The 72,089-nt window shown below is 39.6% G+C and overlaps 1 long non-coding RNA gene and 1 other non-coding gene across 2 annotated transcripts; both read right to left on the reverse strand.

Annotated features, from left to right (window-relative positions):
• Positions 1 to 20,294: 20,294 nt before the first annotated feature.
• Positions 20,295 to 20,413, reverse strand: LOC136882483 (5S ribosomal RNA). The gene has a single exon (XR_010861190.1). It is a non-coding gene; the product is annotated as a 5S ribosomal RNA (ribosomal RNA).
• Positions 20,414 to 31,941: 11,528 nt separating this feature from the next.
• Positions 31,942 to 48,125, reverse strand: LOC136882163 (uncharacterized). The gene is made up of 3 exons (XR_010861107.2): positions 47,999 to 48,125; positions 43,574 to 43,706; positions 31,942 to 32,034 (listed from the first exon to the last, which is right to left on the reverse strand). It is a non-coding gene; the product is annotated as an uncharacterized lncRNA (long non-coding RNA).
• Positions 48,126 to 72,089: the final 23,964 nt, after the last annotated feature.

A 72,089-nucleotide genomic window follows, 5' to 3' on the forward strand; every position in this document is an offset into this window, starting at 1 on the left:
CCACTATTAAAGACCAAGTCTTAGAAGCTGTTAAGGAAGATTTAAAGAAGGTTGCTCCTTCCGTTCAACAACTTTCACAGGGCATTGAGGAATTCAAGGCCGAACTTCAGGAGTCTCATGGTCAGCTTTCGCAAATGCAGGCCAAAATTGTTTCCGTCCAAGATACCTTAAGAGAGACAGTTAAGAATGACATTTCCAGAGTTGGAAACGAAGTTGCTCTATTAAAATCTAAACAGGGCGAGTTTAACAAACGATTCACTCAGCAAGCAGATAATACGACCACACAAATTAGTCGTATTTGCAAAAATGTGGGTGAACTTAAAACCGAATTGAAGAACGATGTCAAACAAGTCGAAGGAGTAGTCTAACTCCAATTAGGAGATGTCAAAAGTAATCTCGAACAATTAGCCACTAAGGTCGTTAGTCTTGAATCTCGAGATACTTTCAGACCTATCTCTAGTTCGATAGGAGTCGAAGGAACATCATACCAGACGACTATTGTCAAAATCAAGAGGAAAAACCTCCTAAATTTTCTGGTAAAGAAGACTATACTGCTAAGGAATTTCTGATTAATGTAGCAGAATATTTTCTAGAACATAAGATTGGCGAAGATAGAAAGCTAAGGACAGTTGCCCGACTACTAGAAGGCAAAGCCCTTTCTTGGTTTTCTGTATTCAAGTCCAATTTCAAGGCATATTCTGATTTTGAGAAGGCGTTAATTGATCGCTTTTGGAATGCAGAAACGCAACACCTTATCAAACTTCAACTATACTCGAGAAGGTATAACACCTCCATCAATACTTCTCGATACGCAGATTTTCTACTATCCCAGTTGAAGAAAATGCAATACTTAGATCCTCCTTTGCCTGAGAAGGAACTTATTCAGGTTATTACTTTACAATACCCTTCTCACGTCCAAGAAATTTTAGTTGCTGCGAACATCCAAAACTTGGATCAATTCGATGCTGTATTGCGACGTCTGGATACTGCTCATGCACAGGGTACTTTAAAACCGAGCAAGAATAAAGACATAGCTGCTCACCCAGTGCAGGTTAATGCTTCTGAGCAACCACGTCAGAGTCCAGAACGAATGGATAACAAGGAAGAGAGAGATACTCAATCATCACCTCCGCGGTATAGAGGGTATAGAAAACGCCCATACCGTAGCCAGATGCCATACCCAACCAAACCTACTTGGTTGAAACAAGAAAGAAAACAAGAGTAGAGACTCAAATAATCCGGACTTACACAAACGATGGAAGGAAACACAGGACTACCTCCATCAGTTGAAACAAGAGGGTCATCAACCTGGAGCGACTTCTCTTGAATATCAAGAATATAATAAAAGAAACAACACCTTTGGACAAAGTCCAGAATCCACGGGTGCTGTTACCAAAAAAAACTTAAATTTTTCCAAAAGAAGATTGCCTGAAAATGTTATTGGCACATCGATGATGACTTACTGTTTGAGGACAAGTCACCTATTCGTCAACAGGTCCAACGAGGTTTACCTATAATTAATATTACCATTGGGGGAGTCCAAGTATCATCATTGGTGGACTCGGGAGCGCAAGTGTCCCTGATTGCTGACAAACTGGTAACATTGATTAAGGATAAATGCGATCTTCTGATTTTGCCAGTTGCACAAGTAAAGATCAAGGGCATTATTCCTGACCGGAATATTAAGTGCAAGCAGCAAGTATTCCTTGAGTTTACCATTAATGAGGAAGTGCGTGAACATGTCTTTTTGATAGTTTCGCCTATGAAATTCAACCTTATCTTGGGTTCAGACTTTTTGTCTAAGTATAAGGCTACTATTGACTACTCTGCCAACACCATTCATCTATGTAGGATTGGGTCTGTAGAGTTGCAGCTGGTGGATGGTGAAGATTTTAGGCTTCAAGGGATTGATTTACCCTATACCCAAGTCGATGGTGAGATTGGCGAAGCCGCCCCAGTCGACCAGGTATTGAGAGAAGAGGGTGATCCCGAAGAAGAAGAGGGACCCGTGTCAGAAGGAGATCCCGATGAAGAGGGTCCCATTGAGGAAATTTTACATGACAAAGGGCCCGATTTTCTCACTTATATCTCCAGTGTAACTGAAGCGCCAGATCACCACCCTGACATAGCAGCGGCAGAGGAAGAAATCTATCAGGCTTATTCGGGTTTTTGATGAAAAGCCCGGAGAAATTATGAATTTTCAGCACCACTTCAACGTCAAGGATACTTCGCCTTATAAGCGCAAACCATATCCGGAGCCCGAGAAGTACATGGAAGAAACCAGGACACTGATTCGCCAGATGGAGGCTGATGGAATTATTTCAAAGTGCGTCACGCCTTATATTAATCCGCTCACCATAGTAAGGAAACCCGATGGTAAGCTTCGTTTGTGTTTGGACGCTCGTGCCTTAAATGACCGACTGATCCTTGAGTATGACCACCCTCCTCCGCTTAAAGATGTCATTAAGCGATTTTTTGGAAAGAGATATTTTTCAGGCATGGATACATCATCCTACTTCCATATTGTACTGGATGAACATAGCCGGCTCTCCACTGGATTTATCTTCGACAATATTACCTATGTCTTCAACCGGTTGCCCTTTGGCATTAAGAACTCGGGAGCCGTTCTAATAAGAGTATTCGAAAACCAGTTGTCTGATGAAGTGAAAACCACCGCCAATATTTATGCCGACGATATCTTGATAGCATCTGATACATGGGAGCAGCATTTGGAAGATGTACACACTGTACTTAAGGAGTTAAGGGAAAAGATCTTTAAAATTAATTTGAAGAAGAGTGAATTTTTCAAGACGGAAGTTCTTTTTCTTGGGCATGTGATTAGCGGAGAGGGCATCCGCCCAAATCCTGCTAAAATTCAATGTATTACAGATTTTCCTAGACCTTGCAGGATTAAGCAAGTGCGGCAATTCCTGGGACTTTGCCAATTGTTTTCACAACATTGCCCTCAGTACACTGAACCTGTAGCGCCTCTCCAGGAATTATTGAAGAAAAACAATCGCTGGAAGTGGACTACTGAATGTGAGCAGTCTTTCATTGCTACTAAAAGGATGCTCAAAAATTATGTGCAGCTCTGCTATCCTAACTACGAATGGCCCTTCCATATTGAATGTGACGCCAGTAAGATAGGAATTGGAGCCGTCCTCTATCAAGTCGACCCTAATAGGCCCGATGTCAAGTTGTTCATTTCATTTGTGAGTCGTAAGCTTAGGGCTCACGAAAGGTCATACACCATTACGGAGCTAGAAGCCCTAGCGATTGTGTACTCACTTTTGTATTGGAAAAAAGTTGTCTTTGGATTTCCAATCACGGTTTACACTGACCACAAGGCACTTACCTTCATTCTGTCTTCTGACCTTACGAGTGAACGAGTCACCAGATGGGCATTATTCATCCAACAATTCAATGTCTCTATTGTGCATCGATCTGGAAAGAACAACATATTAGCCGACGCTCTCAGTCGGAATCCTTCCAATGCAGCTGTAGCTTGTCCAATTTCAGTCACTAATAGTGACGAAGAAGAATTTCTGAGAAAACTTCGATATCTAGCCCAAGCCCAGCGGAGAGACCACAGGCTAAGAGAGATAATTCGCTTCTGTGAAGGATCAATTCCACAACATGATCCAGACTATGCTCGGATCGAGCAGGCAGCTCAATCTTTTTCTTGGGATAACAACCTACTCTACAAGTACATTAATACAGCCCGGACTGCTAAAAGGATTTATGCCCCAGCTAAACTTCGGGAAGCCATAATCTGGCATTGCCACATCATCACTGGACATGCTGGAGTAGACAAAGTGGCTAGTGTGATTAAGGAGAGGTTCATCTGGGAATACCTCCGTAATGACATCAAAATGACCATAAAATCCTGTGACTTGTGCCAATGGATTAAACCAAATAATTACCTTATGAGGGAATATCCAAGGCCTATCATTCCGGAGAAGCCACGGGAGGTGATGGCGCTCGATCTGTACGGCCCACTTCCAAAGGCGACCAGGGGTAACAAGCACGTCTTAGTTATTGTTGATGTATTTTCAAAATTCACCATGTTGTTACCTATCCAGAAGGCTAACACTGGAAACATTTTAAGGAGACTCCGCAGGAACGTCTTTCCTGAGATGGGGAAGCCTACATTTCTGCTAACTGACCATGGAAGCCAGTTCACGTCTGCAGAATTTCAGACGGCGATAGAAGAGTTGGAGATTCACCATATAATGAATTCCATTCGCCATCCCGAAGCCAACCCTGCCGAGGGATTGATGAGAGAAATTGCCAGATTCTGTCGAGTCTACTGCCAACAGGAACATTGGAGATGGATTGAAGTACTTCCAGTGATGCAGAAAATAGTCAATTCCACTGTCCATGAATCCACTGGGGATATTCCGATGTTGGTGCATCATGGGCATATCCCTCATCGCCCTTGGGATGCTATTCTTCCTGCTCCGCCTGATGCAGCCATCGGTCAAGAAGCAAGAATTCCTAAGGCACTGGGAAAATTGAGACACGCTGCAGATATCAGACAGCGGAGAAATAGAAACCGAAAGTTCAGACCACCCTCGCAAGTGGGAGACAAGGTGTTGATTCGCAAACCTGCGACGTCTCGTCCAGAATTGAGGATCTATGCTAAATTTTGTCCTTTATACTTTGGACCTTTCAGGATTTCTAGATCTTTGGACAACGGTGCTTATGAGATCACAAGATTAGATGGCAACCTTGAAGGCATTTACAATGCTTCTAATCTCAAAAAATACTTCGAATAAGGTTCATTAAAGAAAATCCTCATATTTTCTTTTCCCTGAGAGGGAGGGATATGTACCGGTTAAGACCTGTACATAAGTATTTTTTGAGCATAAGTTACGTTTATTTACCACGCGTAATGTTCCGAGCGCGGATGGTTTGTTTTCCAGCAGCGAGAACCGACTAGCGAGTGTGTGACGACTGTGAGCTGTGACGTAGCCACAGGGGCTAGCTAGGCCGCCCGTTCGTCTCAACACGTGTTGCCAGCCTTGACTGGTATTTTCTGGATTCCACGTCACTTGTTCTAGTGAGTTCGATGGAGAAAATTTGGAAATTTCTATAATAATTGTGCTAGCGAGTCGAGCGATATTTCATCTTGTTTGGGATCACCTAAACGTCCCAATGCTCGAGTTTCAAGCAAATCCATCGAGGGATTCGGGAGATATTCAATCAAACCGTATTATGACGTAGACATCCCGGATTGAATAAAAAGGCGACATGTCCGGAAAGTGTGTGGAGAAAGGGTACCAGGGTAGGTGTTATCCAGACATTAGGTTAAGGCAGATGTTGCGGAAAGTAGAAGAGAAGGAGCAGGAAAAAGAGAAGGTGGTAGTGTTTCACGCGGGTACTAACAACGAAAGACATGCAGATATAGGTACCAACATAATTGGAGATTTGTGGGACCTGGTAAATGCAGCACGGGTGAGGTTTAAGGAAGCAGAAATTGTTATCAGTGGAATACTGTGTAGGAGGGATACTGACTGGAAGGTGATTGGGGATTAACATGAGACTATGGGGTCATTATGTGGGAAACTGGGAGTGAGATCTCTAGATCCTAATGGATGGGATGGAGATAGGGATCTGCGCTCAGATGGCTTTCACTTATACCTCAGTGGTACATGTAAGTTAGGAAATTTGTTTAGAAGGTTTATAGGGAAGGTGGCCTATGGAGCGGTGTTAAGGGAACAAGGAACTGGAAATCAAGTAGGGATGACATAAAAATATTAGTGCTCAACTGTAGAAGTATTGTAAAGAAAGAATAGAATTAAGTAATTTAATATATATATATATATACATACCAGATATTGTAATAGGAGTTGAATCATGACTGTGAAATGATATAATGGATGCAGAAATTTTCTCACGGAACTGGAGGGTGTATCGTAGAGATAGGATAGAAATGGTAGGTGGGTGAGTATTCATTCTGGTGAAGGAAGAATTTGTAAGCTACGAAAAAGTTAAAGATGTCAAACACGAAATTCTAGGGGTAAGGCTCATCTCTAAAGATAAAAGACAACTTGATATCTTTCGAGTGTACAGGCCAGGAAAGGGTAGCGCAGATGCTGATTTAGAATTATTTGATAAGATAATCAGCTATGTGGGAAACAATAAGGAAAGGAACGTGATTGTTGCAGGTGATCTCAATTTACCAAATGTCAATTGGGAACGTAATGTGAATGACAGGAAGCATGACCAACAAATGGCAAATAAGTTAATACCTGATTCAGTAAGTGATGGAACCAACTAGAGGGATGAATATTCTGGATGCGGTGCTGGTAAAAACAGGTGAGCTCTAGAGAGAAATCGAAGTAATAGATGGTATTAATGATCACGAAGCTGTTTTTGTTGTAATTAAAAATAAATGTGAAAGGAACGAAAAAGGCAGGAGGGAGTTTTTAATAAGTAACTATGACCGGTGGAAGCAGTAAACAGACTCTGGGATGAGTTTTAAGCAATTGCTGAGGAATGTGAAAATAGGTTTGTACCTTTCAAGGGGGTAAAGAATGGTACAGATCCACTATATTATAACAGAGAAATAAAGAGTCTAAGAAGGAGGTGCAGGTTGAAAAGAAATAGAGTTAGAAATGACTGTGGAAGTAAGGATAAATTGAAGGAACTTACTGGGAAATTGAATCTAGCAAAGAAGTCAGGTAAGGATAACATGATGGCAAGCATAACTGGCCCATACTAATTTTAGTGAAAAATGGAAGAGTATGTATAGGTACTTTAAGGCAGAAACAGGTTCGAAGGACATTCCAGGAATCATTAATGAACAAGCGGAGTGTGTATGCAACGATCTTCAAAAGGCACAAGTATTCAGTCAGCAGTATGCTAGAGGAGGTGACTAATACTAAAGAAGTATTAAAATTTACCTATGACAGCAATGATATTTACAGTAAGATACAAAATTTGAAAACCAGAAAACAGCTTGAATTGATAAAGTTCCGGGGGATATACTAAAGACAATGGGTTGGGATACAGTACCATATCTAAAGTACTTGTTTGATTATTGTTTGCATGAAGAAACTTTACCAAATAGTAGCTCGTCTCAACACGTGTTGCCAGCCTTGACTGGTATTTTCTGGATTCCACGTCACTTGTTCTAGTGAGTTCGATGGAGAAAATTTGGAAATTTCTATAATAATTGTGCTAGCGAGTCGAGCGATATGTCATCTTATTTGGGATCACCTAAACGTCCCAATGCTCGAGTTTCGAGCAAATCCATCGAGGGATTCGGGAGATATTCAATCAAACCGTATTATGACGTAGACATCCCGGATTGAATAAAAAGGGGACCTACTATAGCCTATTCACACAGTCTCAGCTGAGTAGTCAGCGAGGACACTCTTGCTGCTACTATCATCGTGGAACTCTGTCATTATGCCAGTGTGGGAAGACGATTCTTCCAAGTTTTATTAAGTGGACTCATAAGACTTCGAGTGTTGTAGAAATTTTTCTAAGTCTTCGTAATTGAACTCAGAATATTTACAAGTGTTCATTGAATGGACTTGTATTATTTACGTGTCTTCAAAGTTGGAATTTTTCTAAGTGTTAACTGAATGGACTTGTATTATTTACGCGTCTTCGAAGCTGGAATTTTTCTAAGTGTTCACTGAACGGACTTGTATTATTTACGCGTAAACGAGATTGGAACTTTTCTAAGTGTTCGTAAAATGGACTTGTGTTTTTTACGTGGAATATTTGCAACTGTTGAGGAACTCATTCTTCAAATAGACAGTGATTGATTAACATTGCCAGTGATGAACTTTAACTTTCCAACGACTTTGAACAAAATTAGGATTTCACTTGCATTTACTCAAAGACTTGTACATTTGCCAGTGTTGGTTTAAAGGACTTATAAATTTCGTCAGTGAATTTATTTACGTGAATGGACTTGTGTTTTCGTCAGTGGTCACTCAAAGACTTTATGAATTTCACCAGTGATTAACTTTAAATATATTCAGACTTCCAAGTGAATGGACTTGTGTTTTTTCGTTCGAGTTTAGGCAAAGACTTGCACCTTCGCCAGTAATGAACTCTGAGTTTAACTATAATTTCGCAAGAAGGGACTTGTATTTTTCGTTGCCAAACGTTATTCAGAGACGAAGATTTTCCTAGTGATGAACTCTAAAATTATTAATACCACTCATATCATTTTAGGAGTGTTGGTAGTCTTGATGTACAATTATCAAGATCTCTGCTTGTAAGTTGATCATCCATCCAAGGTGTTCATGGATTCAGTGCTACTAGTGACCTTGGGAACATCAATCCTCTCAGTCTCATTGGGCTGAGGTAGTACGTGACTATCTACAACATCGCCTGGATCATCGGGGTTCAACCCGGGCCTCACAGTTCGAGACATCTCTACTCGCCGTCAATCCAGACAGTCCAGCTGCCTCTGTCTGGAGTATCTGGAGTCCTTGGAATCCCTGGAGTCTCTTGGAACGTGCTTCAACCAGCGTGGCTTGGTGAGCTGGAGAACCCAAGCCATACTAGTGGAATACCAGGGAGACAGTCCATTTCTACTTAGAGGTGATGTGCAAACTCATGACTTATTTGAATAAACTCTTATACAATCAGAGTCAAAGTTTTTCTGTAGATAGGACCCTACCTCCTGTACCGAGCCCTAGCTACAATTAATCCAGTTTTTTGCCCTGAGATCTCTATTTCATGCCACTATCAAATTTAATCTGAGAGTCGGGCTCTTTTACTGGTACAGTATGTCATACGTTTTGTGGCATTTCACGCCAAGTATGAGGTGCAAAAGTCTGCGACCAGTCTTCTTTACGTGATTACTTGATTGTTGTGACAAGTAATTTATCAGGTTCACAATTAGATTTCAGTACATGAACCAGCTACATTGCTGTAACACGTGGCACGTCCCAAGTGACGGATAGGGTTCCCCACTGGCCTGCCGGCAGGCGTGAGCGAAATACACGAACAGAGCGAATGCAACACCAAGAAGGAGTGGTCAGAACTTTATGCCAATTGCAGGGTAGACTGACGTCACTGAGGTATGCTCATGATGTGAAATGCGCCGCTGTGCTGCGCACGTAGCGAACGATAAATGGGACACGGCGTTGGCGAATGGCCCACTTCGTACCGTGATTTCTCAGCCGACAGTCATTGTAGAACGTGTTTTCGTGTGCCACAGGACACGTGCATAGCTAAGAATGCCAGGCCGCCGTCAACGGTGGCATTTCCAGCAGACAGACGACTTTACGAGGGGTATGGTGCTCGGGCTGAGAAGGGCAGGTTGGTCGCTTCGTCAAATCGCAGCCGATACCCATAGGGACGTGTCCACGGTGCAGCGCCTGTGGCGAAGATGGTTGGCGCAGGGACATGTGGCAAGTGCGAGGGGTCCAGGCGCAGCCCGAGTGACGTCAGCACGCGAGGATCGGCGCATCCGCCGCCAAGCGGTGGCAGCCCCGCACGCCACGTCAACCGCCATTCTTCAGCATGTGCAAGACACCCTGGCTGTTCCAATATCGACCAGAACAATTTCCCGTCGATTGGTTGAAGGAGGCCTGCAATCCCGGCGTCCGCTCAGAAGACTACCATTGACTCCACAGCATAGACGTGCACGCCTGGCATGGTGCCGGGCTAGAGCGACTTGGATGAGGGAATGGCGGAACGTCGTGTTCTCCGATGAGTCACGCTTCTGTTCTGTCAGTGATAGTCACCGCAGACGAGTGTGGCGTCAGCGTGGAGAAAGGTCAAATCCGGCAGTAACTGGAGCGCCCTACCGCTAGACAACGCGGCATCATGGTTTGGGGCGCTATTGCGTATGTTTCCACGTCACCTGTAGTGCGTATTCAAGGCACGTTAAATGCCCACCGCTACGTGCAGCATGTGCTGCGGCCGGTGGCACTCCCGTACCTTCAGGGGCTGCCCAATGCTCTGTTTCAGCAGGATAATGCCAGCCCACACACTGCTCGCATCTCCCAACAGGCTCTACGAGGTGTACAGATGCTTCCGTGGCCAGCGTACTCTCCGGATCTCTCACCAATCGAACACGTGTGGGATCTCATTGGACGCCGTTTGCAAACTCTGCCCCAGCCTCGTACGGACGACCAACTGTGGCAAATGGTTGACAGAGAATGGAGAACCATCCCTCAGGACACCATCCGCACTCTTATTGACTCTGTACCTCGACGTGTTTCTGCGTGCATCGCCGCTCGCGGTGGTCCTACATCCTACTGAGTCGATGCCGTGCGCATTGTGTAACCTGCATATCGGTTTGAAATAAACATCAATTATTCGTCCGTGCCGTCTCTGTTTTTTCCCCAACTTTCATCCCTTTCGAACCACTCCTCCTTGGTGTTGCATTGTCACTGTCAGTCAGTGTATAATAGCTCTCGCGGAACACAAAAAGTCTTCAATGGCAATTTTGGCGGAGATGGAGACGTTCGGTACGGAGCAGTTGGCAGAAGAGATACTCTACATTTCTGAAAGTTAATGCAGAAGGGAGCGTAACATTTCCTCTCTAGAGGAGCGGCTGCAAAAAGCGTCTGTTCCGCATGTCCAGAGCTGCGTAACTACCTGCTGTCATGAGCTCTAAAATGCTTCAAGACAAGCCGGTCGTAAAATAACTCCGTGACGTGATTACGGAAACATGTCTCATGGAATAGGAACCAAGGTTAGGGGTCCTCTGGAAGTGACGTGCGTTGTTACATCAGCAAAGTTTTACGGATTAGTTTCCTAGGCGCAAAAGTATGACAAACTCTTGATGTACCTCGTCTACATTGGAAAAAGAATGAAATTCTAATTTTTCAGTGGAAGGCTGCACAAACTGGCCTGCGCACGGCAACCAAAGATGCCTTTTGGGCACTGCTTGAGAAGAAGACCGCTGATTTTCTTACCATTGCCGGTAATCTGAATGAAAGTAACGGACATAGGAAAGAACACATAGTCCATGGCGGACATGGATATGGACAGAAGAACGACGATGGCCAACAAATTCCCGATTATGCAGAAACTGATCATCGCGAACACAAGGTTCAAACAGCGTGATATTCATCTAGTCACGTAATGAAGTGGCCCCATCCAACTCACACTGCCTACATTCATTCTTTTTTTTTGCTAGTTGCTTTACGTCGCACCTACACAGATAGGTCTTATGGCGACGATGGGACAGGAAAGGGCTAGGAGTGAGAAGGAAGCGGCCGTGGCCGTAATTAAGGTACAGCCGCAGCATTTGCCTGGTATGAAAATGGGAAACCACGGAAAACCATTTTCAGGGCTGCCGACAGTGTGGTTCGAACCTACTATCTCCTGAATATTGGATACCGGCCGCACTTAAGCGACTGCAGCTATCGAGCTATCGAAAAAATAAAGATGAGACAGATATTGTAAATCGCATTAAGGCTGCCTACAGATCCTACAGGGCACTGTACCCTCTTCTGATAAGTAAAAACTTAAGCAGGATATTAAAACTGACTCTCTACAAAAGAATAATTAAACCAGTAAGCCTAGGTATGTATGGGAGTGAGGCAAGGGTATTGACCGAGGCAACAGAGAGGAGATTAAATGTGAGGGAAAGTACTGAGGGAGATATTTGGACTGGTGATTGAGGGAGATGTATGAAGAATCAGAACAAATGAAGAAATAAGATTATTGTATAAGGAGCCGGACTTGGTGATCTCAATCAAAATGAGACGAATTGGATGGCTGGGGCATGTACAACGGATGGACGAGGGAAGACTTCCAAGGAAAGCACTGACAGGACATCCTGGGGGCAGGAGAAGAAGAAGTCGGCCCCGGATGAGATGGCTGGAGGATGTGGAGATTGATCCGAGGACCGTTGGATTCACGATGTGACGTACGTGTACTGAAGGCCAGGACGACTGGAGAGCTGTGGTCAAGGAGGCCAAGGTCCTTAAAGGACCGTAGAGCCATGGAGTAAGTATGTAAGCACTGTACAAATCTACGGATAGTTTCACTTTAAAGTTCCACACAACAAATAATAATGAAAATGCGATTTTGACACCACAAATAGGATTTCTGCAAACCAATTTTACTAATTCAACAACGCACCAAAATATAAAAATAATACACATTTAATACATCCGTATCATTTATAGGCTACAGTAGTATATAGTGTGGAAAGAAATATTTCATCTACAACATATGGCACAATTGGAGTTAAAATTCAGATTGTCGCCAGAGCCTAATTTAATTCAGTCAATGAGTCATTTATAACAGCTGTGGTTAAGGCCACGATCTGATAACCTTGGAGCAAGTCGCCTTTAAGCTCACAGGTGCATGGCCACGTGGCGATCCGTTGCTTTTCTCTTATTGGTCAGGAGCCTAGCATGCGGCAGATATGAACAGTTAACATTTTCAAGATTAGCACAGCCTGGCAAGTTTTCAGAACTCTTCACACAAGACCAGTTTCGAAGTATGATATTTTAAGAAGACGTGAAGAAAATTTAAGATTGGTTTCCAACTCATCACATTTTCTAGGCTGAGAACTGATAAAGGCAGCGTGTAATCGACGCTCAACTTACTCTAATGCTTTCATACTGCTCTACATTTGAGCGCAACTTCACTTTAATTTCCCACTACAATTCTACAAGATATTCTACGCCAAGCGACTTTCATTAGCCATGATGCCTTATAAAGGGAACATGTCATTTCATTTTCTGCAAGACATAACAACTACAATATTAATTCCAGAACACATGTGGTATGCACAAATCATCTGAACACGCAAGTTAAGTCTCGACTGACATTTAAATAGGCATGGATGGAGCACATATTAATGTGCTGTGTAATTAAGATTAAGTGTGTGTGTGTGTGTGTGTGTGTGTGTGTGTGTGTGTGTGTGTGTGAGGGGAAGCCTATTATCCCATGAAGCCTGCAAGACAAGGAACATCATCATTCCGCTTGCAAGAGGAATCTCTACTTTCATCATGGTGCACCTTGCAAGGGATATTCCTTCCAGAATGTGCTACTACAAGGGGAGATCCCACCACACCCTCAAGGGTGCTAAAGGGACCAATTCTGAGATGTTGCTATCCAGGACTGAATCAACGTCCATCATAAAAACTTAAGTACTTTCATTTATATATTAATTTCCTTTTCCGAAAGACTTGATTCTTGAAATAATATTTTCTATTATTTTGTGTTGTTACACATTCTTATCACTTCTGATCTACTTGTTGATGGTAAATTTTGTGGATGACTGAAATACACTCACGTCCATAAGATCCAGAACACCTTGAAGGAAGTTCATATTCACAGAACAAGTGCAATGGTATGTTCTGAAGAAATGATGAGCATTTGAACCATGTCCACTATCAGGTTCAAGGTCCATATCGATATCCCTGCGCACAACCACCGACTGATAAATCGTGCCTGCGGCCCTCATTGTCGCTATAAACCGAACGTAATAGATCAGTGTGACTTGAGCAGATGTGTGCAAGAAAAGTACTGTCAAATGAATGAGTTTGAAAGAGGGTGCATTATTGGCATGAGAGAATATGATATATCTATCTGATAAATTGCTGCTTGTGTGCCAAGATGTCGGCAGTCCAATGGGTGTGTACAGAACATTCACAGAAGGCCGTACAACATGACAAGATGGGTCTGGTCACACCACTCAGAACCCTCCCCCTGAGGAGATTGACACCTCATCCGAATAGCATTGCAGCACAGATCTGTGTCCTCGTCAGCTCTGGCACAACAGTGGAACTGGAATCGTGTAACAAATCTTACACTATCAGGAGGCACATTCCATCCCAGTTTATTACGATCTGGGTTACCACCACGTCGTCCAATTTTCCACCTTTATTTATTTGACTAATGTGCATAAACATGCTAGACTGCAATGGTGAATGGAAGGACATCTCTGGGGACAGGAATGGCAGCAGATAAGTTTTGGGATGAAACGACGTTCTGTCTGTTGGAAAATGATTGGCCGCACTTTGGTTCTCCACAGGCAGGGGAAGAGGCATCATACTGACTGCTTTCCCGCAAGACATACAGTGCCAACTCAAGGCTTTATGATGCGGGGTGCTACTGGGTACAACCACCAATCACAGTTGGTGCGTGTCCAGGTCACTGTTACCAGTGTGACCTACGTGAATGACATCCTGTTACCTGTAGCCATACCCTTTCTGCATGACACCCCAGACGCCTTATTTCAGCAGGATAATGTACGACCACATATCGCTACATGAACACGTGCTTTCCTGCTGTCAGAGAATGTCAGACTGTTGCCTTTGTTCAGCTGATCACCGGACCTGTCACTAATTGAAAACGTGTGGGATATGGTGAAACGATGGGTGCGGCACTGTGACTCAATGCCAACCACCAAAGATGAACTGTGGAACACATGAAAGCAGCATGGATGTCTATACCCCAGGATGCCTTTCGTGCCTTATACATGTTGATGCCATCATACATGGAATAAGTAATCAGTGCCCTTGGAGGACCAAGTGCATACTAGGCAATGGGGCACATACCAGCCTGGGTGACTGAAATGTTAATCACTTCTGCAGAACATACTAATGAACATGAACCATGAATATGAACTTCCTAACTCTAGTCCTTCAAGCTGTGCCAATTTTTAAGAACATGAGTGTAGTTGAAATGTGGTGATATTGTAAGTCTTCAATTATTTGAACTTCATTAAGAGAGTAGTGCACTAATAATAAAGTGTTAAAAAAATGTAAATCTATTTGTTTAACTTACAACCTAAAGACTAATTTTGATAGGTACAATGCTCTTTTGTGAATTTTTATAGAATATGACAACTCATCTTGCTTAATTTCATCAATAAAGTACAAACTGACACCTAAAATGATATTCATGTACATTAGGGGCTAAACTTATGATATAAAAATAAGTTATGTTAAAAGTAATGAATGTCGATGGAAATGATTGAGTGTTAATGATAGGCATTAATGACCATGGAAGCTCTATATAAGAAGGTGGATAGTGCTCAATAGAAATAGCCTAGCCTTGTTAAGTGACTCATATTTATGATCAATGAGGAAGTAGCAACGAATATTGCATTATGAGAGTATATTGCTGAGCACATGAGGTGACCAGCTCAGTTTAAGATAATAATCACTCTCTGTGCACACTCAACAATCCCAAGCTTGTCTAATTAATGAAATGTATCTAATTAATACAAATTTTAAACCATTATTGGTATGTCTTCTATAATTTGTGTGAAGATAGATTGACAAATCTTCTTAATGTCCTGAAACACTGGAAGGTGACACCAGGCCAGGGAGCTGAGTGACAGCAAAAGTCCAAAAGTGCAGAAGTGTTAAATGGCTAAAGGACAAATGGCAAAAGGGCTCAATAGCAAAAGGGCTAAAAACTAAGGCTAAAGGGAATGAGCTATGGTCTAGGGTTCAGAGCAGAACATGGAACAAGATGGTGGTATAGGACTATGGAAATGGTGAAAGGTTAAATAAATGTGCATTATTCATAGGGAAATACCTTCACAAAGCTACTTCAAGGTGGTTAAAATGAGTGGCTGCAGAGTCAAAGATACTAGCGTGTGAGCTGATGCGTGATGTGCTGATGGTCTTTAGTGTTTGGAACCCTAATATTTTTACTGTGAGAATTCGTGCTCAGAGATTTGAATTATAGATAATTATAGTACCTTATAGTACTGTTGATATTTAAGATTAAATCCCAATGCTCAGAACTGAAAAAAATATTCGCACAACACATGACTGAGAATGGAACACAGGGCTCATCCATTTGGACTGCTGAGTATCAAGCTAAGTAAATGACTGCAAAACACCTCACATTTGAGCTGTGAGATATTAAAAATTCCCCACACCGAATGAGAATCAAACACGGCACTCTTTTCCTTGGACTGCTGACTACCAGAGTAACTAAGTGATTGTGTGGTAATTTCAAAAACACACAACCTTTCAGCTAAAAGAAACTAATAATTTGCCGATCCAACTAGGATTCGAACCCGGGGCTCATTTACTTGGGAAGCAAACAAGCATGCTAACTAAATGACTGTAAATTAACTGCCTATATGTTTCACTGAAACAACTAGCTTTAGCATTAGATTCAAAAGAAAAAAATCACCAACAGAACTAGTAGTTGAACCTTGAGCTTGCTCGGACCCAAAGCTTAAGTTCTATTCAAAAATCTAATTCCAAAAATTGAAACTTCTAATTCTGAGCAAAGAGAACAATTGCTGACTTGTGGTATCAAACCTGGAGCTCACTTGGACTCAGAACTAAAGATGTTACGTTCATAAGAAGAAAGAAATGTTAGAAATACTCGATCTGACCTAAAATCAATGACGAGGTGTTCTTTCAATGAAGACCAAGTGCGAATGATCAGCACAATGTATGTTATCTGAATGTGGAGAGAGAAAGGTATAAATTTGGTATAAAGTGAGGTCATGACATACGTGCATCTCGGTGGGAAAAAGTATGACTGTAGGAACATGTTGATTGGACTTGGAAGTATCTGCCATGACATAAACTATAAAGTTCATTATTTTTGCGATTGCAGTAGTATGCACATCTCAGCAAAATAACATTGGCAGCTTGAGTAAGCTGATTAGACTTGGAAGTAACTTATTTGCTAAGAGATGGAATACAAAGTTTATTGTTCCTGCATTGAGGTTCGGGCTGCAGATTTCAACCCTGGAGACATGTAGTTGCCTGCTGTAATGTTTACATCACTTGGCACCTAACATTAGAGCTGCAAGCAATTAAAAATACCCAGGCCATCTGGGAATCAAACTTGGCACACTTTCCCTTGGACTCCTGACTATTATAATAACTAAAGGATTGTGTGTTAAATTCAAAACACACAACCTTTGAGCTAAAAGAAATTTGAAATTCACCAACCGGACTAGCAATTGAACCAGTGGCTTCTTTATATGGGCAAGGAACAGGCCTACATACATACATACATACATACATACATACATACATTATCATTATAGACTGATATGCCTTTCAGCATTCAGTCTGCAAGCCTCTGTGAATTTACTAAACGTCGCCACAATCCTCGATTTGCAACTAGTGTTGTGGCTTCATTTAGTTCTATACCTCTTATCTTTAAATCGTTAGAAACCGAGTCTAACCATCATCGCCTTGGTCTACCTCTACTTCTTTTACCCTCCATAGCAGAGTCCATTATTCTCCTAGGTAAGCTACGCTCCTCCATTCGCCTCACATGACCCCACCACCGAAGCCGGTTTATGCGTACAGCTTCATCCATCGAGTTCATTCCTAAATTAGCCTTTATCTCCTCATTCCGAGTACCCTCCTGCCATTGTTCCCACCTGTTTGTCCCAGCAATCATTCTTGCTACTTTCATGTCTGTTACTTCTAACTTATGAATAAGGTATCCTGAGTCCACCCAGCTTTCGCTCCCGTAAAGCAAAGTTGGTCTGAAAACAGACCAATGTAAAGATAGCTTCGTCTGGGAGCTGACTTCCTTCTTACAGAATACTGTTGATCGCAGCTGCGAGCTCACTGCATTAGCTTTACGAAACCTTGATTCAATCTCACTTACTATATTACCATCCTGGGAGAACACACAACCTAAATACTTGAAATTATCGACCTCTTCTAGCTTTGTATCACCGATCTGACATTCAATTCTGTTGAATTTCTTACCTACTGACATCAATTTAGTCTTTAAGAGGCTAATTTTCATACCATACTCATTGCACCTATTTTCTAGTTCCAAGATATTAGACTGTAGGCTTTCAGCACAATCTGCCATTCAGACCAAATCGTCAGCATAGGCCAGACTGCTTACTACATTTCCACCTAACTGAATCCCTCGCTGCCATTTTATACCTTTCAGCAGATGATCCATGTAAACTACGAACAGCAAAGGTGATAGATTACAGCCTTGTCTAAACCCTGTAAGTACCCTGAACCAAGAACTCATTTTACCATCAATTCTCACTGAAGCCCAATTGTCAACATAAATGCCTTTGATTGATTTTAATAATCTGCCTTTAACTCCATAGTCCCCCAGTATGGGGAACATCTTTTTCCTTGGTACCCTGTCATATGCTTTCTCTAGATCTACGAAACATAAACACAACTGCCTATTCCTCTCGTAGCATTTTTCAATTACCTGGCGCATATTGAAAATCTGATCCTGACAGCCTCTCTGTGGTCTGAAACCACACTGGTTTTCATCCAGCTTCCTCTCAACGACTGATCGCACCCTCCCTTCCAAGATGCCAGTGAATACTTTGCCTGGTATACTAATCAATGACATACCTCGATAGTTGTTGCAATCCTTCCTGTTCCCTTGCTTATAGATAGGTGCAATTACTGCTTTTGCCCAATCTGAAGGTACCTTACCAACACTCCATGCTAATTTTACTACTCTACTATTCCTATTACTACTATTTCATCCCTGCCTTCCCACTATACTTCACCATTTCAGGTCTAATTTCATCTATTCCTGCTGCCTTATGACAGTGGAGTTTATTTACCATCCTTTTCACTTCCTCAAGCATAATTTCACCAAAATCATTTTCCTCCTCCCCATGAGCTTGGCTGTTCACAACACCACCAGGATGATTTTCTTTTACATTGAGAAGATGTTCAAAATATTCCCTCCACCTCTCCAGTGATTCCCTGGGATCTGTTATGAGTTCACCTGAATTACTCAAAACACTGTTCATTTCCTTTTTCTCTCCCTTCCTAAGATTCTTTATTACTGTCCAGAAAGGTTTCCCTGCTGCTTGAACTAGCATTTCCAGGTTGTTACCAAAATCTTCCCTGGACTTCTTTTTGGATTCAACAACTATTTGTTTCGCTCTGTTTCTTTCATCTACGTATAACTCCTTGTCTGCCTCGGCCTTTGTTTGGAGCCATTTCTGATAAGCCTTCTTTTTAAGTTTACAAGCTGCTCTCACTTCATCATTCCACCAAGATGTTCGCCTTTTCCCATCTTTACACACAGTTGTTCCTAGGCATTCCCTTGCTGTTTCTACTACAGCATCCCTGTATGCCATCCATTCACTTTCTATATCCTGAACCTGCTTACTGTCTACTGTTCGAAACTTCTCACTAATCATATCCATGTACTTCTGTCTAATGTTCTCGTCCTGGAGATTTTCTACCCTTAATCGTTTGCAGTCAGATTTCACTTTCTCTACCCTAGGCCTAGAGATACTTAGTTCACTACAGATCAGATAGTGGTCTGTATCATCGAAAAATCCGCGGAAAACTTGTACATCCCTTACAGATTTCCTGAATTCGAAGTCTGTTAAGATACAGTCTATTATGGATCTGGTACCCCTAGCCTCCCATGTGTAGCGGTGAATAGCCTTATGCTTGAAGAATGTATTCGTAACAGCTAAACCCATACTAGCACAGAAGTCCAGCAAACGCTTCCCATTCCCATTAGCTTCCATATCTTCCCCACATTTACCAATCACCCTTTCGTATCCTTCAGTTCTATTCCCAACTCTCGCATTGAAATCGCCCATTAGCACTATTTTATCCTTGCTGTTGACCCTGACCACGATGTCACTCAATGCTTCATAAAACTTGTCAACTTCATCCTCATCCGCACCCTCACATGGTGAATACACGGACACAATTCTAGTCCTAATTCCTCCCAATGACAAATCTACCCACATCATTCACTCATTTACGTGCCTAACAGAAACTATGTTCTGTGCAATGGTATTCCTGATAAACAGCCCTACCCCAGACTCTGCCCTTCCCTTTCTAACACCCGTCAAGTACACTTTATAATCTCCTATCTCTTCCTCGTTATCTCCCCTTACCCGAATATCACTTACTCCTAGCACATCCAGATGCATCCTCTTTGCTGACTCAGCCAGTTCTACCTTCTTTCTTCCATAAGCCCCATTAATATTGATAGCTCCCCATCGAATTCCATTTCGTTCGCCAAGTTGTTTACAAGGAGTCCCTCGCCTGTCAAATGGGAGTGGGACTCCGTTACTTCCATAGGTCCGAGGCTTGCTTAAAATGTTCTGAGCTCGGTAAATTCATGAAGCAGGATGCTACCCTACTTACACATAGTTCAAGTGAGGATCTCTCCTCTAACGGGTTATGGACCACTGGTGGATTGTATAGTCCTAGCCGCCTGAGCAAAAGTAGGGCCAGGCCTCAGAATATGTCCAAGATGCCCACTCCCATTCCATAGCAACTGGTATCCCGACTCTCAGGACCTCTTACTAGGCCACTCAGCTGGTGCCCATGGTTCACGAACTAGGACGTGACTACAGTAACATACAAACATGAGCCATTGGGAACAGAGCCAAACGGCACGTGGTGTTCCCAAGCGGTCACCCATCCAAGTACTGACCACGCCCAATGTTGCTTAACTGCGGTGATCGGACGAGAACCGGTGTATTCAACATGGTATGGCCGTTGGCCAGGCATGCTAACTAAATGACTGTACATTAAGAGCTTGTGTGTTTAATTGAAATGCATCAAGTCAGACTTCCTTCCAAGGTGGGTCAAAAAAATTATTCACTTTACGTCTTACTAACTACACTCCAACGCTCGAAAAGTTTGCAATAATAATAATAGTAATTTTGAAGAACAAAGCTGCTTTCATTCTGAATACTCAACATTCATGCACAATAAGAAAAATAAGGCCAGCACTTTTATGGCTAGAGCTACTCAGCCTGGCAATTGCTAATTCGCTAAGTGCAGAAATTTCAATCCTGGCTTCAAACAGTTTTTCAAAATGCTGACATGCCAGAATTTAGCCCTGCAAGTTATCTCTTATGTGCCAGTAAATATAACGACACAAGGCTGACATAGTTGAACACCTTCAAATACCATTGGGCTGAGCCAGAACTGAACCTGCCAAGTTGGGTTTAGAAGGCTAGCGCCTTAACCGTCTGAGCTACTCAGTCCGACAATTTAACTATTAAGTGCCGAAAACATACACACTAATAATGATGGTGATAATAATAACTTGGAAGATCCAACCCATCTTTCTACTGAATACATAACATGCATACCCAATAAGAAACAAATCGCTGGTGCCAGAATTTAGTCCCGCAGGAGCTTGAATCTTATCAGGATCACCTACCTGGTAATAAATAATAAAATCCCCAACCCAGCTAGGAATTACAAAAAATAATGTATTCAATCAGCCTGGATTACACACACAATAATAATTTGGAGGATCCAACCCACCTTTGTACTGAATACTCTACATGTATACCTAATAAAAAAAGGAATCTGTACCAGAACTTTATCCTGCAGGAGTTTGCATCTGATCAGAATTACCCATTAAAGAATAAAACCCTCAACCTAACTGGGAATTACAAAATCTAGAATCAGCTAGGATACTGCTACATGCCAATTATTTCTGTAATATTCAATCGTAACTAAGCAATGTGCTAGTACTGAACCATAGAACTGTTCCACACTCAGTTTTGTCAGAGACTCTATTGTACTTTGTAACAACTGTTCTCACAATAATAATGCTGGCAAGTAAACAAGAAGTGTTTTGTTATTGCATTCTTTCAACCTTGCATGCTGTCCATTTTAAGACCATATCAATGAGTTCATTCAACAACTTAAATTAAAATACCAGCTAATCAATACTTTATTTCTTGCCTTCTGCAGAAATATAAAAATATTAACAAGCACAGGACATGTTTTGACCACTTAGTTTTCATCTTCAACTGTATCCAAATAGCTTAGATGAAAACATTTGAATAGTAAGCACTTTAAAACCTTAATCTATATTCCCACGGGAACCTAAAAACTATTGCTTTGAAGCGCTGGAAAATAGGGGGTGGGGACTCGGGCATTGGGTAAGGGGATATGTGAGAAGGATATTTAAAATTACAAGTTGCGTCTACAATAATATTAAAATACTTACCAGCTAAACATATTTGGAAACATCTCAAAACATCTGTGATGAGGCACTTTTGTAAAAATACTAGGTAGCTTGATCTTGTATACAATAAAAAGTCAGTATGTACATCAGTCTTCTGTTCTTTGTTAATTGTATGTTGAATTAAGTATCTTCCTTAAAGGTTCCATTTTAGATTATGGTAAAATGTTGTGTTGAACTGTTTGACTTGCAATAGTCTTAAGGTAACTTCTCTGTTATATTGCGTGAAATGGCGATCTTCTGGTATTGGCACCTTGCCTCACAATCTGCAACCAGCTTAAAAAATCATAAAATGATAAAATGTGTCACTGAACAATTTAATGAAATCGCTGAAAGATGGTAGAAATGAAAAGTTTGTATTGGCTTAACTCACCTTTTCTGGAGCGGTGTCTCTATTACCCCGTGCCTTGGGGGCGTGTCCGTATACACAATCTAGTGTAACAGCGATGTGTCATGGCTTGTTTGTTCATATGATTCCCCATAGAAAGGTGAAGCAAGGTTGTGTTGCCACCTAATATGTCACGTGAAGGGGAAGGGGTACTAGCTGAGATTCCGTGATGTCATATTTGAGTATTTCACTTGTTAATCTTATTTGTTTCATGTTTACCCATTGCATGTATTTACTTATATGTTCATATAGGATGTTTTTTGGACATTTATTTAATTTAAATTCCGTTCTTTGTTCTCTAATTTATCAAGAATAATTTGGATATTTTCTAGATTGTTCATAAGACTTCCTTCATTGATCCTACTGATGATTTGGAGATACTATTAAATTTGTGGCTTGCCTCTTTCAAATGAGCTTCCATAGCAGAGAATCTCCAGTACTTCTCTGCACTAATGTGCTCCTGATGACTAACTGCAAAGCTCCTTCAAAATTGTCCCACATATGTTTTTACACTGAGTACATATTAGCCTATAAATGCCTGATTCCTGAAATTCTTCATCCTTAAGTTTATTAAACTTTATTATGATTGAAAAGTATATGTTTCATGTTGCTGTTAGTTGAGAAAGCTACTTTGGTGTTATGTTTCTTGAACAAATTTGTAATTTCATAAATCCTAGGTTTATTAAAAGTGAATTTTATGTACCTCCATACTTTCTCTGGTTGCTGCTTTAATTTCATTTGTTGTTGGAATTTACACTCAGTACTGATTTTGTAGATGAATTTCAAACTGAAACCATTAAATAAGGCTTGTTGGCGAATGTAGGTTAGTTCCTTCTTTCTGTCTGTTTCTGTTAATAGAGTTTGTATGTTAGTGTGTGTTTTACAGATATGCTTTTAGTGTTTTAATTTATATTGTATTTGCTATGTGTTTGATAGACTGAAAAGCCTTTGCTACATTTGTTAATAGAGTTTCAAAGGCCCTGTTGACAAAACTAGAGTATGCGGATTTTTTCTGTGAAATGGTATGTAAAGAGTCACATTTTATCGTGGTCAGTGTAAAAGCAAGTTTTCTATGTATTCTAAACTGGAACTGGTTGTTTATCCTAATTGTTTGAATATCTATAAAACTGAGCATACCTTCCTCTTTTTCTTCTTCTTCTTCTTCTTCTTCTACTGTAAATTTAATGTTTGGGTCAAAATTATTTCAGATATTTAGAACACTGTGACTGTCATTAAGTTCTTTTTTTATTATGGCATAAGTATCATCAACATAGCGTAGCCAAAGATCCAGTCCTTTGATGTGGCCTACTATGTGAGTGTGTTCTAGGTAATCAAGGAATGTATTAGCTAAAATCCCAGAAGCCGGAGCTCCCATAGGGAGTCCGTCCTGTTGGTATATTCTATTATTAAAAGAAAAGAAATTATGGTTCAGCATGAACTCCAGTATAGTTATGTTTTCAATTTCCAGTTTACTGATGTGTTTGTGATCTAATAGATTCGTTCTTATATTCTTAATGGTTACTTTTATAGGATTATTAGTATATATTTATTTAATGTCAAAGGAACTTGTTCCATGAGAAGTACTTATTTATGATCTTTAACAACCTTGTAAAACTCCCTGGAGTTTTTTATCGAGCTTTTGGTGTAAAGAAACATCATTTTCAGCCAAGAACATGAATAAATTGAGAGTTTTTATGTATGGGACTTTTTCAAAAATTAATTACAGGTTTAATAGGTGTGTCCTTTTTATGTAGTTTATGCATAAGGAGTCCTGGGTTCATATTTATGAGTTTCTGTATTTCTTGGTCATTTAAGAGGAAGGTGCTTTGCTTTAGTACCCTTTTCAAATTCCTTTGTATTTTTAGAGTGGGATCTTTCTCAATGACCTTAACGTTGTTGCTGTTGTATTTTTTTTTTTTTTTTTTTTTTTTTTTAATGCATTAGGGTTTGTTTAATATTACAACTGTTCCACCTTTATCAGAGTTTGTTACAACTATGTTACCTTGTCTAATTTTATGCTGAAGTTCTTTATCTACCTTTGTATTGTCTGAATTTGATTCTTGCCCTTTAATTACGCAGGGAATTTTTTCCTAGCTTTGAACATTAGATCATTTTGAATATTGACTGGAAGGGTATACAAGATCAAGCTACCTAGTGTTTTTACAAAAAAAAGTGCCTTATCACAGATGTTTAAAGAGGTTTTCAAATATGTTTAATTATTAAATAATTTTTTTACATTATTGTAGACGCGACTTGTAATTTTAAGTATCCTTCTCACATATCCCCTTACCCAGACCCCACCATCCCCAAACCCACCTCAAAGCAATAGTTTTTAGGTTCCCATGGGAATATAGATTAAGGTTTTAAAGTGCTTACTATTCAAATGTTTTCATCTAAGCTATTTGGATACAGCTGAAGATGATCACTAAGTGGTTGACACATATTCTGTGTTTGTTGATGTTTTTATAATTCTGCCAAAGTCAAGAAATAAAGTATAGATTAGCTGATATTTTAATTTGTTGATTCTTTGGACCTCGCAAGCTAGATGTGTGCAAAATCATCAGAACTGTTTGAGCTTGTCAGCATTATTTTTGTGAGCCTGGCAGTTAGAAACTGCAAACAGAAAACCCTTTGGTCTCTGACAACTGAGTGTGAAACACGTCTATGGTTCAGGACTAGCACTTTGCTTGGTAACGATTGAATATTATGGAAGTAATGTACATTTATGTGTAATCCAGGCTGATTTAAGTATTCTATATTTTGTAATTTCCAGCTGAGTTGGCAATTTTACACTTTACTGAGTAATTCTCATAAGATGCGAACTCCAGCAGAACTAAATTCCAGCACCAGATTACTTTTCTTATTGGGTAAGCATGTAGAGTCTTCAGTACGAAGGTGGGCTGTATACTCTTAAATTATTATCATTATTAGTGTGTCAACCTCTGCAGCATAACAGTTAGTGTTATTAGCTGCCGTTCTCATATGCCCAGGTTCAACCCTGGTACTGCCTGAAATTTCAAATGGCAGACGGTTAAGGCGCTAGCCTTCTAACCCCAAATTGGCAGGTTTGACTCTGGTTCAGCCCGATGGTATTTGAATGTGTTCAAATACGTCAGCCTAATGTCAGTAGATTTATTGGCATTTAAAAGAAAACTTGCAGAACTAAATTCTGGCATGCCAGCATCTTCAAAAACTGTTTGAAGTGGGGATTGCTATTTCAGCGCTTACCAAATTAATTGCCAAGCTGAGTAGCTCAGACAGTTAAAATGCTGCCCTTTTCTTCCTTAGTGTGCATGTATGTTGAATATTCAGCATGAAAGGAGCTTGGATCTTATTATCTTATTATTTGCAAATTTTTCTAATGTTCAAGTGTAGTTTGTGAAGACATAAAGTGAATACCATTGTCCCCACCTCGAAAGGAAGATGAACTAGAAGTGTTTCGATTAAGCACACAAGCCTTTAATATACAGTCATTTAGTTAGCATGTATGTCTGCTTCCCAAGCAAAGGACCCACGGTTCATTTCCTAGTTGAGTTGGTGATTTATGTAATTTCTTGTATCTCAAAGGTTGGGTGTTTTTGAATTTAATGCACAATCATTTATTTACTGTGATAGTCAGCAGCCCAAGAGAAAGAGTGCCGAATTCAATTCCCAGTTGGGGTGGGAATTTCTAATTTCTTCCATTTCAAACAACAGGTGTTTTGAATTAAATGGACGATTTCAATGCGCAGTCATTTTCTTAGCATGATACTCAGCAGTGTAAAAGGGAAGAGCCCTGGTTTCCATTCAAAGTCAAGTGTAGCGCAAATACTTTTTTGGTTCTGTATACAATGTTTTATTTCCTAAGTGATGTCAAAAATATTTTAAGTTACTATAAGTCTCTTAGAGTTCAAATCTATAAGTCCAAAATGTTACAATAAAAAATTCAGAATTCCAAACACTAAGAAACAACAGCGTGTTATGCTTCAGCTCACATGCCAGCGTCTTTGACTCTGCAGCTGCTCGGCTTCAAGACCTTGAAGTAGCTTTATATAGCCATGCCCCTATGAATAATGTACAAATATTAAGGACATGAGAATATTCATATAAAAACTACAAAGTTTCTAAGAGACTCCAGACTTAATGCTTTTTAAAATAAGGGGTGTGGTCATAGAGGTGAATGATTTTTTTTGAGGGGAAGTACAACTGCATAACCATCCTCTAAACGAAGGGGTGTCTCACTGACTTTGACTATATTCAAAATGCTTTGAAGATCTTAGTGGAGGCAAAAATGGTAACCTAGATAAATCCAGTACCTAATAATAACCACTGCTATCATTGCACTAATAGAAAAAAAAAGTTATCCTGATGTTTAATACACCAGTCAGAGTTGGGAGAAGGCCTTGGGCTTGCTTAATATCAACTCGCTCCTGTGTAGCGAGGAATCAATACCTAAGATGATCGATCTCATTCAATATAAATGCATTAGTAGTGTATGAATACTGATAATGGATAAGAACTATCATGCCCGAATTTGTCTGTGATAATGGATGAATCAGAAAAGTTGTCCTCACTGTAACAAAAGGATATTGCACATATTAATACAGGAATATTCAAAAGCTATGATAACTTTGTCATTAAAATGGGGGTTCTCTTCTACTACAATGCCCGTGGTTAGATGTATCAGAGTCCGACATCTCACTTCAGACCTAAGGGCCCATGCTCTAAATTCCTCTTCTGCCTTGATTCATCCTTAGCACGCTTATGACATCTTTTGCACAAGTTCTTAATATCCCATACACAAAATGAATAGAAACAAATGTTTGAGAATTTTAACATTTACTTAATGCTAAATACGAGTTTTGCCCTATTCCCAGTTGGCAAAGGAGTTCAACAAGGTGACACAATCTCTCCAAAGCTGTTTACCCTTGCCTTGGAAGATGTATTCAAAACCCTTCATTGGGATAATAAAGGAATAAAAATCAACGGGGTATATTTGAACCACCTGCGTTTTGCCGATGACATTGTGCTCATAAGTGAAAATCTAGATGAGCTAGAAAGCATGATCCAAGAATTAAAAACTGCTTCTGCTAAGATTGGTTTGGAAATGAACATTAATAAAACGAAAATACTAAGCCCAGAGAGTCGACCACTTAAAATGGGAAACCAATATATAGAAGCTGTCGATGAGTACATCTATCTTGGACACAAGATAAAACTTGGAAAAGACAACCAACGTGCAGAAATTCCTCGCAGAATAGGTATGAGTTGGACTGCATTCCGAAAACTAAGATTCATCCTCACTAACAAGGATGTTCCAATTAACCTGAAGACCAAGGTTTATAATACGTGCGTGCTGCCAGTTACAACTTACGGTCTGGAAACGATGACTCTGACGAAGGAAAGTGCTCGCAAGCTTCAGCGAACACAACGAGCCATGGAGCGACAGATGCTAGGGATCAGCCTTAGGGATAAGATCCGTTCAGAGGACATCAGGAGAAGAACTAATGTAACAGACATCCTAGAGATAGTAGCAAAACTAAAATGGCAATGGGTAGGACACGTAGCTCGACAAGACTACAACAGGTGGACCTCTAGGATTGTTCACTGGAGACCATGGGGACACAAGAGAGGCATTGGAAGACCCCTGAAGAGATGGCTCGACGACATAAAGCTGTTGGCTGGAACACGCTGGTTCCAAGTGGCTCAAGACCGAAGACGATGGAAGCACATGGAAGAGGCCTATATCCAGCAGTGGATTGAAATAGGCTAGAAAAGAAGAAGAAGAAGAAGAAAGAAGAAATTTCTTCCATTAAATGCGGGTTTATGCTAAATCAAGGACACACAAAATTACGGTTATACTCTAGTATGAACTAAGTTATTGCTTCATTTACAATAAGTACCACCTATGTCTATAGGCCTATAACCTCATCAAGATTTCAGGAGGTTATATTCCTAATACTTCAGAAAAACATACATTTCAATTATGCATATTCCAGATTGGGTAACATAAAGAGAATTGCACCTGGACCCACGAGATATGCTCTTCGGAGGACAGGTGATTCCCAGATGTTGGCAATGAAGTTATTCATCAATAATAAAATGACGGAAACCACTTTATGGAAACAAATTATGAAATACAGAGGGTTTTCATAGATAAAGGAAAAACCTACAAGACCATTTGTGATAAAGCTTGAAGCAGTTTTAGGTACGTACAATTTACACAATTTAGTAACAATAGCAATTTCTGTCTCCACTCTTAACTGTTTACAATTACAATCAACAATGACATGCAGTTGTCTATATTTACGGGTTTGGTTTTGCTAGCTGGAGTCTAAAAGTCAGCGGGTGAATCACTTCAAGAATTATGCAGGGAAGCAGAAGGTCGCCTTATCCTTCGAGCTGCAATGTCTCTGAATTGTTCCAAATGATAACCCAGTTTTGAGGTTCGTATTTAGCATTAAGGAAATGTTAAAATTCTCAAACATTTGTTTCTATTCATTTTGTGTATGGGATATTAAGAACTTGTGCAAAAGATGTCATAAGCGTGCTAAGGATGAATTCGAGTCCTCAGACGTAATGGCAAGCTAGCAGCAATAAGAGATGTCTTCGGCATTTTCATTTCACAACTACCTAAAATGTTTGTTCCATACGAAAATACTACTGTGGGTGAACAGAAGGTTAACATTAGGGAAAAGTGCCCCTTTAAGTAGTATTTACCAACCAAACTAAGAGTAAAATATGGAATAAATCTATGGTCCATCTTCGATTTGGACACAACTTATGTGTTTACAACATAAAGCAGTAAACGGACAGAGAGAAGTGAACCAGGGAAGGAAAGTTGTATTGAGACTTGTCAAGGATATTGAGGGAACAGGGAGAAACATCACTACAGACGATTTCTTCACTGAAATCACCCTGGCTAGCGAGCCTCAAAAACAAAACCACAATTTCAATAATGACTGCTTTGTTCTTTTTAAAATAACTGATAATCACCTTCCCTACTGGAACATTCCTAGAGACTTAACATTTGCTGATCCCATGCTCCACACTCCTGAAACATAGCTATTCCCAGAAAATCAAATTTTCATGTAGGCCCTAGCATTTAATAGTGGATCGGAAAACTCATGAAACCTAACCAGTACTCCAAAACACAAAATTGAGGTGAATCTGTGATTGATATATTAGTATAATTACTTACAAAGGATGATCATCGTAGAGACATATGTAATTGCCGGCCATCAAGGGGTATACCATGGATGGTACTTGGGGGGACGTGTTTTCTTATATTTTATTTTGTTATTTGCTTTACGTCGCACTGACACAGATAGGTCTTATGGTAACGATGGGGTAGGAAAGGCCTAGGAATGGGAAGGAAGTAGCAGTGGCCTTGATTAAGGTACAACCCCAGCATCTGGCTGGTGTACAAATGGGAAACCCCATCTTCAGGGCTGCCGACAGCGGTATACAAACCCACTATCTCCTGGATCCAAGCTCACAGCTGTGCGCTCATAACTGCATGGCAACTCGCCCCATGGGACGTGTTTTAATTGTGTAAATTGTCATTTATGAACTTACAACAAGTTTCCTCAGTTTTATAACAAACATGTTTCTCTACATAACACTCTGACTAGAGTTATCAGGATCCTGATTTTTATCCTTTAGACATGAGATCATGGCTGATGATGCCCATGCAATGGGAAAATAAATGTCCTGTTTAATTAGTATGACAAGATGTAAATCATAAGTTTAAGAACCCAACGAGTATTGAATAGGTGGATCTCAATAAACATTTGTAACATTGTTGAATTAATGTACAAATCAATACAGACCAGTCATGAGATTTGTAACATATAAATATCTGAGATTGTTGTAAACAACACACGGAGTGAAATTAAAGTCAACTGTTCGTATTGGAGTTGAACCCTGCAGACTAATATTAGATTAAAGTTGTGTAGGACACTATCAAGTCATATTAAGGCTATAAACCCTATCATAGATCAAGAAGGCAATATTTTTGTCAGCAGAAGACTGCACAGTACTCCAATACTAGTGGAGTGGGAACATTAGAAATTCTGTATCATAGCATCTCACAAATATAATTACAAAGGCGATACAACTTTGACTACTTCATCATGGCACTCAAATCTCTGAGAGACAAGTTTAGGATCTCATCAGCATGGGGGATGAAAAGAAGCCACATTCATGCACGTCTCAAGTGTTCTAAGCTCAATGCAGATACCTCAGAACAATTAACGCAAAATACACATAGGGTGCTTGTAAACTCGACGTACCCACTCATTAAAACTAGCATAGACTATGCTGGCCCAATTCTCATAACAAAATGGTGTGAGATCGAACAAGACCAGACTGCCTAGCTACCAAGACTGTCTACATAGACATGATACTAATCTCACCACAACAACATTTCTCTCCGCAATTTATTGACCGAGTTCCCATACAGCGATAACGGCACGAACTTCTTCGGAGCAGCTAAAGATATCAAGGCCTTTCTGCAAAGCAACCCTCGGAAAACCAACTTCGCACAACTGCAGGCATAGGATTGATATGTCATTTCATCCCTCCTGTAACACCACACTTTGGTGGAATCTGGGAAGCAGCTGTCAAGAGTCCGATATATCACCTCAGAGGAGTGATGGATTCTTATCGCTTCACCAACAAAGAATGGACCACTCTTACAACACACACTCACATCCCCTCACAAAAGCTAAATGACAAGACTTTTGATAATTCTTACCTAACTACATCCTATTTCCTTATAGGAGAGCCAATTACTACACTCCCTGATCACGATTATACTTCCTCTCCCATCACAAACTTGCCCACATGGCTACATATTTAGCAACTAATCCAGAAATCATGGAAGAGATGGTCAAATCAATATCTTAATAAATGGGCAATGAAATACCCCACAGCAACAGTCATACTGAAAGAAGACGACATACATGCTATGAAGTGAACGATGGCAGTGATCAAATGTGTATCCTGGTAGTGACAAATTCATTCATGCAATGAATGTTCAGGTAAGTAACGGTGAGCTTACAAGGCCTACTCACAAACACTATACCTTACGAAATATGAAACAGAAAGGCAAGATAACCCTTGAATGGCTTATTAATTCACTGCAAGTTCAAGTAATATTATAAGTCACAATAAACTAGTAACACCACAGACCACATGAAGAATAATGTTTTTCACTTGCCACAAGATGGCAACAATGTGTGTAGTATATAAGTGAACAATCCCAGTAAGCAAGCATATCACCTGCAACTTGTATCTACAAATAATTGTATTATCTAGAAATCAATAATTAATATAACCAATAAAAATTGAAATGTGTTTCATTTGCAAGCAACTAGTAAAATATCCTGTAACATTAACAAAAGAATGTATCTTATAGCTACTTTGTGTTCAAAAATATTTACGAAGTCAAAAGTACTAGTAGAAATGATACCAGCTCCCAAATGATATAGAGTAGAGGTCTTTGGAACAATCCTAACTGCTGCACAATAACCAGTCAATCACATTAATAATTATCTTTTTGTAGGACTATCAATCATGTGCACTGAAATGAAGGGTCAAACACTGAAATCTGTTGAGCCATTTTCTAACCATTTTTATTACCTGATGATGGCTTATCAAATTATGCACATTACCTCAAGAGTGTTTTCCTGTGTTGATCCTGGCTCTGTTAACTCTGATTTAACTTCTTTCAGAGCGATCACTTCTGATACAAGTTCAATATTTTCCTGTGTAAAGTAAGATATATTAGGTATGCTCATAACACACGTCCACAAATACAGTCATCAATAAATGAGCATGTTAATTCATTAATTGCCAGTACTACAGCTACTTTCAAAATTTCACTAATGTTTAAGGAGGATTTCTACCAGCAAAGGATTGTTATAAACAAAGGCTCTACTGAGAATGGTGTTACTATTCTTGCTCACTCCATATGTAAACGGAAGGATGAGACTGAGAACAAAATATAAAATGAGAGATACATTTTCCAGTCATATCAGAAAGATATATTACCAGGGATGAAATTGGGGCAATCTTGCACAGAATTTGGAAGGAAGCAGCCATAGGCATAAACACTAAACTGTATGAACTGCTCTCATATGTACAATCATATCAATCAAATCTTAAAAGTGTCTGAACCAAATCTACTCTGGTTTTGCCAAGCTCACAAGGGCTACATAAAGCATTAGGTCGGTCCTGTTTCAAACAGCATATTTCAATGCTTCCAAGTGTAAAATAAAAAATAAACATGAAAGAAGCAGGCTTATCACAGTCATATAACAGAGAAAGATGTGATGTAGCCCAAACTCGAAGCAACTACAAAAGAAATATTTTACTGCTACAAGGATGTTATGCAGTTGTCTATGAAGAACTGAGAGATGAGAACACTCTCAGTGGGGACTCAGCAGTGACTGAATGTACATCGGCAGTTTCAGAAGCTCATTTATGATCTACTACGAGACCTTTAATTTTCTCACTTGGATTCAAAAAACGTTGTCGGCTCTAAAGGGGGATTGAGGGACTTTGATTGAAAGCTTATGTTCTAATAAAAGTGAATTAAGTATGAAGTTCAAAAATATACCAACTTAACCCGTTCAATGAAGAAGAAAGAGAACAGTAGCTGAACTAAGGAATGGATGAAGAGGATGCACACAAATGAGAGGGAAATAATGAAAAAGAGTACAGAATTATTTTTGTTTAATGTGCCTTAAGTCCTCAAAGTGTCAGAGCCTACTAAGAAAGGGCATACTAAAGAAAATTTTCACAGAAATCATGCATTCTAGAGCCCTTAGATATGGTTCTCTAAATAACATAGAATCTGACCAGTATTTGTGGAATAAAATGAGCTAATCACTACTTTGCCCTTCTAAATAAATTCAATGTCTGAGCAAAGTACTTATTCTTAGAGAACGTGGAAGAGAGGGCCTCGAGCCCTAACTTCGCCACTGAAATAAATAAATAAATAAATAAATAAATAAATAAATGAATAAATGAATAAATAAATAAATAAATAAATAAATCAATCAATCAATCTCTCTTATGCCATAGACAAATCTGCTCTTTCCTTAACACACATATCTTCCAGCACATTGTGGAAGGGAGGGTAACCCAGAGTAATCACACCTGTGTTGACATTTTGTACAGCAGACTGGTGTATCCAGTCTCAAAACCACGGATGGAAGATTTGTGATTTAACTACTTCTACACTAATTACAATAGGAGTAATAATTTTTTTGCATGTAGTGCTAATGGCGGTGCAGTGGTGTTGGAAGATATTAGTTTTGAAAAAATGACAATGGGCCATCAATCCTCTACTATAATCAGAGGGGAAAAATAGAAGAGGTGCAACCCCTAAACCAAAGTAATTTCGATAGTGACAGTAAAATGTACAGACTAAGCCAACCCCAACCTTAATGCACTCGCAAACAGTTTCTGATACTGGCACACATTTCTTTAATATAATTTTCATATCTGTTCAAGTCTGATGCAGTATTATTGTAAGATATATTAAACCTAGGGTTCTTGATCAGGAGTGCGCTCAGAAGCCAGGTTCATGTCTGACACAGAACATAACAAGAAACATCAAAGAAATATCATTCAGACACCATTCCCTTCTACAGTGCCTGTAACTCAGAATTCAAGAAGCACACATTTACTCAGAAAATACCATTCATTAATTGCAGAATTTTAGCTTTAAGCAACTAGTGGACAACATCTCATCTGTAAATTAGCAATTCACAGTGTTTGCAATAGATTATTATTATTATTATTATTAGCGTATGGTAACATACACAAAAAAATACAAAGATTAAATATACATGAACAGAAAGCACAAACTAGTATATATATATAATTACAAGATATACAAATTATAACATTGAAAACAATCATGCAAGCAAAAGGTTTCAAAGAGTTAGACCTAAATTCTCTAGCCATTGTATGGCCTCAGCAGAAGCCACCAAAATGTCCTGGCCGGATCCAGTGAATGCCCTTCCAATGCATTAGGTGACAATATGGTTGATAATCTGCTTAAGTCCACCACAGTCACAGGCTGGGGAAGATCTCATACCCCCATTTAAACATCATTGATCCACATCTCCCGTGGTTAGTATGGACTCTGTGGAGGTCTACCCATGTCTTACGGTGCAAATCAAAGCCAGCTGGAAATTTCTTATAATTGAACAATGTCCGGCATTGAGTCGGAGCTACACTGTACCACTCTTGTTGACAATCAGTTTTTGGATTGAAATCCCTCCTAACAAGTTCCTGTGTTGTTTGAATAGGAGATCTTGATTTGAGGCGGCTGAATCTGACGTTAGCATCTTCATGGATGGGGAGATCAGGATTGGTAAATATCTTCTTGATATTTAGAAACTTCATGATCCGTATTTAAGTGGGATTACAATAACTGAAACTAAGAGGGTTCCTCCTATTCAATACAAAAATATTTATTAACATGAATGAATCACGTATCGTTCATATGAGGTACTAGTTTCGGCACTAAACTTGTGCCATTATCAGCCAACAAGTAAAATTGGGCAAACAAAATATAACTTTAAAACAACTTTAAAACACACTATAAGACCTGCACAGATGAATATGAAATAAAATATAGTATATGTTGTTATAAAGTGCTGAAGGATACGAAAGGGTGATTGGTAAATGTGGGGAAGATATGGAAGCTAATGGGAATGGGAAGCGTTTGCTGGACTTCTGTGCTAGTATGGGTTTAGCTGTTACGAATACATTCTTCAAACATAAGGCTATTCACCGCTACACATGGGAGGCTAGGGGTACCAGATCAATAATAGACTATATCTCAACAGACTTTGAATTCAGGAAATCTTTTAGGAATGTACGAGTTTTTCGGGGATTTTTCGATGATACAGACCATTATCTGATCTGTAGTGAACTAAGTATCTCTAGGCCTAGGGTAGAGAAAGTGAAATCTGTCTGCAAACGAATAAGGGTAGAAAATCTCCAGGACGAAGAAATTAGACATAAGTACATGGATATGATTAGTGAGAAGTTTCGAACAGTAGACAGTAAGCAGGTTCAGGATATAGAAAGTGAATGGGTGGCATACAGGGATGCTGTAGTAGAGACAGCAAGGGAATGCCTAGGAACAACTGTGTGTAAAGATGGGAAAAGGCGAACATCTTGGGGGAATGATGAAGTGAGAGCAGCCTGTAAACGTAAAAAGAAGGCTTATCAGAAATGGCTCCAAACAAGGGCCGAGGCAGACAGGGAGTTGTACGTAGATGAAAGAAACAGAGCGAAACAAATAGTTGTTGAATCCAAAAAATGGGAAGATTTTGGTAATAACCTGGAAGTTCTAGGTCAAGCAGCAGGGAAACCTTTCTGGACAGTAATAAAGAATCTTAGGAAGGGAGGGAAAAAGGAAATGAACAGTGTTTTGAGTAATTCAGGTGAACTCATAACAGATCCCAGGGAATCACTGGAGAGGTGGAGGGAATATTTTGAACATCTTCTCAATGTAAAAGGAAATCATCATGGTGGTGTTGCAAACAGTCAAGCTCATGGGGAGGAGGAAAACAATGTTGGTGAAATTATGCTTGAGGAAGTGGAAAGGATAGTAAATAAACTCCATTGTCACAAGGCAGCAGGAATAGATGAAATTAGACCTGAAATGGTGAAGTATAGTGGGAAGGCAGGGATGAAATAGTAGTAATAGGAATAGTAGAGTAGTAAAATTAGCATGGAGTGTTGGTAAGGTACCTTCAGATTGGACAAAAGCAGTAATTGCACCTATCTATAAGCAAGGGAACAGGAAGGATTGCAACAACTATCGAGGTATCTCATTGATTAGTATACCAGGCAAAGTATTCACAGGCATCTTGGAAGGGAGGGTGTGATCAGTCGTTGAGAGGAAGTTGGATGAAAACCAGTGTGGTTTCAGACCACAGAGAGACTGTCAGGATCAGATTTTCAATATGCGCCAGGTAATTGAAAAATGCTACGAGAGGAATAGGCAGTTGTGTTTATGTTTCGTAGATATGAGAAAGCATATGACAGGGTACCGAGGGAAAAGATGTTCGCTATACTGGGGGACTATGGAATTAAAGGTAGATTATTAAAATCAATCAAAGGCATTTATGTTGACAATTGGGCTTCAGTGAGAATTGATGGTAGAATGAGTTCTTGGTTCAGGGTACTTACAGGAGTTAGACAAGGCTGTAATCTTTCACCTTTGCTGTTTGTAGTTTACATGGATCATATGCTGAAAGGTATAAAATGGCAGGGAGGGATTCAGTTAGGTGGAAATGTAGTAAGCAGCCTGGCCTATGCTGACGACTTGGTCTTAATGGCAGACTGTGCCGAAAGCCTGCAGTCTAACATCTTGGAACTTGAAAATAGGTGCAATGAGTATGGTAAATTAGCCTCTCGAAGACTAAATTGATGTCAGTAGGTAAGAAATCCAACAGAATTGAATGTCAGATCGGTGATACAAAGCTAGAACAGGTCGATAATTTCAAGTATTTACGTAGTGTGTTTTCCCAGGATGGTAATATAGTAAGTGAGATTGAAGCAAGGTGTAGTAAAGCTATTGCAGTGAGCTCGCAGTTGCGATCAGCAGTATTCTGTAAGAAGGAAGTCAGCTCCCAGACGAAACTATCTTTACATCGGTCTGTTTTCAGACCAACTTTGCTTTACGGGTGCGAAAGCTGGGTGGACCCAGGATATCTTATTCATAAGTTAGAAGTAACAGACATGAAAGTAGCAAGAACGATTGCTGGTACTAACAGGTGGGAACAATGGCAGGAGGGAACTCGGAATGAGGAGATAAAGGCTAATTTAGGAATGAACTTGATGGATGAAGCTGTACGCATAAACCGGCTTCGGTGGTGGGGTCATGTGAGGCGAATGGAGGAGGATAGGTTACCTAGGAAAATAATGGACTCTGTTATGGAGGGTAAGAGAAGTAGAGGGAGACCAAGACGACGATGGTTAGACTCTGTTTCTAACGATTTAAAGATAAGAGGTATAGAACTAAACGAGGCCACAACACTAGTTGCAAATCGAGGTTTGTGGCGACGTTTAGTAAATTCTCAGAGGCTTGCAGACTGAACGCTGAAAGGCATAACAGTCTATAATGATAATGTACGTAATGTATGTATGTATGTATATATGATGTTATTGCATTTCAGTTTAAAATCCATTTAAATCACGATGACTCCATTGTCGTATGCCGATGGTGGTTTGTCCAGCTTGTATGTGTGTTTAGTATTTTCATCTGTTAAAATTATGCTGCGGAGTTTAATGACATATGAAGTTAACACTATGCGTGTTCCGTAGTTTGGTTCCGAAAAATAAACATGCATATGATTAATTAATTCCCACTTCAATATGGGTTTTGGAACCTCAAGAAGAAATTAAAAGTCGAATTAGGCAAAAGATAGGAAGGAAAGACTAAAAAGAAAAGTCCAGAAAAGACGAGACGACTAGAAAAGAACTCACCTTGAGCAACCTGAGTTATCTGTGGACGGAGCTGGACTGATGGATACGATCATGAGGTTAAGGGGTGAGGTGGAGCAGGGGAGAGGAGAGGGGTAGAGGCGGATCAACTGTTACGGGAATTCTAGCGGACATTTACTTAGAGTTTCTGGAATATACAAAAATAAATCGTAACACTTTTCCAAACATCCTCACGTGGGCCAGGTATGTTTTCGACACATTTGTTAATAATGTTATTTGTTTTACGTCCCACTAACTACTCTTTTACGGTTTTCGGAGACGCCGACGTGCCGGAATTTAGTCCCGCAGTAGTTCTTTTACGTGCCAGTAAATTTACCGACACGAGGCTGAAGTACTTGAGCACCTTCAAATACGACCGGACTGAGCCAGGATCAAACCTGCCAAGTTGGCGTCAGAAGGCCAGGGCCTTAACCGTCTGAGCCACTCAGCCCGGCAACACATTTGTTATAATGGATGAAGAAACCAAGAATGCGACCTCTACCCTGCAAGAACTAAACAACATTGACCCACACATCAAATTTAAGCTTGAGTCCAAAAATAATAAGGTAATTAATTTTTTTGGATTTAACTATTCTCAGAAATCCATCTGCTCTTTCATATAGAATCTTCAGAAAAGAGACACAAACTGCCAATATTATTTGTCAAGAATCCATACACCCCGAAACACACAAACGTGCAGCGTATAATAGCAGGGTTCATCATGCATACATGATACCTACATTTAACAAAGACCCCAATAGCAAACTCAACACTATAAGAGCAATCGCCAAATTTAATGGTTACAACAGATCATTTATAGAACAGATAGTCAATAAATTTAGACTCCAGCCTAAAACTACTCTCACAAAAGAAAAACCTAAAACTACTGTTTCATCTACTTTTACATTCAGCGACAATGCCCATCAAAACATCAATCTCTTTCGAAAACATAACGTAAAAATTTTCTTTGGAACTAATAATAGGACGTCAGAAATTATACACAATTCAACATAAGTCAACACCTCTAACAGATTTTCTAAATCCAGAATCTATAGATTCAAGTGTATTGACTGCAGCACCTCTTACGTGGGTCAAACAGGATGCAGCTTCACAACCAGATATTCAGAGCACGTAAACGCAGTAAGATATAACAAGTTTCCTGCCATAGGCCAACACGTTCATGACTCTCATCATAAGTTCACTGATATAGAACATGATTTTGAGATACTTCAAATAACAAACAAAGAGCCAATCATGAACATTGTTTCATTCATTGCTATCAATATTTCAACCCCAACTATAATTTAAATGAAATTTCCGGGAAATATAATATTCTTTACGATCGCTTAATTAAATGGTTAAAAAATACTAGACCACCTAAAAACAATTCGATCTTTCAAACCATACACAGTATATATCCACATCATTTACCCTCACTACCACATCCTTCCGTTCCACCTTAGCTCCGTGACAGTTGCTCCGCCTCTACCCCTACCCTCTCCTCCACTCTGCCTCGCCCCTTAACCTCATGATCGTATCCATCAGTCAAGCTTCGTCCACAGATCACTCAGGCTGCTCAAGTTGAGTTCGTTTCTAGTTGTCTCTCGTCTGTTTTAGACTTTTCTTTTTAGTCTTTCCTTCCTATCTTTTGACCAATTCGACTTTTAATTTCTTCTCAAGGTTCAAAAACCCATTTTGAAGTGCGAATTAATTCTTTGGATCTAACAAAGTTCATCATATGCATGTTAATTTTTCGGAACCAAACTATAGAACACACATAGTGTTAACTTCGTATGACATTAAACTCTGCAGCATAATTTTAACAGATGAAAATACTAAACACATATACAAGCTGGACAAACCACCATGGGTATATGATGATGATGATGCTGCTTGTTGTTTAAAGGGGCCTAACATCGAAGGTCATTGGCCCTTACCCATGGGTATACAACAATGGAGTCATCATCATTTAAATGGATTTTAAACTGAAATGCAATAACATCATATACTATATTTTATTTCATATTTATCTGTTTTTAAAGTTATTTTAAAGTTATATTTCGTTTGCCCAATTTGACTTGTTGGCTGATGATGGCACAAATTTAGTGCCGAAACTAGTACCTCATGTGAATGATGTGTGATTCATTCACGTTAATGTTTTTGTATTGAATAGGATCAACCCTCTTAACTTCAATTATTGAAATATCTTGTTGTGTTCTCTAACCAAGTTATTCAATATTCTAATTCTAGGAGGTTCTATGTGGCTGAGCACTGGCACCCAGAAAAGAGGAGAAGATTTTACTGTGCCACTTAGAACACACATTGTTTCATTCAGGACCGTGTTCACCTTTTCAGCATGAGAGCCGTTGATCCAAACTGAAGTACAGTACTCAGCTGTGGAAAGCACCAGTGCCATAGCTGAAGTACGCAAAGTACATGAAGAAGCTCCCCGTGTGGAGCCAGCAAGTTTGGGGATGATGTTACGTGACCTTAATTTGCCTGCAAGGTTGGTTAGATGTTTCCTGTATGATAGCGTCCAGTCGAGAGCAACTCCTAGATATTTGGGGTTGGCATTGTGAGGGAGAAGACTTCCATTAAGTGACACTTTCAAGGTGATGTTCGCTTGCCGATTATTTAAATGGAAGAAGCAGGTTTCCATTTTACTAAGGCTTGGTTTCAAACACCACATTTTGAAGTATGTGCACAGAACATCCAAGTCTGCATTTAAAGTTCTCTCTATCACATTAGCATCCACATGCTGACTAATTATTGCCTGATCGTCGGCATAAGCTAATTGATGAGAGCTCGTGACAGGTACGTCGGCAATATACAGGTTAAACAGCAACGGAGAGAAAACAGATCCTTGAGGTACACCATTGTTGTTGTGATTTGAATGCATGACTACCTGGATAATTCTATTTGAGAGCATATTGTTAATCAGACACAACATTTGACTACACTTCGTCAGTTTAAACAACTTATACACAATACCTTCTCTCCACACTGTATTGTATGCAGCTGTTAGATCAATAAACACTGCTCCATTCTTTAATTGCTTTTCAAAACCTGTCTCAATATGTGTTGTCAGGGCAAGCACCTGATCTTCACAACTACGTTGAGGTCTAAAACCAGCCTGTTCGATTGGAATGATTTTAAAAATTAGAGGACTTATTCCATTGTAGATAAGCCATTCCAAGAGCTTAAAACAGACACTCTTTAAGGCAACAGGTCTATAGCTTTCGACAAAATCCTTAGGTTTTCCAGGTTTTAAGATAGCTAGTATCTTAGTTCGTTTAAACTCTGAAGGGAGTTGAGTTGTTCGGAGTATGTTTGAGAAAAACTGCACTAGCCAGTTCCTTATATTTTTTTCCACAGTGCTTCAAAAATTCTGGGTGTATACAATCAAAACTCAGGGATTTTCCATTTTTTGATTCACTTAGGGCAAGCAAAAGCTCTTGCTCAGTAAAAGGAACAGAAATGTTGGTAGAAGTAGTGTACTGCTTTCTGAAATGAAACAGTTCATTTTTTATGAACTTTTTGTGTAATTTGTCTGGCTTGGATTTGGACAAACTGGCAATATGATTAGGTGAAACCTCTGCTTTCAGCTGGGGACTGTGAAGTATTCTTCCCAGCTTCTTTAGAAGGCTCCAAGCTTTTCTACTTGAATGTCTGAAGTCCAGTGAATCCACAGTTTCCTTTCATCTGCTTCATCTAATTTATGAAGGAGCTCGTCAGCTACATCTTTTTCATCACTCCTCTGGAAATCCTCATAAAGTACTTCACAAGCCTCATCCCACCCTGGAATTAAGTCCTTTCTCATTCCACGGGGAATATGACTTTTAGCACATGTTAGAACAGCTTGCACAAACCTAGAGTAGTTAGTAACCCCGGGAGGTATCCATGGTATGGTACTGTCAAGATCAGCTGAACAGCTCTCTCAATTAGCTTTACTAAAGTTCCAATGAGGGAGTGGGGAAGATCTTATAATAGGTATCTGCATTCCAATTTCCAGAAGGACAGGTCAATGTTGACTATGTGAAAAGTTCATAAGAACTTTATGAAACACAGGTAAACTGGATCCCTGATGATCACATGACGCAAACCACAAGTCAGGATTGGTTTCTGACTCCCATCTTCCTGACTTGAAAGTACATTTGCCTTATGGATTGAAAATCAGTTGCATGTTACAAAGCTCTGCCCATTCTATAACTTTTTCTCCACACTCATCACTATATCTATAACCCCACAGAGTATGATGATTATTGAAATTACCCACATAGATGGATGAGTGAGAGATTGTTTGAAGAACACTGTGAGGCCAGCTCCCAGTAACTTGTATCAAGGAATATTCCCTCTTGAACGAAGCTGAGATGGATCAGAGGCATGAGATTCCTGAATGCATTTTACATCAACATTATTTTCCAATGCCAGTTTGGATAGGTAGTCACTTTTAGATCTACTGATTCCTTCGATGTTGGTTTTTAAGTACTCTCAGAACAGTTCCCAAAGGCTTTTTGCAATAGATTATTACTGTCAAGTCACAGTTATTCATTGAACATCTCTCTGCAAACTGTCAGGGTCTTCAAAGACTCTGAGATGCTAAACTGATGTGCAGGAATTCACTTTCATGCCAGTAAAATTACAGACATATTCTGGGATAATTCAGCTTCTTCAAATACCTCTAGACCGAAACTGAATCACACTTGCCGATATGAAATTAGCATGTCTTCAATTTAGCCTCTGAGCTATCAGATGAAGAGCCACTGAACTGAAAGGCACACACTTAGAAGATTGCAATGGACTATAATTAGAGTAGCAACAGAGAGAGCAAGGAAAGGTGATGAAAATATCTTGCATCTTCTCCAAAATTTCCCACTGCATCTCCGCTATCATCAGGGTGTTTGTTTAGTCAAGCTATACTCACAGTAAACTTCCAAGACACAATTTTACTACGTGCTCACCCAACATTCATGTCATTGTAAAGAAGTTTAAATGATGCTAATCTGACCTGGAATTACATTTGGAGGAAAAATATGTTCTTCATGGGAGCCAGGGACCTACAGGCCATAACATAATTCAATCTAGCATCCACCATTTTCCATCACATCAGCAACTACTAGCACTCCAATTGGCTGATATGATAGGAAATGATGTCAATCCCACAAAGATTCCATTACCAAAACATGCAGAATAAATACATACCATAAATACCACACACCCTCCAGAAATCCATTTCAATAACCAACAGAGGTAACAATTAACAACACACACAGTCCGTGGGATCTTAACATGTGAAACGACCTGTAGCCTACATCTTGAGACACTGCTAATTACAACTTTGTCAGTAGCTGAACCCAACCAAGGCTCCTTCAATCTCAAGCCCACAACATTGCTTCAAATTTATGCACTATCAAACTCCCATCTCCCTAGTAAATGCTAGAGGCCAACTGTCCACTTGGCGGCCCTTATCTGCTGGCTTATGCCACCAGCACCCCTTTCCTTGTCCCATGAACAATGTTTTTGCCAATACTGTGACCAGTAGATGTACATCAATACTGTGGTTTGTAGCTCGTAAGAGATGGCAGCTTTGTGTAGCATGTAGCATGCTGTGGCGTATTCCGAGACAAAGAAACAAAACAGAGTCATATTACACCTAGATGCTCGTGCAGAAAACGGTGACTGCTGTGTTAATATTGAGGAGGCACGTAGTAAATTATGCCTCTGCCAAACTTATTCAGCTACTAAGGGTTAAATTCTGACCTCTATAAAGTTATCTGGAATGAGACTTACAAGTGATTCATTTGTTGTTCCTTCAAGCCAGGCTGGTTCCCCTTTGATCATTACTACTTCTATGTCCATTTCACACTGCAACTGAAGAAGTTAGAAGGTACTGGGATTGCTGATTACTTCCAATGACCTTACACTGAAACATAAGTCAGAAACATTTTATTACCTTATTGATGTCATTGCTACTTATGTTATTTGCCAACAGACTAAGCAACAAGCTTGTGATTTTACCTGACCATCAATATTATGATCATAGTGAAAAGACACAAAATTTTACATGACTAATGATATTGTGATCATAACTATAGGACCTCAAGTTTTCAATGACTGATACTATGGTCATAGCTAAGGACCTCCAGTTTTACATGACTTCTAATACAGTGAAAACTTCCATAGGATATATAATTTAACATATCTGTCAATATCAAGATCATAGTAAAGTACCCCTAGTTTTACACGACACCATATATTGTATTCATAACTACATAAAATACAGTTTTAAATAGAACTGAAACCAAAACAAGATGACCTTTGCTGTTAAAAATTTAATTTTATCCTGGAATCTTCCTACCATTTGTATCCATTGCACTTCACTTCAAAACTAACTGAACAAGTTCACAGTGCCTTGAGGTTTGTTCTATCAAAATTTTCCTTCTTAGGATCTAATTCTCTCACACCATCCTCTCATCAATCTGACTCACTATCTCTTTATTTCAGACATGTTCTATCCATCTGATTTTCAACAACTTCTGATAACACCACATTTCAAAGGCTTGAACTCTGTTTTTCTCTGCACCAGTTGTTTTCTATGTTTCACTTCCATATGGTGTCATACTCCATACCCAGTGTAAACACAATTTTTTAGTTTATGAATCTGTTGAACCTAAATAACATGATGGAGAACAAATGGGAGTTTAGGCAGGATTTAGTGATGATAGTTATCGATACTGAGAGGGCATATGCCAGTGCACCATGGCAATTAGTCTTGGATGCACTGATGAAAAAGAAGGTAGGGTGAGGAAAAGAATCAATTATAAAATCCATAAATGAAAAGTGAGTAAGTAGTATCAATACTATGCAGGACACACAAGCTGGTTCAAAGTAGAAACAGGACTCAAAAAGGATGTGCTTTATCCCCTCCAATTTCATTACATTCATGGATGAAATCCACAAGAGTTTACAACAAAAAACAGGAACCAAGGAAGCAAAGGCCTTCCTTTTTGCAGATGACACAGTAAAATGGGGAGAAGGTGAAATGGAAGTACAAGAACAAGATATTGTATGGAATCAGGACAGAGAGGAATACAGAATGAAAATAAGTGTGGAAAACTGTACGATAGTAGTGGTGACGAGAGGTAATAGAGAAAGAAGTGGGAATTTTGAAGGAAATGGAAGACCATTAGAAGTTGTTGAAAGCTTCAAGTATTCAGGGAGAATAATTGCAGAAGATGGGAAAATAAATTAAGAAAATAGAAAGGAAATTGAACAGGCCAATGTGTTTTACCAATGCACGAGAGGTATAGTCTGTAACTGTGTCGTCCTAAAGGATACACACCAATTTTAACATATGCAGCAGGCACATGGACAACAAAAAACATGACACCAGAATCCAAGAGGCCAAGATGAAATTCCTTAGAGAAATAATAGGGAAGCCATGAAGTGATAAAATCAGAAACATAGAAATCAGGGAGAGAATTGGATTCCCTGACCTGCAAGGCAAGACAGAGACCAGTAAGCTGAAATGGTATGGACACCTGATGAGAATGGAAGACGATAGAGTTCCAAAGTGAGTATTTACAGAGAAAGTCATAGGAGAAAGGGGTGAATTCATACAGTGAAGGAGAGTACAGAGAAGAGAGGAGTAAAAGTAGAAAATTATTCAAGGAAGGAAGGGAGTGGTGGAGAAAGAAAAATCTGAGCAGGTTCTTGTTCACATTTCGACCCACAAGATTGGAAAAGGGAAATGAAGAAGAATCTGTTAAAGTGGAGACAAAAATTTATACAGTACAGCTATCAGCTCATTTCTTTGAACAATGCCACAAACCTTTACTTAAGTGTTCTTTCTTTATTTTTCTGTGCGTACCATGTCTAATGACACAACCGAATGCTGTTTATCAGAGCGGCCCTTGTAGGGAGTTTTGTGTCAAACAACTGGTTTAAATGTTTAGCAGTTTTCATTCTTCCCCAGGTGGTACGAATTTTGTCTGTGTTGAATACCTTGAGTAGTGCCTCACAGAATTCATTTCAGCCAATAGCAGTGTTCGTTGGTCACTTTGTGATATCCTACTGTAAATGTAAACATACTGTACTTACAATGAATACTACAATATCTCCTACAGGCAATATGAGCCTCATTCCTGTGGCCAATTGTGTCGACTTATACACATTGCCATGGAACAGATTTCTATGTAAACACATATCTATTCAGGAAACTATGATCAATTGCCTTTTTTATATTTCAACGTAGGGGATAATACTGAAATGTGCCGTGTTTACTTGTTCTGGTCATCACAGGTTATACTATTAATATATTATTGGTTTTACATTCAAAAACTACCTTTTGCAGTTTCCACAGCCAGAATTTATTCCTGAATTTTTTTATTCCATTCCTGCTAGTAGTTTAATGTTGCACTAACAAGTCCAAGGGAAAGGGATAGGATTAGGTATGCTGTGGCACTAATTAAGGTTAATTAATGATAAAATGGGAAAACCACAGACACCATTTGCAGGGCTGCCGATCCTGGGATTCGAACCCATGCAAACTCACCGCCACTCACCCCTGAAGATCTTTTACACACCAGTAAATGAGGAAATACCTTAGGAAAGAGAGTCAGCCTAACTAAATTATCACGAGTAAATACCGGATATAGCTGTTGTGGGATAATGATATGATACAGAAGAATCTACATAACAACACTGATATGATAATTTTACAGATATCCTAAACGCAAACATCTCAAGATTTCGAACCCTACTAACATATGTCACAGCCTTCAGTGTAAAGCACAACTCAACATTCACAGCGTATCATTAGCCCAGCCCGGGAGGCACTCACGCATAGCGACTGTTGTTTGTTTCCTCGCTCGCGGCCTACTCGGAAAGGACGTTCTCTAGCAGTGCTCAGTGCTGCCAACCTCTGTACTTAGGAAGTATGCTTGCTTCGCTTGCTTCGATAGCTGGTGGTGGTGGTGATTATTAGTTTGATTCTTGCCGTGGACAAGACCATTGGTCTGGACGGTTAGAAGCCGCGAAGCAGCGTTAGGCCTCTAGTTTCCTGAGCGCTGCCCTATCCTTCTACTTTCGTGGACTGGGATGGCGTTACTTGCGCTTTTATTGTGCTGCGGTTGGTAACACATTATCATGAAGTTCCTTCTCGGGAAGGAGATCACGTGCCATGTTACATTGGCTAATAGGAATACAAGAAGCTAATTGAGAAATGAATATGGCGTGTAATAATCTTAATTAGGTTATAAAAGTAAATGTACTTTTTGGGGCGGGTTGGTGGGTTCCTGGACATCGCAATGAACACAGCTCTCCTCTCTGACGCTCTCCAAGTAAGATTGCATTAATTTCCACTAACTTATAACATTACAAATGTAGTGCCTCCCTGGCTGGATTAATACCCACAGCGTCACTATTAAATTGCACACAGAGGTAAATAACATAGCAACACATCATGGGCGACCGCAAACGGGGCAGGAGGGGGGGGCAGTGCCCCCCCCCCCTGGTATCTAAAAATGTTGATGTTCAATTATTTAATATCATACCAGATTATTTTATAAACTGAAATTACTGACAGTCATCTAGCATCTGTTATAACCGGAAATTTCTGTAAACAATTTAATGTTGCTGACGTTATATTGGTTTTTATATTCAAGAAAATTGTAGTGTGCCACTCCCCGGAAAAGATCCTGCGGGCGCCCATGCAACACATTCATTAATATTATACACCACATTTTGTAATTTATTTCCGAAACTACCAACCGCATTTCTTCACCTCCGTAGCTCTTCAGAAAAAATTCCTCATTCGACTAAATTTAAATGTACGATATATTGCTACTACACACGAGTTGCCGGCACTTGCAACGCAAAGGCTAGGGGTTGTCAAAAAGAAAGCTAGTTATATGCGTATACTTGTCCAAAGCGTAATTAAAAATAAATTTTAAGAAAATTACAAAAATTAAATATTAAACATAAATAGAATGCTGAAATCGAGAAGATTAGTTTTAACTTCTTACTGTTATCAATTGAGATCTATAAATTTCGCAAAAGTAAATTATTGACTTGAACATTACCGACAATATGATAGAGGTTGTGGACACAGTGTAAAATGACAGAAATTGCAATTCCTCGACGAAGAAAATCTGTAACACTCTTAACGAAATAAGCTGTGCAACTGGCTAATATGCGTCTTATATGACAACATACCTGTCACTTCGAAACAAAACCTGATAGTTTAATGTATTTTAGTCGCTTAAAACAAACTCTTGAAGAACAAATTTGATTTGTATCAGTAAGTAGAACATGCTGCATTTAGGAAAGGATGTATTACCAGTGACAACTACAGAGTATACGACAGTTACTGAAAAGAGCACTGGCAGCACTGGGTGCAGTGTACCGGAATGTCTGGCACAAAGAGGATATATAAAAGAGAAGGAACCTCTCCAGGTATAAACAGACGGGAATACACAAATTCGACGTCACTTGCTTCCCGGAAGAAAAAAAATACTCAGCAGTTGCAAAAGTCGTAACGTATGGAAGGAGGGATCAAGTGACTAAATTTTACGATCCAATTCTTCGTATACTAACGGAAATATTTTTGTTATACGTACATACATACATACATGCATTTTCGTTATACTGCAGTCAGTTATGCCTTTCAGCGTTCAGTCTGCAAGCGTCTGTGAATTTACTAAACGTCGCCACAATTCTCTATTTGCAACTAGTGTCGTGGCCTAATTTAGTTCTATACGCTACCTCTTTAAATCGTTAGAAACTGTGTCAAAACATTGTCGTTTATGTCTCCCTCTACTCCTCTTACCCTCCATATTAGAGACTATTATTCTCCTAGGTAACATATCCTCCTCCACTCGTCTCACATGACCTCACCACCGAAGAGAAGCTTTTATTGCAGCAAAAAGCCAGAATAGACACAATAAAAAGACATTTACTTGTAATTAATCACTGCATAAATTCTTTAGTGATATTTGTCTATTTTTGCACATATTAGCATGATACCGGGTACATTGATTGTTACAAAGTTCGCATATACAATCCTCCCTTGGAAAGTAAAATCTTTTGTTGGTGCATAGCTTGTGGTGAAAACCATGCACTGCAAACCGCGTGATGGCGTGTCTCAGTTTGTAGTTGGCCTGTCTCCAGCCTTCTGTCAGTATGCACGGCCGACTTGATGCGTCACTCTAGCTCCTTACCGGCCATGACAATCGGGTCCACGCACTCTAATCGGAGTAGTTACACACCTCGACACGTAGCGCTGGCGACCTATATACGGTATTTGTGGTAGAAATGCATACTTCGTTATGGAAAAGTTACTGATTTTGATTGCCGATTTATTATAATTTAGAGTTATGGAGAATGTTACATAGGTTAATACTGTTAAAATGATTAATCCTAAATGTTACTTTCGTTGATATTTGCCAAAATAATGTGAAATGAATCTGTGGAGGGATGAAGTAGTCCAGCTGACGTTCTGATACTGACTCTGCCGACAACGACAGACAGAAATGGAGGAGATGTAGCAAAGCAGCAGACCCTGCAAGTCGGGATTAATGCTAAGAAAGAGAGAGAGAATAAAGGAGTATGTTACATTGAATAGTCCGTTAAAATTATTAATCCTAAAGGCTACTTTCACTGATATGTGCCAAAATAACGCCGTGGAATGAAACAGCGGAGAGATGGGCTATCTCAGATGGTGTAGTCCAACTGACGTTCCTAAACTGTGAGGAACAATAGTAATCGCTTTTATTATCATGGCATTTAGATACCGGTACATAGCAGAACATTCCACAATAGTTTTGTCTTCTGATATTAATCTTGAGATTAAGAGTCATTATTCAATTAGAGTTTTAAAATTCTTCAAGTGCCGCTCTCAGGAAGGGGGCTGGACAAAATATAAAGGTCTTACTTTTTCTATATTCATTGTTATGGATAATATAAATATTTTGGCTCAAACATGTTTACATTTTAATTTCAATATATATAGTTTCAGATTACATTTCATTCATATCTTGCACTAGAATTTTAAATACCTGGCGAGTTGGCGGTGCAGTTAGGGGCACGCAGCTGTAAGCTTGCATTCGGGAGATAGTGGGTTCGAACCCCACTGTCGGCAGCCCTGAGGATGGTTTATCTGTGGTTTCCCAATCTTCACATCTGGCTGTACCTTAATTAAGGCCACGACCGATTCCTTCCCACTCCTAGGACTTTCCTAACCAACCGCCGCAATAAGAGCTATCTGTGTCGATACGACGTAAAACAAATAGCAAAAGACGAAGAAGAATTTTAAATAAAAATTCAGTGAGAGAAAAGTATTTTGAGTAAATACATTGTAAACTGCTCATTGCTCAGGTAACAACACTTCACACGTTGGCCTTATCGTCATAACAGTAATGGTTCTTACTTGTCAGTGTTTAAATGATAAAGTTCAGATTACTGTAATATGGCAAATGCAATTTCGTCTAAAGGATTATTCAATGAAAGAAAATTTAGGGGTAAAAAATACCCAGCTAGCGTGATTAGCTGCCACCCCCGTAGGCCCGGGTTCGATTCCTGGTCCTGCCACGAAATTTCAAAAGTGGTACGAGGGCTGGAACGGGCTCCACTCAGCCTTGGGAGGTCAACTGAGTAGAGGGGTGATCGATTCTTACCTCAGAGTGGTTTTCCATGGCTTCCCACTTCTCCAGGCAAACGCGGGGATGGTACCTAACTTAAGGCCACGGCCGCGTCTTTCCCTCTTCCTCCTCTATCCCTTCCAATTATATCATCCCCAACACAAGGCCCCTGTTCAGTATAGCAGTTGCGGTCGCCTTGGCGAGGTACTGGTCATCCTTCCCAGTTGTATCTCTCCGCCCGAAGTCTCACGCTCCAGGACACTATCCTTGATGTGGTAGAGGTGGGATCCCTCGCTGAGTCCGAGGGAAAAGACTACCCTGGAGGGGTAAATGGATTAAAAAGGAAAGAAAGAAGATAAATACCCGAAATAGAAACTGGAAACAAAGAAGAAAGTGCTAGCAGCTTTTAGCCACTCCATAGTTTTGTCCTGGTCTACAGATAATTCATGAAATGATAGTGTCCCTTTTTCTCTTTTTACTGTTCGAAATACAAAAAGGCACACAGCAATACATATTCGAATATTTCCAAACAGAGTTAAAGAAAAGCAAATCACCACGCCATTCAAAAATGAATTAGCATATAAATTAAAATTCTTGTTTAGAACGAAGTAACAGCGATAAATCACTTTGAGCCACTCATTACAATGTTCTTGTTTGAAGAAAATTGCTTCTCGAAGTACAAAAAGGCGCACAATAATGTCACAAATTCCAAGATTTGTAAACACAATTTAAAAAATATAATCACCACACTACACAATATAAAATTAAACTCACTAGCGCATAACTATCAGCTCTCAACATCAAGACAACAAGCACCTCATTGCGAACACATTGCCAACATTTACGAAAGCAAAACAATATAAATAAATATTTGCGGTATACAGCTTCCTGTCAGTGATGATGATGGTGAAATTCTACAATTGGAGCTTTATGCTGGGCTTCACGCGCAATTGTCAAGGCCCGTATAAGGAGCGCAGCGAGGGATCCAGTCGGGCGTGCAGTATGGCATCAGTTGTATAGAATTCACTCGAGATGGCGTTCCTTTTCTCAAGCAATATTTGGTACGTTAAGTCTTGGTACTTGGTAGGTGCAATTGCAGCCTCATAACTTCTGTGAAGAAGCTTTCTTTCATCGTAATGTAGGTCAGGCTCGATGGTGCTGATATTCAGGCTCCACGCACTCTTTTCATAAATCGAGACTAACTTTTCGAGTGTTAGGAGGTCTTTTACTGTAATATTATCCCGTAATATGTTGAGTCCGTTGGTAGTTATTGGCATTATTGTAATTTGGAAGAGGTGCATTCATATTTGGGTTGCGAGCATTTGGAGATTTTTATTTTATATGTTGCTCTTATTGCTATAGCTGCCCTTTCTTGCACATGTACTCTGAAAGATGTCAGCGTTTTTTAGAGGGTGATACCCAAGTATTTGAATTTTAAGACAACTTCTAGTGGTTCATCGTCGAGAGTCAAAGTGACTTTCGGAGTTTTCTTCCCTCCTTTTCTGAAGGTAATTTCTTTGGTTTTCAGTTGATTTATTTGTAGACTGTTTGATTATGTCTATCTTTCGAGTGTTAATAGCACTTCTTGTAATTCGTTTATATCAGCCGATCCTAGGACCATGTCATCTGCATACGTTATTAAAGTAGCTGAGGGTTTTTTCGACGATTGAGGTGATATCTGTTGCCATAATATTGAAGAGAGTAGGACTCATTGGATCACCTTGAAGAACACCTTTTGTCTGTAGTACTTTGTGTAATAATGTGACTCCGTCGTCTATTTGAACGTAGTTGTGACTCAATATATCTGTTGTTATTTTTCTAAGTGGGTCAGTATCCCCAATCATCTGTCTAAGTTTGTGGACGAGTATCTGTGTATAAGTCAGTTTGTCAAGATATTTGAGAACATTTTATGTCACATTTCGAAGGGCAATTTCTCGGTATGAGTGTGGATCATTGGCGTCACTTTCCCTTTGAAAATAACTTGTATATTTGAGTTTCTCCATGCTTCTGGGATTTTTCCAGTTGTGATAAATTTGTTGAATAAGCGTATCCCGTACTCTTCCATTATGTGAGCTGTTCGGCATATATGCCGTCTGTACCTGGAACCTTTTCATTATTACTTGTTTTGTGGTGATTGAGGAGGGTATGTCTATTCCTTTACCGCAGGTTGAGTTTGTTCCCATTGGAACCTCTCTCGCGGGCGTTATTCTTCTCTTTCTGAGTGCTGTGAAGGGATCCTTTTTGGCAATTTCAGCTTGTCATCTTGCTTCTTCTTCTATGTAACACGTCCTTTTCATTTTATTAGTTCTTTGTATTATTTTCTTTCTCTTACGTATTGGGACAGATCCGTCTCTTGCATTGAGGTACTCTTACCTGTTGTAATGTTGCCAATGTCTTTTTTTCTTTTAATATATCATTCCTTGGCAAACCATGGTTGCGCTCTCCTTCTCTTGTAGAGGACTGTGCATGACAAGAGGGTTGTAGTACAGAGTTCTACAGATTTTTCCAATTCATTCTGTTTGATTTGTGACGTTGCTTCGGTTACTTTGTCTATATTCTTTGCGAGTCATCTATTTCTATTTTCCTGGATGTGGTATAGGGTTCTGGATTGTTATGTGGGAGTGACTTGTGGATGTTGATTGTTGTGACTATTGGAATGTGTTTCCTAATAAGCGTCATTGCTGATGTTCAGAGTCCTTCTTGGTTTATGACGTTCATACCTTCCCCTCTGAAGAAAACGATGTCAATGTTACTACTGCCGTTTGCTGCTATATATGTCTTTTGGTCGGGTTTGTTGATAAGTGTATAACCTTCCTCAAATAGTATTATCTCCAGCAACAGATCCGTTTTTGTGTTTGGCTTGTTGGTCCCTGCATTTAAATCACCGGCTAGGATGACTCGTGTGTTATTTTTTGTTTCTGCGATTCTCTTCATCACTTTCTCCACTGCAGTTTCTGTGTCTGTTTTTGGATTAATGTATATGCCTACGGTAGTTATCTCTGTAGTTTGTATAATGACCATTATTATCTTCTTTTATTGTTTTCTGTATTGCACCGAGACGTGGTTTGCAGAAGACGGAGACTCCTCCTGCTGGTCGTCCTTCAGTCGGGTGAGCAAACGAATGGAATCCGTAGGAACCTTGAATGTTACAATGTTTTGTGAGGAAAGTTGCCGTGGTGATGATAATATCGTATTTTGTTATAGTTTCTGCAGGTATGCTTAACAAGGCATTTTGTAACCCTTCTATATTCCATAGTAGGACGTAAAGACATTTAGAGGAGTTCCACATTTTGACTTCTCGGTATCTCCGAAAGTGATACCATCTAACCGCAATTCCTTTTGGACAAAAGCATTCTCTTTTCGTTACCTCAAAGTGATTGAAGGGAAGCCTAACTTCAAAGCTTTTCTTTCACCCGTCGATTGTATCTCTTCACAGTGTACATTTACTACGATTCTATTCTTCCAATAGTTATCGTTTTCTTCAGTGGGCCTACATATAACCAAGACATTTTGTCTGCAGCCTGGAGTTCACTTTCGATTTCTTCTCTATTGTTTCCAATAACATCTTTATTGTAGTCTAATGAAATTGTATGTGCATAATACGTGAGTGAACTACGATGTTCCTGACAAGAAAGAATTGTTCAGGATTTCCTCCAGACTCCCTCACAATTTTATGCATGCAGAATTATCATACTTACATATTTAATTTGTTAGACTGGTGGTCGGGCCTATGCCAAAATACACTGAAAACAAGTTCTTATAGTAAAAATAAAATTGAAGACGTCTGGATTAGAAACTCTTGGCTTTTAACTTCTAAACGACCGTGATAACTGTTACAGGCCCACATCGTGTGAACTGTGAAATTCATGGAGCTACTTACCAATGTGGATCCTCAACTTCGAGTGCATTAAGAGGGCCTTTATGTCCCACTAACACCTCAGTATTTGTTTGATAAGGGGCGTAGAGAGTAACCTCAAAACAGATGCCAGGACAATTTGTTTTCACTACTTCTTGTCATTACCTTGCTGGGTATTTTTTCAGTGAATTCGAATATTATTGCAATGTAAGACTCGCAAACTGTTATAAATTATAAACAACTCGCCAGTGTGCCAAGAATGATACAAGTGGCAATATGCTATTGAACAGTTGGTCACATCAAGGCGTGTGGGTAGGAAAATCTCGAGCTGTCCGGTATTGGTACAATCAGGACTGTAGTGGTAACAGAAATAGGTTTCAGTCTCACTGGAAAAATGATAAAATTAAATATGAACGTTCGTGTATCGGGTTGGTAAGAAGGGGTTTGTACCAATTGAAACAGGAAGGTAATATATATCGCTAAATGAGTTATAATTTTTTAAATATATTAAAATACCACTGTTTATTTGAAGAAAATGCAAAATCAGAATGGCAAGGAAACTGCACAGCACGGCTATAGCAAAACATTAGAACAATTATTGTGCCTTGTTAACATAACTCAAGGATTGATCATTTATTATAAATAGTTTTGTAAGTTGTAAGTATTTTCCATATTATTAATACGTATTTGAGCAAGTAGGGTTTGTTGCAGGAAAAGGAACACGGGAACAGATTTTTAATATGAGGCAAATCATTGAAAAGTCATGTGAGTTCTTTGTTCCTGTGCTAATATGCTTCCTTGACTAAAGGAAAGCTCTTGATTGTGTTGCATGGTATAAACTATGGCAGGTTCTTGGTGAATTTGGCAATCCACAACGTGTGTGAAAGTGCTCCGTAATTCGCCTACCGAATATCAAAATATATCACACATTTACCGTGAGTGGGATCCACTAGATTTATAAATATATATATATATCATTTTTAGTGCATCAAACGTGACCCTCAAAGCTGTGAATGAGAAGATTAGTGAATCTGAAAGACGTATGTCTCAATTCCAAGGGCGTCTGGAGGAAGCTCTAACTGCTACTACTAACAATGCCACTAATCCCAAAGAGTTGTTACGTGTGCTTGAAAGTGACTTCCGTGACTTTCGAGAATCGATTTCAGCGGAAATATCCGATTTGAAGAGAAGTGTAAGTGAAATTGAACAGCGTCTTGAGATATAAGAAGCATTGTCAGATGAAGCGGCCCAATACAGCAGACGCAATTGTCTCCTGTTGCATGGTGTTAAGGAGACTGCTGATGAAGATGTGTACAGCAAGGCCTTGGATACCATCAGAGATAAACTGCAGACTGACCTGAATATTGATTGCATTGGCCGATGTCACAGATTAGGGCGACAACAGAGATCGACTGCTGATGTGGTGACTTCAGGAAACAGACCAATTATCATAAAATTTCTTTGATATCAGCAACGAGATAGAGTGTGGCGCGCTAAGCGGCTGCTAAAAGACACTACAGTTCTTATTACTGAATCTCTGACAGCTACAAGGAAGGAGATGTTCCGCAAGGCACGTGATATATTTGGGATGCGTAACACCTATAAGCAAAATGGCACGATTATCGTCCTCACAGCCGATGGAAAGAAGATGCACTTAAACACTCCTGCAGAATTAAATTCTTTGATTAGACGGTTAGGCGAAATTAGCACTAGGAATTAATTATGATTGTGTTCTTGTTATTGCTAATGTATACTAGGCCAATTCCATGTTTTAGGTTAGTTATGGTTAGTGTGTGTGTTTGTGTGAATCAGCTGGAAGTTATATTTTATGCTATGTCGAGGTAAGCCGCTATCTGTTTATTCTCAACTTCTGCCTGAGGATTTAAGTATAACAATGTCATTCACTTCTATTGCAAGCATAGACTTGGACACAGACACCACCCCTCCTTTCTCTTTGGCACCGACTTCTAGTTTTACTCCTCTTACCCCTATTTCTTCCCAGATTCTCTCTTCAGATCTATCTGTTCGTAGTATTTTAGAAACGGGTGTGAAAGCATTTCCACGCGCTTTGTTGTGTGCTCATGTTAACAGCCAATCTGTTGTAGCTCACCATGATGAACTGAAAGCTATATTTGAAAACAGTTTATTTCATATAATTGCTGTAAGTGAGAGTTGGCTATGTAGTTCAATTCCTTCCAGTATGGTTGAAATACAAGGGTATCGTATTCATCGATTTGATAGGATGAGCAGGCGTAGAGGTGGTGTTGCATTGTTTTGTAAGCTTAATCTCAGGAGTACAGTGGTAAAAACTTCTACCACTACTACAAATCCTGTTCCTGAATTTATGTTTGTTGGAATTATTATAGACACTGTTAAAATACTCATTGGGGTTGTATATAGGCCTCCAAATGCAGGGGGCATTGGTGAGTTAGAGGACGATTTAATGAGACTTTTACCATCTTATGAACACGTGATTATACTAGGCGACTTTAATATAAATTTGTTAACTCGGACTAGTGAAACAATACGTTTTCGAAATATTTTTCTCTCCTGTGACATGACAATATTGCCCTCGGAACCAACTAACCACGTTCATACTTCCACCGTCTCTTCCGATTCACTGATTGATCTCATGATAACCAATAATCCACACAAGGTTCTTAAACACGGTCAAATACCTGTTCCTAAAATATCAACTCATGACCTTATATACTTAGCGTATTCGCTAAGAGTTCCTAAATATAGGTGGAAATACGTGACTTTTAGAGACTTAAAAAATATAGATTTCAATCACCTAAAAGAAGATGCATGCAAATGTCCTTGGGGTGACATAATACTAATGAATGACATAGATGAAAAACTGGAAAATATTAATTCTCATATTCATGGACTTTACAATAAGCATGCTCCTAAGCGCTGTGTGAAAGTAATACGGCCGCCCTGTCCGTGGCTGACAACTGAAATTAAATCTTTGATGGCTCAGCGTGATTCGTTATATAGACATTACAAACGAAATTCATCAGCTGACACATTTGAACAATACCGTGTACTGCGAAATCGAATTAAACAAATTATCCGCAATAAGAAATTCGATTACTTCCGGCGTCTATCCAATAATATAAACCCTGGTAGTACTTGGCGACAACTTCGTTCATTAGGTATTGGAAGGCCTCCTGTGAACCATGCTAAACCAGAAATACCGGTTGATGATATTAAATAGACATTTTTCAACAGATGTTTTTATTCCTGAACACGATATAGTGCAGGCCACCATCAAGTCTATAATACGACAACAATCATCTGATCGTCCATATTTCGAATTTAGAACTGTTTCAGAGTCTGAAGTGAGACGAGTACTGATTTCCATTAAATCTCACGCAACAGGGGCGGATGAAATCCCTATTTTCCTTATTACTAACATTATGGATATAATATTGCCGGTTATTACTGATTTATTTAATGCATGCCTCTCCCGTAGTTATTTTCCGACAAAGTGGAAAGGTACACAAGTTGTCCCAGTTCCAAAAAGGTCGCCAGCTAATGTAGCATCCGACTTTCGTCCTTTATGCATTCTTTGAGCACTGAGTAAAGCGCTCTTGAAAAATTGATCTATAGCCAACTTGAACAATATCTGGAAAAATATTCTCGCCTGACCCCTTCCAAACTGGTTTCAAGAAAGGACATAGCACAGGGACGGCACTGCTAAGAATTACAGACGACATTAGACGAGCTATAGATGAGCGGAAAGTGACTATACTTATTCTGCTTGACTTCAGTAGTGCGTTTGACATAGTAAATATTGACATATTATTAGCGAAACTACAAAGATTTAATCTGAGTCCCTCTGCTATTCAGCTCTTTGCTTCGTACCTCTCCAATCGGCGACAACGTGTTGTCATAAACGGCACTACCACAGACTGTAAGACGAAGCAAACAGGTGTCCCACAGGGATCCGTGCTTGGACCTCTTCTGTTTACTCTATATATCAATGATATATCTTCTCAGTTCAGTAACTGTAAGTATCATTTATATGCAGATGATCGACAAATATATTATCACTGTAAAGCTATTGATATTGAGTTGGGAATTCATCAGATGAATTCCAATTAAAATCTGATTAACTCCTATTCTAATAAGAATTGTTTATTAATTAATCCTAAAAAGACACAAGCTATTATAATAGGGCAACAAAGGCAGTTAAATATCCTTAATAAGAAATTATTGCCTTCACTTTTGCTTTGTGGTGTAGCTATACCATTCCAGAAGTCGGTAAAAAATCTTGGAATTATCATAAGTGACACACTATATTGGTATGAGCACATAACAAGCATCTGTAGGAAAATTCACTCGTCACTTCACCCTCTCAAAACTCGCCAATCACTTCTTCCACTAAGCTTGAAAATTAAACTTATCCAGACCCTCATACTTCCCATACTTAATTATTGTGATATTGTAATGATAGATGCCACCATGGAACAGACACTAAAATTACAGAGGGCAATGAATTCATGCATTAGGTTTATATTTTCAATTAAATTTTCATCTCATATCTCCCCTATTATGAACTTCTCTCCTGGTTAAAAATCGATAAACTACGACATCTTCACGTTGCTACTCTCGTATTTCGTCTGCTGAATGAATCTAAACCCCAGTATTTATCCTCAAAGTTTAATTTACTCTCCTCCTCTCATGAACACAACACACGATCGACTACGACACTCTCAATTCCTGTGCATCGCTCATCTTCATTTAACCGCTCCTTTCAAGTGTCTGGTGCAAGGCTATGGAATTCCCTTCCAGTTAGTGTTAGGAATTGCACTTGCTTAGCTTCTTTCAAGCGGTCTTGCCGAGATTATCTATTAAATGTATAACCAGCTTGTATGAATGGCAGTATGAATAGAAGAATGAATGAGGTTAGGATTTATATTTTGTTAAATTATTTCATTATTCTGTTTTATAAAGTTTCTTAGATATGTGGTTAAGTGTAAGAGACGGCCGTGAGCCTTAACTTCGCCACAAATGAAGGCATGAAATAAATAAATAAATAAATAAATAAATAAATAAATAAATAAATAAATAAATAAACAACGTCATTACTGGAAAGTCTGTATGGAAAAAACATGCAACTGTAAAGGTAGAAGACGACATTTTAGAATCCTTCAGTATTTCGCTGGGTGTCCGGCAGGGCTGCATATTATCACCTATTCTATGTAACATCTGTGCTGAATATGTGATGAAGAAAGCCCTCAATGACTGGACAGGAGACATATCAATTGGTGGACGAAAAATCAGTAACCCGCGCTTTTCTGTTGACACCACTCTCCTTGCCAGCATTGAACACGAACTTACAGAATTACTGGCAAGGGTAAAAGATGCAAGTTTTGAATATGGACTAGAGATCAACCTGAGCAAGTCCAAACTAATGGTAATTGACGGAGCGGTGCAGATCCAGCTGACATGTCGATTAAGGGAACTGGAGGTGGTAAATGACTACATACCTTGGGTCGACCGTCCATTCTAACGGAAGTTCTGACAAAGAGATTAGGAAACCAGGGGCGTATTCTCCTTGAATGCAAGGCATTCATTGCATGCGTTATGATAACACAAAGAACTGTCTGATTTACGATTTTAGGTTGTTTCAGGTCAAATATTAACGATTTCATCTCTCAGAAGTTCAAAAGGTCCGCGCAACTGTACTAGTTCCGTTGCTTGATTACGTGTGGTGCTGGTGTAGTCTCGCCGTCTACTCCACTCTCAGAAGAAAGAGACAGCAAATGGAGGAGTTTACGACGTAAGGCATTCAATCTTAAAATTGCATTCAGTGGCAGACGTAGTTCTGAAACCCTCCGAACGATGTCGCTGCAATTGAAACTTGGTCAGAATTTGTCACCCCATACCCGTGCTACCCTCTGCCATCTGTTAGCAACTTGGAGAAAGTCGACATGTTTACAGCGAATGGGACACACAGATTACCCCCTAGCGAGAACCCAACGTGACGAAACTGACCAATGCCACTGGGGTGACTTACCTCCAGTGCTTGAGTTGTGGCTAACTAGTGAGTTAATTCATTGTGTGTTTTGCTGATTAGTGAGTTCATTCTGTGTGTGCTGTTCCTGTGATATTCGTCGTTTTCGGTGTTTTATTATATTATGCGCAATGTGGTATTAAGGATGGATGAGTCAGTTTGAAAAGCCATTTACTGGCCGTTCGTTTGATGAAAAGATGCAAATAGTTAAAGCCTCGAGACCTCTACCTTCCCTCGTAAATTTCTTCTTCTTCTTCTTCTTCATATGCTTACCCTCCAGGGTTGGCTTTTCCCTCGGACTCAGCGAGGGATCCCTCCTCTACCGCCTCAAGGGCAGTGTCCCGGAGCTTCAGACTCTGGGTCGGGGGATACAACTGGGGAGGATGACCAGTACCTCGCCCAGGCTGCCTCACCTGCTATGCTGAACAGGGGCCTTGCGGGGAATGGGAAGATTGGAAGGGATAGACAAGGAAGAGGGAAGGAAGCGGCCGTGGCCTGAAGTTAGGTACCATCCCGGCATTTGCCTGGAGGAGAAGTAGGAAACCACGGAAAACCACTTCGAGGATGGCTGAGGTGGGAATCGAACCCACCTCTACTCAGTTGACCTCCCGAGGCTGAGTGGACCCGTTCCAGCCCTCGTACCACTTTTCAAATTTCGTGGCAGAGCCGGGAAGCGAACCCGGGCCTCCGGGGGTGGCAGCTAATTACATTAACTACTACACCACAGAGGCGGACCCTCGTAAATTTAAAAAGAGAAAACAAGAATTGTGTACGCACGTTCAATCCAGAAACTTACAGTAAAACTGTTTGGCTCGAGTTCACCTACATGTAATTAGGGTGAGTAGAATTGAAATTTACTTAATACATTGTGTTAACTGCATGGTTACTAGTTGCATGCCTCAGTGGAGATTCCAGGATACGCCACTGTAGGAAACGTATCACCAAATACATTAGAGACAATACGCGACACTTCCGGATTTAGCCTTGTTAAAATGAGAGAGAAGTCGCAAGTGGCGCGACCTGAAAATTCGCGCTACATTCAAATATCAATGGAAATGTACATACGGAAATGGATAAATAAATTACGTCTAGAAAGAAAGTGTTACTAAGATATTAACTTCAAAGTCGCTAAAACAATTCTGGATAAATGAAGGAAGAATTATTTAACAGGTTATTGTTTAAAGACTAAAATTAGACATATAATCATGGTGTGAAATTGACTGCTGTGAAAGGGCTTGAGCTTTCATTTATGCATCACGTTTTTAGCTTTAGAATTCCTGCCTGAACGTTCACGGCTAGTTTTTTCTTTTTTCTCACTTTAAAACATTGTATCATCACATTAAAACACTTTTCAACAAAGATATCGGCACATTCCTTACACACATGAATCAATTAAAGATTACGAAATTTCATGAGCGAAATTTATCCCATCTTTAGCACTGCAAAATTTGATTCCTTAATATTGCTTTAGGACTCAACTGCCCAATGAAAATCTCTTAAAATATATCTTAGACTTGAGGTTTTATTACAAGGTATTTCGAATTTCGTTGGCAGAAGAAGGAATGGTGGCATGTATTCTGAAAGGTTTTCCTCCCTCCAACCGATCCTACCTCTCCCTCACGAAGAGTCCGACTAATTTTGTGGAATTAGAAGCTCCTTGTACCTTTGCTGAAGATGTGAAGCATGGGCACGCGGCCAGACCCATCTGCCACCCTCCTCCTGTTAGCCCGGCCTCGCCTCAATCTAGGGATAGTGTAAATCTTAAAAAATGTTATAATTGTGGATCACGTGACCGCCTTCGGATGCTTGCCCGTCAATAAAGCGTAGTACTGGTCCTTGCTGTTATTTGTGTGGATCGTGGCAGCATAATAAGAATAATTTCCCAACTTCTTTCAAAAAGCGCGATCAATGACTAAAGATTAATAGTAATATTTCTGAATCTCTGGCCCCTGAATTTTCTGTGGATTCAGAAACAGTTACTTGTCGGCAGGAATGTAATAAAATCTCCGATTTGGTTGAGTCTCAAAGTACCTTCGCGAAGGCTGAGCTGAATAATGAACCTTGTTGCTTTAATTGACTCGGGTAGCGTTGTCACTTTAACTGATGATGATGCTTGTTTTTTCTATTTTGCTTAACGTCGCACCGACAGAGATATGTGTTATGGTGACGATGGGATATGAAAAGTCTAGGAAGTTGCCGTGGCCTTAATTAAGGTACAGTTCCAGCATTTACCTGGTGTGAAAATGGGAAACCACGGAAAACCATCTTCAGGGCTGCCGACACTGGGGCTCGAACCCACTATCTCCCGATTACTGGATACTGGCCGCATTTAAGCGACTGCAGCTATCGAGATCGGTGCTTGTTTGTTTTAAGGGGTCTAAAATCGAAGGTCATAGGCTCACATTAATTGATGCCAGTTGGTATGATGAAGTGAGGTCCTCTTGTAAACTGCCTGAGTTGCAGAAAGTCAAAATTGCATGTGTCAAGGCTAATAAGGATAATCTGGAAATTTTTGGATCTGTTGACGTGAAATTGCATATTGGTAATTGGTAATTTTACATGGAATGTTCACTGCTTGGTGTATCCGATGCTAGCTTGTAGCATTATTTTATGCACTGACTTCTTGTCAAGGACCGGATTAGTTTTAGACCTCCAGGCTAGAAAATTCTACATTAAATTTTCCCCCAAATTGTAACGTCGATATTATTGATGCTCCTTTGGGTACTTTTTGAATTTCTTGTGTTGGTAGGCCGCTACCAGAGAAGAATAATAAAATTGATCAGTTCGATCTTGATCGTTTGGATTATCAGCAAGATAATCAAGTCCGTAACTTGTGCCATCAATTTCCTGAGGTGTTCACCAACAAGTTAGGAGTGACGGATGTATTGGAGTACGATCTGACAACCGACTTATTAGAACCTCTCCTTACCGTCTTTCACCTCCGCGCATGCTAGAACTCAAAAGGATTATCGACCAAATGCTTGCCGATGGGGTCATCAGACCGTCCATTTCTCCTTATGTCTCTCTGGTACCTAAACCCAATGGAGAATACCGTGCCGTTATCGATTACAGATTCCTGAATCGCAAAAGCATCCTGCAGTCTATTCCTTTGCCAGATTTACATGTTTTGGGTGGTTCTCCGCCCAAATTCTTTACCGTGTTAGATCTAAATCAAGCATGTTATCATATTTCCCTCTCTAAAATTTCTAATTCCCAGAACCGCCTTCATCACGGACTGGAATATTTATGAGTACCTCAGGTTGACGTTTGTACTTGCGGAGCAGCTGTTTTAACTAGATTTCTGAATTCTATTCTAGGGGATATCAAGTTTTAAGTTTGTTTTGAATTACCTTAATGACTTGGTGAACTTCTCGAACACCTTTGAATAACGTATGAATCATGTCAGGGAAGTCTTGGAGCATTTGAAAAAGGCTGGTCTTACTGTGAAACTATCCAAGGTAACCTTCGCCAAGCTGAGTATATCCTTTCTTGGCCATGTCGAGTCGCCCGACGGAGTCTCCGTTTATCAGTCTAGGATCCAGGCTATCAGGGAATTCCAACCACCCAAGGACGTAAAGGCGTTGCACGCTTTGTAGGCACGGTAAATTTCTTCCGCAAGTTTATCCCGAATTTTGCTGAGGTACCTCCCCCTTAACTATCTGAGGCATAAGGATGTCAAATTCATCTGGGGCCCCTCCCAGCAAAAAACCTTTGAAACCCTGAAACTAGCCTTATCGAATGCTCCTGTGTTGGCCATACCCGATTTTAGTAAACGTTTCATTGTTCAAACTGATGCCTCTGGAGAAGCTGTTGCTGGTGCACTCTTTCAGGAGCATGAGGACGGTCGTAGACCCGTTGCCTATGTGTCTAGGATCCTCAATAATCTGGAGAGTAAGTACTCCGTCTATGAGTTGGACTGTATGGACGTGCCGTTTGCACATGAGAAATTCAGACCCTTTATTGAACATGTTAATTTCGACCCTGAAATCGATAATGTTTCTCTCGTGGGTCTTGAACCGACCCAAAAGAACGGGCAGAATCACTAGATGGGCACTTAGGATTTCGGCATTTAGTTTTCACGTTAAGCGTATCAGAGATTCGGAGAATGTCATCGCTGACAGCTTAAGTAGAATGTTTGACGGGAGATTTGACCTTGATGTAAAATCTGAAATTGAAGAAATTGATGAAACTAATGTTGTTAGTGTCGGCGCCATTCTTCCGGATCCACCTTTGTTATACCATGAGTTTGGAGATGAAAAAGCTGATCCTGAGTTGAATGAAATCACCGACAAGATTAGTGACGGAACAGTAGTAAAACCTTATTCTGTGGTGAAGGGTGTTCTATGTTGTAAAGGTCAAATTGATGCTAATTTCATTATTGTTGTTCCCAAGGTCCTAGTGCCAATCATCTTCAAGTATTATCACTGTTGACCCATTGGTGGTCATTTAGGCACGTTTAAAACTAGGCAGAAAATAAGACAATTCTTCATTTGGAAAAGGATGGATAGTGATATCCGAAACATGGTTAAGTCTTGTAAAACTTGTGCAATCAGTAAACACAACCCGCACAACCGTGTTGGTTTATTATCATCTTCAGAAGCCTCTCGCCAGATGGAAAGGTCATTCATCAATTTTGTAGGTCCGCTCCCTCGCTCTATCTTGGGAAACATTCACATCTTTGTGTGTATTGATGCGTTCTCTTGGTTTTCCGGGATTATTCCCACTAGATCTACGACTTATCGTACGTCTATAAGTTGCCTTAATTCTGTCTTTACATCCTTTGGTCCTCCCAAGTCTCTGATTTATGACAATGCCAGTGCATTCACTAGCCACTTGTTTAAGAAGTAACTATTCAAGTTGAGCATTTCCCATGCTACTACAACTCCAGACTATCCAAACCCATCTTACGCCGAGAGAATGAACAGGAACCTGAAATCTGCACTGATTGCATATCATCACAATTAGCAATCCAAGTGGGATTGTTGCCAACACTGGTTAGCCCATGCCTTCAATTCTGCCACACACGAATCTCATGGTAATACCCCATGTCCCTTTTGTTACACCCCGTATTGCCCTATGTCCAACGTACTTGGTATTGATGATATTCTTCCCGACCTGTCTAAACCCAACGATGTTCAGAAAATTTGGGATAAAGCCAAGAAGAATTTGTCGGTTTCCTATAAGAGAGGCACAGATAAGTATAACAAATGTAGAAAGTCACTAGGTTGAAAGTTGCTGATCAAGTTTTTGTCAGGTCCTATACCATTAGTAAAGAAATTAACAAATTTTATGCTAAGCTTGCTCCTAGGTATCAAAGTCCCTATACTATTTTACAGTTTTTCTCTCCAGTATCGGTAATGGAGAGTGACCCCATCACTAAGAGGATTAGGCGAGTTCATCTTTCCCAGTTAAAATCAGGTTAATGTGTGATCCCTCTTCTCTCTTAAGGGCTTCTTGATAATACGTATGGTATGTAGTTTGGATCTGCGGATGAGGGCTACATTTCAGTGAGCAAATTTGTTTAATTATCTTTAGATTACCTTGTAACTATTCTGGTTGGGAGTGAATTTCATTTAGTAATTTTTCCATGTATAGTATTTTTGTTTTGAGTATTGCTTCCTGACCTTATGACATTTTTCTCTCCAGAAATTGTTGTTTAGTAGTGTGCGAATTAATTACAACGTGTTAAGATTTTCTGCACCAAATCTTCTGCATTCATGTCTCATGTGAATCTTAATATCACTGTGTAGTAGCTTACTACTATCGTGTACTTGTTACCATTGTATTTTAAAATGTGATTGTGGTTCGTGGCGAGTGCGGATCATTTCACTTGCGTTATTGACACCTATTTATTTAATCTTTAATATCTCATTGCTCCTTTCGTTTGCGTGCATGCCTGCTCTGTCCATCACAAATTGATTCTATCATGATCATTGAATATTACTAAATTTTGATCATTAATTTAATTATGTATTATGTATTAGCCTTTGTCTTGTAGCAAATTTTGGAAAAGTGTATACAATTTTAGGTCTGTGCATTGTTTTTCACGGATATGAAAACTGTTAAGGTGTCCTAACCTGTATTTATCTCTAACTGTTCCAGTATTCTATTGCCTATGTCTTGTTATCCGACTCTATTTTGGTGATACAACTACTGTCCATTCCGGTTGTGGTATTGTTAGGTGTGCATTAAACGCACCGAGTAATCTGTTAGGTTAGTTTCTTTATTTTTGGTGGGTTGACTAGGAACTAGATAGTACGCGGTATTATATCCTATTTGTTGAGTTTTGTTTCGCCTGTCGATATTGGTTATTGCGGAACTCTGTCGATCGGACTTTGTGGTGGTTGGCTGTTTGCCTTGACGGCATGTACTTAACTAACTTCACTGCTTTCGGTCTCCAAACTTCTGGTGGTACGATTTCCTAATTTCTGATTGGTCTGATGCCTTCCTTTTAATCATGTCTGTATTCAGTTGTGAATTACCCGTTAACTATTCATTCCTGTCCTTTTGATTTTCTGGTGAGAAAATTTTTACCCTATCTACTTTTTGAAAATTTTCCATCGGGCTTTTCCTTTCTGGTAATGGTGGTTAACTACGTTGTCACTTGTTGTATTTTTTGGGCGCATGTTGTATTAATTCTGCACTCTTCTACAGACCTTACTTGCCTGGTTTCTGTCTCTAAATCCGTATATTATTCTTGAAGTGTGTTACTCTATTGAGTTGTTACTTCCATGTCATCCTACCTCGTCTACTTGTTATGGTGGTGTTACTTTTCACAAACTGCACCAATGGATCCTCAACCTGAGGAGCACGATCTCCTTTCGAACCTAGTAGATAATGATTTTGGTACTGAGTTAGTAATGTTGTAACGGTACCGTGATTTGGTTTTAAGCTTACATTGTGGCATGATGGCTTCACGGCATGTCGTTGAGGATAATTAGTGCTCCCTTCCCCCTTTTTGTATACCGCATGTCCGTTGAGATTCATTAAGGTTGTATTGTTATTGTGTTGTATAATTAAATGGCTATGGCACTTCGGTATGGGCGGTATTGCATTTAATTTACCCTGTGCCCCTGTAGATTGGGAAATAAAAGCCAGTTGAGTATGGGATTAACTAGTGCTTCATAAGTGGTACTGAAGCCTCTCACTATTCGATGATAGGGTTTTTAGTGGTGTTTTCTCCTTCTTCGCCGTTGTATTGAACGTTTTTCACCGTCCTAGTTCATGATCTACCATTTAAATTTTATTTACCTTCTTTCATATATATTTCGCAAAGTACCTGTGGCTGTGTGGCTACAGTGTGAGTCTACGGATGTCACTTGTTACTAGTCCGGATCTGTCAGAGGTCCCTTGTGGATAACCGGTAGGAATCGTGTCAGGTCTCTGCTCTCATTTCCAAATTGGCCAATTAATTGAGGTGTATTTCTGAACCATTTATTTAAAGAAGTAGTCCATTGTTCATGTATGATTGAATATTCGGTGAAGTTGTGAGGAATATCATTTAAGATTGGGTGACACTTATGAATTTCTTTCTGCCATTTTCTGTCCTGCTCCACCATTGCGTTAATGATTCCTTTATTATGAGTTCTTATATCCTAATATTATTCTTGACTTGGTGTTGCTGATAGCTCGTTGCTGATACGCGTACCCACCATTTGAAGGATCCTGAAGTCTCGAACAGCAGCTAACTATATTCATTTTGCCTTGAGTAATTATTTACCGAACCCATGAATTTTGATCTTTTTCTTATATCTAGTTTCTCGGTGTTTCTCTTATTTGTGAATATAACTATATCTGATCTTATCTCCTCTTTAGACGGGTTATGCATGGAGTGTATACGTAGCATTACAACTGATTAATTGCAAAATTTAATTTCTAGATTTTGGTCGTGTATTTCATGGGTTTAAAAATTTATTTATTGGCTCAATGATTAGTGGTTCTACTCCACTAATTTAATAAAAATTGTAATTTTAATTAACTTGGATTTCTGTGTGATGATTTACTGCTTTGCAACATGTTCCCCCTTGGTCAACGTCTGGTTATTTTGAAATTATGTGAGGATTGCTGTTCTCTTAGTCTTTCAATTCTGGAAACTATTTGACATCTCTGGTTAGGTCATCTATATGAAGAGTACTGACGGTGTGGCTGTGTTCGTTAGTTTGATGTTTTTCTTGGTGTGCTTTCATGCATTGCTGCATCAGGTGTTATGATCTGTAGCGTGTTCTTACTTGTTGCTTGTTGTTTAAAGGGGCCTAACATCGAAGGTCATCGGCCCAACGTGTTCTTACTTGATTGATGCCTGGACTTATTGAACTTACCATATTTATAATTTGTTGTATTCTGTCAGTATTTTCTTACCTATGCTTAACTTATTTCTGCGTATTGTGTATGTTTGAAGTTTTATGCCTATGCAACGGTAGCTTCTTGTTTTCATTGTTGCTGGTGGTGCCTTCATTATGTGGCATTCCGATAGGGTTGCTAATGTGCACAGAAAACTAATTTGAGGAGATGACTTTCTTTAATTTTCAAGTTGTTTTTCTTATATGTTGTGCATAAAATTTCTGCCGATATATTTAATTTTAGCATGATATATTTATGGTTATGTATTTCCTAGTACCTGGTCAAGGGTTGTTTAGGTCATTATTGTATTCTATGGTAATCCTGTTCTCCTTTTGCTCTTACTAGTAGTTTTATCCAATGCCATACTGTAGTCTTAAGTCAAGTTAATCTAGTTTAAGATTTTGTTAAGGATTTACCTGTTGGATCTTGGGATCTCATTACATGCTCACCAATGTTGTTTTCCTTTATTTGTTCGTTTCTTTTCCTTGCCCTTCTGGGAATTTTTCATTTTGAAATTTGTTGATGCCACCCTGGCAATAACAATAAAATGGAAACCAAATAAAGGCGTTATTAACTAACGCAAGTCCGATAAACAATGCTAAAATTAATGTCTAACATGTGATAATCTCAATTTGGGTGTGTAATCGCGGGCATTTAAGTCTAAGAAGGTTTAATATTCTACCAGCGAACATTTAGGAAGTTGTTCTGGTTGTATGTACCACAAGGTAACGAAATATTTGAACAGTTGATGCATATGAACTTGCGGGACTTGATTATTGGAATTAAAACTTAGCAAGTGATCTGGAGGATGAGTGTCGCCATTTATCTAGAACATCAACGGATTTACCTGCAACTTGCGTGTAGCACCACTTTTGTGCATGGGACTGCTTAATGATTAAAAGTGACTGGATAGCAAGTGTCATTTGAATGCACTCAATTGTTTTTACTCAATTCATATAGGTTTTGATTCTTAATTGACTACTGGATTCATCCTGCTGGTGCTGCATAATCTGGGACTTGTGATCGGTGGTCATTTTCTGATTTGGACTAGGCCTATTCAACCAAAAACTCAGCTTGCATCAAGACCACCACCTTTTGAGTCATTATGTGTTGTATATGTGGAGCTTCGGGGAGGGCAACTAATGCCACAGTAAGAATTTATACCCTCTCTGTGAATACTTTAGTGCTGGCTGCATGGCCATTGAAATTAGAGTCTTTAATGTGGTTTGCCGCTGCGTTATTCATCACGTGATTCATGTTCATAGATACCATCGTTTTCAATATTTATAAACATAAACTTCCGCCGGATTTAAAGTTATTAATGTGCCCATCTGTGGTGTATGGCCAGACAGTGCCTTTTCCAGTATTCTCCTGCATTCTAGTGTCGTCGGTATGAATCATCTCGCCACTCCTCCCCTCCACAGAGCGAGTATGCGCATGTAAACATTGCGACTGTGGTCTGACATGTAGCCTCCTGGCTAGTCGAAATTAAGGTTTTGCTAGTGAGCTTTGATGGAAGGACGGCGTGCTTCTCCGCTTGGCGGGATGGTGAGAGTGATTATCATGGACCCTGGGTGAGGTTGGTTTGATAGGGCTTACGCCCTCGTGAACTTCGAAAGTTCCTTTTAAATTTTATTATCATTTTTGTTCCTCGCCTGGAATTTTTGAGTGCACTCTAAGGGTTACCTTTACCATACGTAAGTAAGGATATGATGCTGAAGCGAACTCACGACTACGGCAAGATACTACACTGTAACTGTTTTTTAACCCATCTTTAATATGTTCCAACTGGTGAACTGACTATTTCTAAATGTGAAGTGCGTACCGCGACAGGATTTAACTTTGCATCAATTAAATTCTACGTTTTAACCTTGCGGTGGGGACTTGCACCTGCTGTGAATTCATATTAATTCTTATTCTTGGAAATTGTAAATTTAATACTTAATGTTTGGTAGCGGCTTTCTAGCACTAATAAGTAGGGGTTACCGCAATGTTTTGGCAGGGTTACTAACCAAGCGAGTTGCTACAAGGGAGTGGAATTAACGTTCGTTTTCCATCTTAATTACCCTACTTCTGGGTTATATAATTAAATTAATTTGTCTGGTATTTTCGTGATCTGTGAGCGTCCTGTTTTTCTTTTGTCTCTTAATATGTATATGCCTATTGTTGTTTGGTGGCCTATGATTGGCCATTTTCATTAACTACCTAGCGTGTTTTCGTTGCTATGGGAATATTATGTTGATTGATGGTGATGCTGATTGTTGGTGGACGTTGGTGGAAATGAATAGCTTTCCCTGTTATGAATTTAGTATTGTGGGTTGTTTAACTTGTTTTTCTTTTAATTAAATTTGACATTTTTCTCTCCCTGCTGGCATATTTTCTACCCTATATCACGGACCTTATTCTAATAATTTGGGGGTAAACTAATTCTTGAAAATTTGATCGTAATATTCCACCATTCCTTGTGGGAGCTCCTTGGAAAATACACCAAATAACATTTCAGTATCAAGAAAATCACTATTAAAGTCAAAATTGTTTCAAGGTTGGATAAGATATATGATCGAAGTATGAACTTTTCAAGGTAATCTATTAGTATTCAAAGGATACCTCAAATATGAAGAAGCGTTTCAGAATTGTACGTAGTCTTTTTTAAGTTATTTTTTAATTAATTTATTTATTCTTTCTTTTATGAACGGTCGACCGTAGGTTTTTGTGATCTTTGAGCACTAAATTTTAAAAATTTAATTTTCCAGCGAGGATATAACTTTAATTAATTTGTAAGCAACTTAAAGTCTATTACTAAATCTCTCTTTGTTTCTAAATAAAAGGTTGTTGTTTTTGAATGAGTGTAAACATTTCAAAATGATGACCAGGTACTGCAAAAGGATATGACCATAACATTGGTGACATATCCTATGCCTCACAAGTGACGGGTGCGATGCTCATTAGCCAGTGAACGGTGTCTTTTTTACGTGATGCAGGACAGCGATGCCCATCGACTAATGGAGTATACACTTTGCCATGCCGTATAATTGCTACTCCATGCCTTTCTTAGTCTGTCGACATTACACACCGTAGAGAGCAACAGGACGTCGTACGACGCAGTATATTCTGAACTTCAGATGTAGTGGCAACCTCCAGTCACAGAGTGTGCCTATGACTTCCCTTCATCTCATCCATCCTGCCTATATCACATCGACACTATCAGTCTGTAGGCAAGATCCCAGATACCTGAGTCAACTTGAATAGAACCATTGTCAACCTGTTCAGGGGTCTCTCCATCATTGGCAAACATCCGGCTTAGTCCGTCCGCCACAACTTTTTCAGAGCCTCTTGTATGCCTAACATCAAACTCGAAGGCAGAAATTCCGATGGCCCAGCGGGCTATACGACCAGTACGACGCGGCCTAGCTAAGACCCAGCTTAAGGCTTGGTTATCCGTTTCCA

The sequence above is a fragment of the Anabrus simplex genome, chromosome 10 (genome assembly GCF_040414725.1).
Source record: "Anabrus simplex isolate iqAnaSimp1 chromosome 10, ASM4041472v1, whole genome shotgun sequence".
Lineage (NCBI taxonomy): Eukaryota > Metazoa > Arthropoda > Insecta > Orthoptera > Tettigoniidae > Anabrus > Anabrus simplex.